This window comes from Nansenia antarctica (genome assembly GCF_963989245.1).
Source record: "Nansenia antarctica genome assembly, chromosome: 5".
Classification (NCBI taxonomy): domain Eukaryota; kingdom Metazoa; phylum Chordata; class Actinopteri; order Argentiniformes; family Microstomatidae; genus Nansenia; species Nansenia antarctica.
The window spans coordinates 65,811,095-65,879,067 of record NC_137690.1 but is presented as its reverse complement, the minus strand read 5'-3'; the positions used below and the strand labels follow the sequence as shown (position 1 = coordinate 65,879,067).

The following is a 67,973-nucleotide window of genomic DNA, read 5'->3' as shown; positions in this document are numbered from 1 at the left end:
GAGGACAAGCCTCAGAACGTGGAACATCAGGGTTAGAGTCGATAGACAGTCTGCTGCTCACCTTAGAGTCGATGGACAGTCTGCTGCTCACCCTTCAAAAGGTAGTCAGATGAGTCTCATACAGGATATGTAATTTAATGTAATGTCCTAATAGCCAGACATGTCAATAACAATGTCAATAACTCTGAGTGTAATTATCGTGGTGGTGATATTGATAATGGTGACATTTGTATGTATTGATACATTTTGGACTTCAAAGTAATGTATAAAGTAAAAAATAAGATGCTTCCAGACTGTATCCAGAGACTGTTTCAAGTTAGACAGAGTAATTACGAACTCAGAGGAATATGTATGTTTATGAAAACAAAGATTAGAACAAATGCAAAACAAAGATGTATAACAGTTAAAGGAGTTAACTTATGGAATACTTTTGAAAAGGAAATGAAAATGTGTAGTACACTAAAAGGATTAAAGAAATTACAAAAAAATAAGATGATTAACAAGTATAAAACAGAGGTATAAATATAGTTTTGTTTGGTATTTTTGAAAACATGCTTAAGTAAAAATGTGTTTATAAATGTTTCTATGTCTTGATTATGCACTCATAAGGGGAAAACCACTAATGTAAAAAGGTTAGGTGCATTAATATAGTTTTTTGTTTGGTACTTTTGAGTTTTCTGTTAAGATGCGTAAGTGAATTTTTGTTTATAAAAGTTTCAATGTTTTGATTATGTACTCATGGGGAAAAACCCATACATGTAAAAAGGGTAGGCGCAATAAGCCATGGCTTCAGCCTACACCTTTTTGGTCCTGGTGTTACGCATTGTGACTGTGTACATTTTTAATATCTGTATTATGAATTGTAAAGAGACCAAAATAAACATTCTCAATCAATACAGCATGCAAATATTGTGTGCAGGTTTTTATCATAATATGAGTGTGTCACTTACTATGATATCAACTGTATGTTTCATTGTTTTGGACTAATTGTTCTTATTTTTGACTTTGACCAAAGTCTGTCTCAAATGAGAACCACCCACAGATAATCTCTCTAGAGAGGGATGAGGTGGAGCTCTCCTCAGAGCCCCTCTCCATGGTGAGGACGCCTCCCTTGACAGGTGAGGTGAAGATCCCCAGTGTCCTCGTGGAGGAAATGACCCTCCACCAGACCCTCCAGTCTGTTGATGAGGCCAAGGCAGAGCCCCAGGACATCATGACAGCCCCTGAGGTTGTACCCCCTCCTCAGAGAGAAGAGGGCCCCAGGGCCAAAGAGGCATGTACCCCTCCACAGAGGGATGAGGTGGAGCTCCTTCCAGAGGCCCTCTCCATGGTGAGGACACCTCCCATGACGGTTGAGGTGAAGATGTCCAGCGTCCTCATTGAGGAAATGACCCTCCACCAGACCCTCCAGTCTGTTGATGAGGCCAAAGAGGCATGTACCCCTCCACAGTGGGATGAGGTGGAGATTCCCAGTGTCCTTGTTAAGAAAATGACCCTCCATCGGACGATGATGAGGGATGAGGTGGAGCTCCTACCAGAGGTGGAGATTCCCAGTGTCCTCCTCTTTACCCACAGGGATGAAGACACAGCACCGGAGGTTGTTACCCCTCCCCAGAGGAAAGAGGTGGAGCTCCTCCCAAAGGCCCTGTCAGTGGTAAACACACCTCCCATGACAGGTGTCAACTCTCAGACAGCACGACACAGTTTGCCTTCTATACAAAATGTAATCCCCAACAGAGGGACCAGGGGGACATCCTCCCTGACGCCGACCCCCCATCAAAGTGGGATCTGGAGATCTTGTGCTACATGGGCTACATGGGCTATGGGTGTGGCTACAGGTGTGGAGGAAATAACCCTCCACCAGACCCTCCAGTCTGTTGATGAGGCCAAGGCAGAGCCCCAGGACATCATGACAGCCCCTGAGGTTGTACCCCCTCCTCAGAGAGAAGAGGGCCCCAGGGCCAAAGAGGCATGTACCCCTCCACAGAGGGATGAGGTGGAGCTCCTTCCAGAGGCCCTCTCCATGGTGAGGACACCTCCTATGACGGTTGAGGTGAAGATGCCCAGCGTCCTCATTGAGGAAATGACCCTCCACCAGACCCTCCAGTCTGTTGATGAGGCCAAAGAGGCATGTACCCCTCCACAGAGGGATGAGGAGGAGATTCCCAGTGTCCTAGTTGAGAAAAGGACCCTCCATCGGACGATGATGAGGGATGAGGTGGAGCTCCTACCAGAGGTGGAGATTCCCAGTGTCCTCCTCTTTACCCACAGGGATGAAGACACAGCACCGGAGGTTGTTACCCCTCCCCAGAGGAAAGAGGTGGAGCTCCTCCCAAAGGCCCTGTCAGTGGTTAACACACCTCCCATGACAGGTGTCAACTCTCAGGCCAAGGCAGACACCACGACACAGTTTGCCTTCTATACAACATTTAATCCCCAACAGAGGGACCAGGGGGACATCCTCCCTGACGCTGACCCCCCATCAAAGTGGGATCTGGAGATGGGTGCTGTGGGTGTGGCTACAGGTGTGGAGGAAATAACCCTCCACCAGACCCTCCAGTCTGTTGATGAGGCCAAGGCAGAGCCCCAGGACATCATGACAGCCCCTGAGGTTGTACCACCTCCACAGAGGGAAGGTTGGGAGCCCCAATCTACCCCTCCACAGAGGGATGAGGTGGAGCTTCTTAGTCAGGAGGTTGAGCCTCCACAACAGCTTGACACTAAAACGTGCCTCTGGAAGGTGGAGCTCCTTCCAAAGGCCCTCTCCATGGTGAGGAGGACATCGCCCATGATGGTTCAGGTGGAGATCGCCTGGACAATGCCCATGATGGTTCTGGATAAGGCAGTGGCCAAAAACACTGTGACCCCGACACAGTTTGCCTTCTTGAAGGCATTTAATCCCCAACAGCTCCCTGACACCAACCCCCTATATAAGTGGGATCTGCTGGAGATTGGCGCTCTGGGTGTTGAGCCTCCACAACAGCTGGGAGTTCGACCAAAAACCTGCCTTGAGGTGAGACCCCAGATTACTACACACAGGGGTAAAACATGCGCTTCATCAGAGGACAAGGGGCAGGATTTAGATCCAGCTACACCTTAAGGTCCACATTTAACTATCATCTTACAGCAGTCATATTCTAACTGTACAAGCATTGCTTTTTATCCAACTCATTCAGGTTAGTTTCATTGAGCAGATTTTATTTATATAATTATTTTTCACAGAGCATGCCCTTTCCATCACCTCCACCAATGATGGCTCCACCAACGACAGCTGCCCTTAAGATGGTTCCCGTCATGAATTCTTGCTGTCTGTGGGATCCTCCATCTACCACTCCAGGACACATACACTCTAGGAGTGCAGGTACGGTAATTACTGCTGTGGCTTAACTCCTTACACCCAGTCAGTCTGTAATGATTATAATGACTGTGGTGATGATGACGATAATTTGATCATGTTTTTTTTTCAGTCTGTAATGACTGTAATCAGTACTCAAGTTGTAAAAGAAAATCAGGGGGGGGATGGTGGATTTTATCATATGGGGACAATTTTAGCATCCCCACAGCGTCAGTGACTTGGTAAAAATGTCATTGCATGTGTGCGCGTGCCCCCTCGCCCACAGTATTTTACTCAATATGCGCAAAACTAAATGTTGAAATAGCAGTAATACCACGTTCATTGATAGAATGACATAAGGGGTGGAAAGGGGGGATGGCAGTTTTAGAAGGGGGGTGATTTTTACTGTTTTTATTTCAGAGGGGATGCCATCCCCCCTCATCCCCCCTCAACTCGAGTGCTGACTGTAATGGCCGTGGTGATGTTGACGAACATTTTATCATGTTTTTTCCTAGTAACAATATGTCCAGTGAGGAGGTCCCCCGAACTTCTGAACCCCAGTGTAATGGCCTCCACGGGTCCAGGACAGGGACCTGGAGCGCTGCTGGACCCAATGGACCCCGCAACAATGATGGACCCCGCAGCAACCATGGCGCCCATCCCCAAGACACTGGAGAGTCAGTACTTATTTGAGCCATTTGTTTTCTCTCTTCTGCGTTGAGTTACATTATGGTTATGACTGCTTTTAACAGACAGAGAGTAATGTGTTTTTTAATGTCTCTACAGCTACCAAGGAGAAGGGCCATGGTCTTCTGGGAAATGCTGTGTCCCATATCAGGAGAGTTGCCTGTTTAGGTAAGACCCTCCCAGCTATTTTAAGACCCGTTTTAGACATTTTCACCTTTGGTTTACTGCTTTCTGTGTAATGCAGAAAACATATATATATATTGATTATTTCCTGAACTTAAAATGTGTTCTTTACAGTAACATGCAGCTTGACTGAAGTAACAGTGTAAATGACTTTTTTCTTTCTTTCACAGGCTATTATCCCCAAAGGAGTACCTGGGGCTCTGAGGATACCGATTATTTAAAAAAAAATAACTAAAAAAATTCCCAAAACTTCTCGGCATATCAAATAAAATAAAAAGCATTCCCACCGCTTCTCTCATTCATTCCTTAAATCAGATGGACTTGTGTGTTTTACCTTTTATCTTTCCATAGTGTCATTTGCTCTCTGAGTTTAGACAGGTATGTTGGAGGTGTACTACATTGAAATGTGCTATGAAGAGCTTTGCATTTTTTTTTACTGATTTATTTGCCCTGCAATCAACTTGTCAGTCAATTGTTGGAATTTGGTATTTTTGCTCTAGGCACAGAGTCACCCATATTTGGCACCCCTAGAGCAATTAGGGGTTAAGTGCCTTGCTCAAGGCCACATGCAAGCTCCCTCCTGAGGCAGGGATCAAACTAGTCAGCCAACTTCTAGCCAGCCTCTCTAACCTCTAGGCTACCTACCAAAGCATTGATCCGTCCCAATGTGAACTGGATCTACTCTGACCAGTTTCAAACATCAAATTGAGCAAACACCGCAACATAAGGTTGAACTAACCCTTATCTTCTTTGCAAGTGGCATAGATTGTTACCAGGGCCGTTACCAAAACGTATAAGAGGAAGTTACTGTAATTTAGCCGCTAACACGCTCGCGACGTTGCAAGCTAAACTCCAAAATGCTAGGTGACAGAGCAATAGACCCAGTTGTTTTTAAAAGGATTTTTAAAATACTTTTATTGACAACAAGAAATGTTTGATGAAAAAAAAAAAGAACAAAAAAAGCATAATCAAAGTTAGCTCTTTGCGCAACAGCATCCTTACACATAAGGACAAACATGGTTTGAGGAAACATCATTAAGGCCCCTTCAAGTGAATTGTCAAAACAAACAGTATATCAACTCTTCAATCCAACATGGTGTTTGGCTTTCATCATGGCATTTTTGTAGAACAGGAAAAAACTGTCAATAATATGACCACGTTGGTGACTTGTAAGAACTTGAACAGGCAAAAACATCCGTAGCTTGGTAGTCCTCTCAAGGTACCTTGATGGTGTGTGTACCTTGACATCCGTAGCTTGGTAGTCCTCTCAAGGTACCTTGATGGTGTGTGTGTGTGTGTGTGTGTGTGTGTGTGTGTGTGTGTGTGTGTGTGTGTGTGTGTGTGTGCGCGTGTGTGTGTGTGTGTGTGTGTGTGTGTCAGTCGCTGTGTTCCTGGCTGTTGCTCAGTTCAGGAATAGGGTTGTTGCTGGTGTCTCTCCTCTCACACACTGGGGAGTCTGGCTCCAGCAGAGAGCCTTTGTCTAGGGGTCTGTTCTTTGGGCTGCGGTCCAAATCATCATCATCATCATCAACATTGTCTTCTTGATGGTTCCTCTGACTGGAGAAGTGTGATGAGGAGCTGGTGGAGGGTTCCTCAGCTGACTGACTCAGAGTCGCGGTCAGGGAGGCCTCTGAGGAGGGAGGGAGATCTTGTTTATTTTATTTTTTTACTGATTTATTGCCATGCAATTTATTGTCATTTAGCAGACGCTTTTAATCCAAAGCGATTTACAATTACGAATTACAGGGACATTCCCCCTGGAGTAACTGAGGGCTAAGTGCCTTACTCAAGGGCACACTAGTAAGTCAATTGTTGGAATTTGGTATTATTGCTCTAGGCACAGAGTCAGCCATATTTGGCGCCCCTGTAGCCCGCTGCCCACATGAACCCAAGATGATTTTAAAGGTACAACAGCTTTCATGAAAATAACCCACTGGTGTTTTTTTTTTTTTTTTACTGTTTCGAACTACAAATACATTTTCTACCCTGTCAAAATGTCCTTCTGGGTGTGGTTGGGTGACTGACCTGTGTGCTGTTGCATACGCGCCAGTCTTCTCTCCAGGGCCAACTGTTTGTTCAGCTCCATACGTCTCTGCTGCTCCTCGGTCAGGGCGGGGAGGGCCGTGGGAGCGGGGGCGGGGGCTGGGGTGGAGTGGATCAGTCTTGGGGGTTCGTCAGCGAAACCTCCATCTCCGAACGGGTCTGGGTCGTCATGGATAGGGTCTTCTCTCCGTACTGCTTCCTCCCCCTCCTCACCTGGATGAATTGAGAAAGTCACTCAGCCTGTGAATCACTACGTTTGTTTAGGAACATGACAAGTCAAGGCTCTTCTGTAGTAATAACATTATCATACCCGTGGTTACTTCAAAAAGACACTTCCATTGTTTTCCACCTAGTGTTTGGTGTATTACTGTAAAGATGCCCTGCCTGGATAGTGACATTTGTATCTTACCGTCTTTGCCTATGAAATCGTCATGTGTCAACGGCATGTCCAATCGTATTCGCTTGAGACAAGTCTGATGAAAATAAAGCAAGAATTAAGGTTTCACACATGTTTTTTAAACACACTAAAGCCATTGAGGATCATATGGGAGAGGTTTTCCTTTGTTTTTCTCACCTGCACTTCTTTTTTGCTGCCTAATGTCTCTAGTTTGCCTATGAAGTCATCAAACTGCAGTTTGGGGTACAGTCTGTGAGCCCAATTCTCCATAGTCTGCATCAACACTTTCAGATTCTCAGTCTGGACACGGATGGACGGACATGCGCACAAACACACACACACACACACACACACACACACACACACACACACACACACACACACACACACACACACACACACACACACACACACACACACACACACACACACACACACACATTTTTTAGCTTACAACAAAATAAATAAAACAAAACATTTGGCCGTCATGGATCATTAATTTGATTCCTTTATGATAAATAACAGCCTATCCCTACAGGACCTGACGACAGTTAAGATTACCTCATGTCCTTTGCCTTTGAAGTGAACATTGTCAAACAGGGTGCGTAGAGCCGGAAGTCCTCTTTCAGAGCACAGCCTGCAGGAAAAATAACACTGACCATCATCAAACATTTCTGCAGCAACATATAGCATACCGTTTGATTTCTTGAAAAGAAAGTTCAGAGTTAAACAAAGTAAGCTAAGGGGAACAGTATGCTACACCTTCTATGCTACACAGTTTCAAAACGCAGACATCGTCTACGAGTTAAAGCCATGTTACAAGTTACCCTGTATGGATCAGCTGGACCAAGAGCAATGTCTCCCTCTACACATGCAAACATTGTGTACCTCTGAGAGTCCAGCTTGGGCTGGGGCCTCTTCACTCCTCTCCTTTTAGAAGCAGGTACATCTGCTAACTTGGAAATCTCTCCCTCGTCGTCTTCTGAACATCACCAAAAACATACCAACCAGGGGAGCCCCCCCCCCCTCCCAAATTTCGTTGTTTGGTACCTGTACTATATCAATGACAATAAAGACCATTCATTCATTCATTCATTCATTCATATAATATTGTGTTACTAGAAATGGTTTAGTATAGTAAATAGCCTTTACCTATGCTAGTTGTGTAGTCAATGTTATATGAATGTTGTCTGAATATTTGTAACCACTTGTAAATGTACTTTTCACTAAAGCAATAAATCCTTTTCTTTAAAAGAAGGTACCCTTTTGGTGTAGTTGTCAATAAGTGCTTGTTCCACCACACCCATGTATGTTAATGTTGTTTGACACACCTACTAGCAGAGTGGACTGATCATAGGCTGCAGCAGCAGCAGCAGCAGCAGCAGCACTCTCCCTAGTGGCCTGTAACATCATCTGTGCAGACCAACTGGCTGAGCCCCTCCAGAAGCTCTTCAACCTGAGTTTACAGTCAGGGACGGTGCCGGTTCTGTGGAAAACATCATGTCTCGTGCCAGTACCCAAAACTGGGCGCCCGGCCGAGCTCAACGACTACAGACCGGTTGCCCTCACTTCACATAGTATGAAGACACTGGAGCGGCTGTTTCTGAGACATCTGAGACCACAGACTGAACATGCACGTGATCCCCTGCAGTTCGGGTACCAGGAAAAAGTTGGTGTGGATGACGCTGTCCTCTACCTCCTCCATCGTGCTTACTCCTACCTGGATGAGCCGGGAAGTCAGGTGAGGATAATGTTCTTTGACTTTTCAAGTGCCTTTAACACCATCCAGCCTCTTCTACTCCGAGAGAAGCTTTCAGATATGGGGGTTGATCCCTCCACTACATCCTGGATCATGGACTACCTCACTGGACGGCCACAGTCAGTCAGGCTGGGGAACTGTGTCTCGGACACAGTAGTGAACAACACCGGGGCTCCGCAGGGAACTGTGCTGGCTCCCTTCCTGTTCACCCTGTACACATCAGACTTCAAATACAACTCTGAGTCCTGCCACGTACAGAAGTACTCTGACGATACAGCCATAGTGGCGTGCGTGAGGGATGGACGGGAGGGGGAGTACAGGGATCTGATAGGAGCCTTCAGCGTCTGGAGCGAGAGGAATGGTCTGCTCCTCAACCAAACCAAGACCAAGGAGCTAGTTATAGACTTCCGTAGGTCTAAGCCACCTCGGTTGCCCATTAACATCCGGGACGAGGATATCGAGGTGGTGAAGACCTACAAGTACCTGGGGGTGCATCTGGACGACAAACTGGACTGGTCCACCAACACAGAGGCACTTTATAAGAAGGGCCAGAGCAGGCTGTACTTCTTAAGAAGACTTAGGTCTTTTGAAGTGTGTGGAGAGATGCTGGCCATGTTTTACCAGTCTGTCATGGCCAGCATTCTCTTCTACGCTGCAGTCTGCTGGGGGGGAAACATCACCAAGAGGGATACCGGACGGCTGGACAAGCTCATAAAAAAGGCGGGTTCAGTGGTGGGAAGGAGCCTGGACTCTCTGGGGACGGTGGTGGAGAGAAGGACTAGGAGTAAGCTGCTGTCCATCAGGGACAACCCCAACCACCCCCTCCATCATGTCCTCGCTGGGCAAACCAGCAGCCGCCGCAGAGGGCGGTTCATTACGATCCGCTCCCGGACGGAGCGATATAAAAAATCATTTATCCCGGCTGCACTAAGACTGTTCAATGGCAACTAAAGTAGCAGTCGGGGTCAAGGCTCCTGAATTTGTATTTATTATTTATTTTAATCATCATCATCACTTTTTTAGTATTTTAATATAAATAACTATAGCCATCCTTTTAATCCACTTTTATATCAGATCTCACTGTTTTTTATATACTGTACATGGCTGGCCCAGTGTTGTTGTCTGTCCTTTATGTTGTGTTGTGTTGTTATGTGTGGTTTTTAGTGGAGTGGCGCGGCAAAATGAATTTCCTCACGGGGATAAATAAAGTATCTATCTATCTATCTATCTATCTATCTATCTATCTATCTATCTATCTATCTATCTCAGGGATGAGAGCGTAACGGTGATGCACCTGATGTAGCTACTTCACTATGATGGTGAGATGTGAAATGAAATCATGTGAAATGTCTTGAAGTAGATGAGTCTTTTTTTCTCAGGACTGCCCGAGTAGCTCAGTCTTAAGTCTCAGTCTGTCTTTTTAACGCTGAAGGCCAGGGTTCAAATCCAATGACCTATTGACCTTTTCTAGACTGTGTCTGCTGCTGCTGCTGCCTGTATGACAGTGTGATTGATTATATCAGATATGATGACATGACTACATGACTACATGATGATACACATGATCAGATAGGACAGAGAGACAGAGGACAGAGATTCTACACTGATCAGAGCCTTGTGAACAGATGTGGGACTGAATTTCTTCAAGTAGGTGATTTTTTTTTCGTCTCCCAGCTCTGTCACAGTGGCTCAGTGTGTTAAGTCTCCTGTCTATTAGACCGGGAGGCCTGGGTTCAAATCCCCTGTAACCCAGTGTTATTTTAGTTTTTAGTTTTTTTGTGTCACACACAGGCAGACAGAGTCACACACAGAGAGACTGTGGATTCTACACATGATCAGATAGGACACAGACACAGACAGCTCATTCAACCTGCACAGAAGAATATCATTATCCTCTGTATCTGGCAATGACCTTTCATGACCTGCACGGTGGGTCAGTGTGTTAAGTCTCCCGGCTGGCAAGCGGGGAGACCTGGGTTCAAGTCCCAGGTGGAACAGTCTGTTTACACATTTTCAATTTCAACCAAAAATGTCCTTAGGGTACCAGTTATCAATACTTCCAGGATCGCGGAGGGGCTCTCCCTCGCTGCGAGCCCAGGAAGGGGCTTGCATCTCGGGGAGGGCTTAAGTGTGGGACCCCAAGGAGAACCGGAGAACAGGTAAGGCCAAAATTAATGGGAGTCTATGGGGAAGGGGGAAAGGGGGCGGGGCTTTTAAAAAGGGGGCGGGGCTTATTTTTATTCTTTTTTTTCCTTCGCCTTTTCCCCACACAATACATATTTTTCGACATCTACTCTTCGAGGCGAGTCCAGCCGGACCAATATCAGACCTGCTGGACGTGTCTGTGTGTGTGTGTGACTGGATGTGTGTGTGTGTGTGTGTGTGTGTGTGTGTGTGTGTGAGTGTGTGTGTGTGTGTACATTACCAGTTATTCAGCCATCTGCTGTCCTGTGAGCTACTGCATGCAACGAATAAAGACTGCTGGTGTACAAGGCCTTCTGCTTCAGTGGGATGCTGTATGCTAGCAGGCCTGCTTCTCTGTTACTGCCCAGCTCAAAGTTTTCAATCAATCAATCAATACCTCCGCTATTATAGGCACACTCTTATACAAGCAGCCTACACCAAAAATAACGCTAATTCACAGACTTCAAACCATTTATAGTTACTAACGTTCTGAGGAAATGAAGCATGTGAGTGAGGGATTTTTTAGTCTTGTAATAATAATAATAATAATAATAATAACTTATTTGTATAGCACTTTTCCTATATCAATTAGACTAGGTCTGCTAAAGGCTCTTGTCCTCGACCGCATTTTGAGAATAGACTCAGACCAACTGAGGCAAATATGCTCAATGACCAGCTGATGCGCAGGTGAGTGTATGTTAGTTAATAACTGTATTTAATTAGGGAGAATCTATTCAAATGAAATTGATTTGTAGACCCATGAACCGAGCGGGGGGCGTGGTTATGTCAGAAATTGTGACACAGCCCAATGAAAAGGGCTACCTGTAGGCGAAATCATTTTTCAGTTTTTTACATGTGCTTAAACTACAGATTGTAAGCTTTCAAATGATGCATCATACATTGAAATCGGAAACAAATTGAAGACGACATGAGTATTTGAAAGTTGCTACACCGGAAATCACTAAGCACAGAAAATCCCCATCAAAGATAATGAATCCCCATCAAACAACAAGAAACGAAGTCATTGTGTTATAGATTACACTTATTTAATGAACGTAAAACTGTTCGGAAAAATAACGAGTGGGTACTTCACATCTTCGAGTTGAATGTTAGCTAAAAAAACGAAAATTTGAAAAAAAAAAAAAAAAAACTTTAAAGACGAATTTGACGTCTTTCTCATTTCCGAGGGGTGTCCAGAAACACCAGGAGCAGTCACAATTGGTTGTCAAAGAAAATGACGCGTCATAATCCACTGGCGAAATTGGCTTTATGACACATTAGAATTAGTGTCGTTCTGACACATAAATGGCAAAATGACACATTAGAATTAGTGTCGTTCTTCTTTGAGACCACTCTGTTGCAGACGAAGATCAGTTAGAGAGATAGAAAATATACTACTACTGTGTCATTACATATCTACTACAAGAGAGAGCATCATTTCAATGCCCCCTACTTTACAAACCAAGAAGACACAGCTGCCTTAGAGGAGGTGGCCAGTGGCCTATCATGGATAGCACTCCCGTGAGTAATCAAACCTCAAACACTGACTATAAAATGGGGGATATATTACTTAAAATAAGCTAAATTACCTGCCAACAGAACAGGACAATTTAAAACTAGTGCAGTCGGACAGAAAACAAGCATATATTGCCTTGATTTAAGATATTTCATCTTACTTAGATTTACTTTTTGCAGTGTGGACGGTGTGGACGGTGTCCTGTTGACGGGCAAAGCAGAGCACGTAACGCTCAAAACCACAGGAGACAAGACGATGTTGGAGGTAAGCATTACACACACTACTCCTGATGAGTCTTAATTAAGCATTATCACACGAGAGGGAGTGCTGATATTCAGTATAACAGCACGACCACAAGTGTGATATTGCTTTTATACTTGTTTTATTTTTAACAGTTCTAGAGCGCAATTTATTAGTTAACAGTAATAAGCGACAACAGATTATGATTTGTTTGTTTATTTAATCATTTATTTTGGCTCCGCAACTGAACGTCAACTGCACTGTTGCCTAGTAACCTGAACACAAACATGTAGTCTAATTATAACATTTAGTAGAACACCTGTGCGGCGGAGTGATTAGTTAAAAGTCCCAGTACTGTTATACTGTATATCGGCACTCGTGGAATGCCTCTTGTCCAATCAAATTACTTAGTCGGAACTAACTGTTATTATAATGTATAATGATTGATACCCCCTTATCTGAAGACTGAGTATCAACCCTCTTCTCCGTTTCCTTTTTTTTTTTTTTTTTTTTACAGGGAGCTACCAATGGAGCCAGACTGGTGGGGGTGCACTGCAGAACATCAACCATAACTATGGTGTGATCAACAATCATTACCATTATTATTACCCAGTGGCCCCTGGGAATGAGGTACCGTCTGGCCAGCCTACTGGTCCTTCAGTCACGCCCCAAGAGTCTGGAGGACAAGCCTCAGAACGTGGAACATCAGGGTTAGAGTCGATAGACAGTCTGCTGCTCACCTTAGAGTCGATGGACAGTCTGCTGCTCACCCTTCAAAAGGTAGTCAGATGAGTCTCATACAGGATATGTAATTTAATGTAATGTCCTAATAGCCAGACATGTCAATAACAATGTCAATAACTCTGAGTGTAATTATCGTGGTGGTGATATTGATAATGGTGACATTTGTATGTATTGATACATTTTGGACTTCAAAGTAATGTATAAAGTAAAAAATAAGATGCTTCCAGACTGTATCCAGAGACTGTTTCAAGTTAGACAGAGTAATTACGAACTCAGAGGAATATGTATGTTTATGAAAACAAAGATTAGAACAAATGCAAAACAAAGATGTATAACAGTTAAAGGAGTTAACTTATGGAATACTTTTGAAAAGGAAATGAAAATGTGTAGTACACTAAAAGGATTAAAGAAATTACAAAAAAATAAGATGATTAACAAGTATAAAACAGAGGTATAAATATAGTTTTGTTTGGTATTTTTGAAAACATGCTTAAGTAAAAATGTGTTTATAAATGTTTCTATGTCTTGATTATGCACTCATAAGGGGAAAACCACTAATGTAAAAAGGTTAGGTGCATTAATATAGTTTTTTGTTTGGTACTTTTGAGTTTTCTGTTAAGATGCGTAAGTGAATTTTTGTTTATAAAAGTTTCAATGTTTTGATTATGTACTCATGGGGAAAAACCCATACATGTAAAAAGGGTAGGCGCAATAAGCCATGGCTTCAGCCTACACCTTTTTGGTCCTGGTGTTACGCATTGTGACTGTGTACATTTTTAATATCTGTATTATGAATTGTAAAGAGACCAAAATAAACATTCTCAATCAATACAGCATGCAAATATTGTGTGCAGGTTTTTATCATAATATGAGTGTGTCACTTACTATGATATCAACTGTATGTTTCATTGTTTTGGACTAATTGTTCTTATTTTTGACTTTGACCAAAGTCTGTCTCAAATGAGAACCACCCACAGATAATCTCTCTAGAGAGGGATGAGGTGGAGCTCTCCTCAGAGCCCCTCTCCATGGTGAGGACGCCTCCCTTGACAGGTGAGGTGAAGATCCCCAGTGTCCTCGTGGAGGAAATGACCCTCCACCAGACCCTCCAGTCTGTTGATGAGGCCAAGGCAGAGCCCCAGGACATCATGACAGCCCCTGAGGTTGTACCCCCTCCTCAGAGAGAAGAGGGCCCCAGGGCCAAAGAGGCATGTACCCCTCCACAGAGGGATGAGGTGGAGCTCCTTCCAGAGGCCCTCTCCATGGTGAGGACACCTCCCATGACGGTTGAGGTGAAGATGTCCAGCGTCCTCATTGAGGAAATGACCCTCCACCAGACCCTCCAGTCTGTTGATGAGGCCAAAGAGGCATGTACCCCTCCACAGTGGGATGAGGTGGAGATTCCCAGTGTCCTTGTTAAGAAAATGACCCTCCATCGGACGATGATGAGGGATGAGGTGGAGCTCCTACCAGAGGTGGAGATTCCCAGTGTCCTCCTCTTTACCCACAGGGATGAAGACACAGCACCGGAGGTTGTTACCCCTCCCCAGAGGAAAGAGGTGGAGCTCCTCCCAAAGGCCCTGTCAGTGGTAAACACACCTCCCATGACAGGTGTCAACTCTCAGACAGCACGACACAGTTTGCCTTCTATACAAAATGTAATCCCCAACAGAGGGACCAGGGGGACATCCTCCCTGACGCCGACCCCCCATCAAAGTGGGATCTGGAGATCTTGTGCTACATGGGCTACATGGGCTATGGGTGTGGCTACAGGTGTGGAGGAAATAACCCTCCACCAGACCCTCCAGTCTGTTGATGAGGCCAAGGCAGAGCCCCAGGACATCATGACAGCCCCTGAGGTTGTACCCCCTCCTCAGAGAGAAGAGGGCCCCAGGGCCAAAGAGGCATGTACCCCTCCACAGAGGGATGAGGTGGAGCTCCTTCCAGAGGCCCTCTCCATGGTGAGGACACCTCCTATGACGGTTGAGGTGAAGATGCCCAGCGTCCTCATTGAGGAAATGACCCTCCACCAGACCCTCCAGTCTGTTGATGAGGCCAAAGAGGCATGTACCCCTCCACAGAGGGATGAGGAGGAGATTCCCAGTGTCCTAGTTGAGAAAAGGACCCTCCATCGGACGATGATGAGGGATGAGGTGGAGCTCCTACCAGAGGTGGAGATTCCCAGTGTCCTCCTCTTTACCCACAGGGATGAAGACACAGCACCGGAGGTTGTTACCCCTCCCCAGAGGAAAGAGGTGGAGCTCCTCCCAAAGGCCCTGTCAGTGGTTAACACACCTCCCATGACAGGTGTCAACTCTCAGGCCAAGGCAGACACCACGACACAGTTTGCCTTCTATACAACATTTAATCCCCAACAGAGGGACCAGGGGGACATCCTCCCTGACGCTGACCCCCCATCAAAGTGGGATCTGGAGATGGGTGCTGTGGGTGTGGCTACAGGTGTGGAGGAAATAACCCTCCACCAGACCCTCCAGTCTGTTGATGAGGCCAAGGCAGAGCCCCAGGACATCATGACAGCCCCTGAGGTTGTACCACCTCCACAGAGGGAAGGTTGGGAGCCCCAATCTACCCCTCCACAGAGGGATGAGGTGGAGCTTCTTAGTCAGGAGGTTGAGCCTCCACAACAGCTTGACACTAAAACGTGCCTCTGGAAGGTGGAGCTCCTTCCAAAGGCCCTCTCCATGGTGAGGAGGACATCGCCCATGATGGTTCAGGTGGAGATCGCCTGGACAATGCCCATGATGGTTCTGGATAAGGCAGTGGCCAAAAACACTGTGACCCCGACACAGTTTGCCTTCTTGAAGGCATTTAATCCCCAACAGCTCCCTGACACCAACCCCCTATATAAGTGGGATCTGCTGGAGATTGGCGCTCTGGGTGTTGAGCCTCCACAACAGCTGGGAGTTCGACCAAAAACCTGCCTTGAGGTGAGACCCCAGATTACTACACACAGGGGTAAAACATGCGCTTCATCAGAGGACAAGGGGCAGGATTTAGATCCAGCTACACCTTAAGGTCCACATTTAACTATCATCTTACAGCAGTCATATTCTAACTGTACAAGCATTGCTTTTTATCCAACTCATTCAGGTTAGTTTCATTGAGCAGATTTTATTTATATAATTATTTTTCACAGAGCATGCCCTTTCCATCACCTCCACCAATGATGGCTCCACCAACGACAGCTGCCCTTAAGATGGTTCCCGTCATGAATTCTTGCTGTCTGTGGGATCCTCCATCTACCACTCCAGGACACATACACTCTAGGAGTGCAGGTACGGTAATTACTGCTGTGGCTTAACTCCTTACACCCAGTCAGTCTGTAATGATTATAATGACTGTGGTGATGATGACGATAATTTGATCATGTTTTTTTTTCAGTCTGTAATGACTGTAATCAGTACTCAAGTTGTAAAAGAAAATCAGGGGGGGGATGGTGGATTTTATCATATGGGGACAATTTTAGCATCCCCACAGCGTCAGTGACTTGGTAAAAATGTCATTGCATGTGTGCGCGTGCCCCCTCGCCCACAGTATTTTACTCAATATGCGCAAAACTAAATGTTGAAATAGCAGTAATACCACGTTCATTGATAGAATGACATAAGGGGTGGAAAGGGGGGATGGCAGTTTTAGAAGGGGGGTGATTTTTACTGTTTTTATTTCAGAGGGGATGCCATCCCCCCTCATCCCCCCTCAACTCGAGTGCTGACTGTAATGACCGTGGTGATGTTGACGAACATTTTATCATGTTTTTTCCTAGTAACAATATGTCCAGTGAGGAGGTCCCCCGAACTTCTGAACCCCAGTGTAATGGCCTCCACGGGTCCAGGACAGGGACCTGGAGCGCTGCTGGACCCAATGGACCCCGCAACAATGATGGACCCCGCAGCAACCATGGCGCCCATCCCCAAGACACTGGAGAGTCAGTACTTATTTGAGCCATTTGTTTTCTCTCTTCTGCGTTGAGTTACATTATGGTTATGACTGCTTTTAACAGACAGAGAGTAATGTGTTTTTTAATGTCTCTACAGCTACCAAGGAGAAGGGCCATGGTCTTCTGGGAAATGCTGTGTCCCATATCAGGAGAGTTGCCTGTTTAGGTAAGACCCTCCCAGCTATTTTAAGACCCGTTTTAGACATTTTCACCTTTGGTTTACTGCTTTCTGTGTAATGCAGAAAACATATATATATATTGATTATTTCCTGAACTTAAAATGTGTTCTTTACAGTAACATGCAGCTTGACTGAAGTAACAGTGTAAATGACTTTTTTCTTTCTTTCACAGGCTATTATCCCCAAAGGAGTACCTGGGGCTCTGAGGATACCGATTATTTAAAAAAAAATAACTAAAAAAATTCCCAAAACTTCTCGGCATATCAAATAAAATAAAAAGCATTCCCACCGCTTCTCTCATTCATTCCTTAAATCAGATGGACTTGTGTGTTTTACCTTTTATCTTTCCATAGTGTCATTTGCTCTCTGAGTTTAGACAGGTATGTTGGAGGTGTACTACATTGAAATGTGCTATGAAGAGCTTTGCATTTTTTTTTACTGATTTATTTGCCCTGCAATCAACTTGTCAGTCAATTGTTGGAATTTGGTATTTTTGCTCTAGGCACAGAGTCACCCATATTTGGCACCCCTAGAGCAATTAGGGGTTAAGTGCCTTGCTCAAGGCCACATGCAAGCTCCCTCCTGAGGCAGGGATCAAACTAGTCAGCCAACTTCTAGCCAGCCTCTCTAACCTCTAGGCTACCTACCAAAGCATTGATCCTTCCCAATGTGAACTGGATCTACTCTGACCAGTTTCAAACATCAAATTGAGCAAACACCGCAACATAAGGTTGAACTAACCCTTATCTTCTTTGCAAGTGGCATAGATTGTTACCAGGGCCGTTACCAAAACGTATAAGAGGAAGTTACTGTAATTTAGCCGCTAACACGCTCGCGACGTTGCAAGCTAAACTCCAAAATGCTAGGTGACAGAGCAATAGACCCAGATGTTTTTAAAAGGATTTTTAAAATACTTTTATTGACAACAAGAAATGTTTGATGAAAAAAAAAAAGAACAAAAAAAGCATAATCAAAGTTAGCTCTTTGCGCAACAGCATCCTTACACATAAGGACAAACATGGTTTGAGGAAACATCATTAAGGCCCCTTCAAGTGAATTGTCAAAACAAACAGTATATCAACTCTTCAATCCAACATGGTGTTTGGCTTTCATCATGGCATTTTTGTAGAACAGGAAAAAACTGTCAATAATATGACCACGTTGGTGACTTGTAAGAACTTGAACAGGCAAAAACATCCGTAGCTTGGTAGTCCTCTCAAGGTACCTTGATGGTGTGTGTACCTTGACATCCGTAGCTTGGTAGTCCTCTCAAGGTACCTTGATGGTGTGTGTGTGTGTGTGTGTGTGTGTGTGTGTGTGTGTGTGTGTGTGTGTGTGTGTGTGTGCGCGTGTGTGTGTGTGTGTGTGTGTGTGTGTCAGTCGCTGTGTTCCTGGCTGTTGCTCAGTTCAGGAATAGGGTTGTTGCTGGTGTCTCTCCTCTCACACACTGGGGAGTCTGGCTCCAGCAGAGAGCCTTTGTCTAGGGGTCTGTTCTTTGGGCTGCGGTCCAAATCATCATCATCATCATCAACATTGTCTTCTTGATGGTTCCTCTGACTGGAGAAGTGTGATGAGGAGCTGGTGGAGGGTTCCTCAGCTGACTGACTCAGAGTCGCGGTCAGGGAGGCCTCTGAGGAGGGAGGGAGATCTTGTTTATTTTATTTTTTTACTGATTTATTGCCATGCAATTTATTGTCATTTAGCAGACGCTTTTAATCCAAAGCGATTTACAATTACGAATTACAGGGACATTCCCCCTGGAGTAACTGAGGGCTAAGTGCCTTACTCAAGGGCACACTAGTAAGTCAATTGTTGGAATTTGGTATTATTGCTCTAGGCACAGAGTCAGCCATATTTGGCGCCCCTGTAGCCCGCTGCCCACATGAACCCAAGATGATTTTAAAGGTACAACAGCTTTCATGAAAATAACCCACTGGTGTTTTTTTTTTTTTTTTACTGTTTCGAACTACAAATACATTTTCTACCCTGTCAAAATGTCCTTCTGGGTGTGGTTGGGTGACTGACCTGTGTGCTGTTGCATACGCGCCAGTCTTCTCTCCAGGGCCAACTGTTTGTTCAGCTCCATACGTCTCTGCTGCTCCTCGGTCAGGGCGGGGAGGGCCGTGGGAGCGGGGGCGGGGGCTGGGGTGGAGTGGATCAGTCTTGGGGGTTCGTCAGCGAAACCTCCATCTCCGAACGGGTCTGGGTCGTCATGGATAGGGTCTTCTCTCCGTACTGCTTCCTCCCCCTCCTCACCTGGATGAATTGAGAAAGTCACTCAGCCTGTGAATCACTACGTTTGTTTAGGAACATGACAAGTCAAGGCTCTTCTGTAGTAATAACATTATCATACCCGTGGTTACTTCAAAAAGACACTTCCATTGTTTTCCACCTAGTGTTTGGTGTATTACTGTAAAGATGCCCTGCCTGGATAGTGACATTTGTATCTTACCGTCTTTGCCTATGAAATCGTCATGTGTCAACGGCATGTCCAATCGTATTCGCTTGAGACAAGTCTGATGAAAATAAAGCAAGAATTAAGGTTTCACACATGTTTTTTAAACACACTAAAGCCATTGAGGATCATATGGGAGAGGTTTTCCTTTGTTTTTCTCACCTGCACTTCTTTTTTGCTGCCTAATGTCTCTAGTTTGCCTATGAAGTCATCAAACTGCAGTTTGGGGTACAGTCTGTGAGCCCAATTCTCCATAGTCTGCATCAACACTTTCAGATTCTCAGTCTGGACACGGATGGACGGACATGCGCACAAACACACACACACACACACACACACACACACACACACACACACACACACACACACACACACACACACACACACACACACACACACACACACACACACACACAGATTTTTGAGCTTACAACAAAATAAATATAACAAAACATTTAGCGATAGGTCCATTCTGTGATTTAATATTATGATATTATTATGTATATTATTATAGTGTATTTACTATAGTATGTCTCCCCAACGCTATGTGTGGGGATAGTTCTTGCAAAGAAATGTTGCTGCTGATAATGTCTGTGTCGTGTAGTGTCGTGAACTATCCCTTTATAACTACCCACATGCTAACAACAATATCCTGCCTCCCCAGAGCTCCCCACCATCCTTCTGTGCCGCGGGGAGGACCGAAGACCTTCAGTCCATCCGGAGTGTCATGGAGGACGCACAGCAGTTTGTCTACATTGTTGTCAGGAACTATTTCCTCACCACAGAGTTCTCACACCCCAAACGGTCAGTCAGCCTCCTAGGGAACTTCACTGCCACTTTAAGTTCAGGGAGACTGGGGAATTAGCCCTTATGCAGCCATCTAAAGTCAGTTTTGCTTACCACTTTGCTTAGGAAGTTACATTCTAGAGAGCCTCCGCTCTTGAGCCAAAAAGGGAAATAATGCCCCAAAATGATCTCGTTGCTCACCGAGAGGCATTCCTCCCAATGCCCATGAACTCATTAACAGCTTCTTTTTGCAGTAAGTAAGTTTGCAGGCCTCAGACTCAGGAATGTTTAGTCTAATAAAGCCAAAATTAATAGATTGATATAAATATAAAAATGTGTGACAAACAATTGCCTAGTAGTATTGTTCAATGATAAGTGTTCCTGGAGGTAAAGTTGAAGTTGTGGAGAGGCAAAGCTGATGGAGAGTATTATTCTAGCTCATTAGTCTTACTCTAGCTCATTGGTCAGATGGCTCTACCTACCAGCATGTCTTGTAAAAAGGCTCCTAGAGCGTTTGTCTGTTATGGAATGAATAAAGCCCCATCTCTGGGCCCTAACCCTGTGGGTCTGGCGCCCTCTGCAGGTACTGGGCCGACATTGACACTCAGCTGAGGCGAGTGGCATATGAGAATTTTAACTTTCACACATGTTTTTTAAACACACTAAAGCCATTGAGGATCATATGGGAGAGGTTTTCCTTTGTTTTTCTCACCTGCACTTCTTTTTTGCTGCCTAATGTCTCTAGTTTGCCTATGAAGTCATCAAACTGCAGTTTGGGGTACAGTCTGTGAGCCCAATTCTCCATAGTCTGCATCAACACTTTCAGATTCTCAGTCTGGACACGGATGGACGGACATGCGCACAAACACACACACACACACACACACACACACACACACACACACACACACACACACACACACACACACACACAGATTTTTGAGCTTACAACAAAATAAATATAACAAAACATTTAGACGTCATGGATCATTAATTTGATTCCTTTATGATAAATAACAGCCTATCCCTACAGGAGTGGCAATGCAGATACCCTGATACCCATATCAGATATGTCTGACCATAAAGACCAATACCGTAGACAACGTATTTGTGGTGCACACAAGCATCTGTGGTGCTTGCATGAGATCAACCCGATATGTTAGATTTATCAAAAACACTTACGCCCCGCGGTGGCGCAGCGGTCTAAGCACTAGCCACTAGTGCAAGCTGCCCACCGGGGACTGGGATCGAATCCCGGTCTCGCCAGACCCGGATATGGCCAGGGCACACAGGGAGCGGCATATTGAGCGGCCGCTCGCAAAGAGGTAAAGGACTATTTCCGGACAAGGATCCGTCGCGCAACACCGCCCCCGGGGTGCCGGAATAACGGTGTCGGGCTCGAGGAGCCAGTCAGCTAGTCTGCCTGGCGATCTCCTCTGGGGCTGCCGCCACGGGGTCGTGCTGCGGATCCTACGCAATAGGCAGGGGATAATTGGATGCTAGGTTGGGTTCAATTGGATACCAAATTGGGTGAAAAAGGGGATAAAATCTGGAGAGAAAAAAATAAAATAAAAAAAACTTACAACCAGGGTATCCGTGGTGTCTTTAAAAGTTGATAAATCAATTTTGGGAAAATCAAGACCCTTAATAAGTATTAAAAAGTATTATCACGATTTTAATACTTACTTGAATTTTGTCTTTTTCTGAATTAGACTCTGTCCAAAGAGTTTGAGTCCTAAAAACTTTTAGTAAAAGTTCGTGAATGTATTAGTTTTATTAAAAAACTAAGATGAACGGGAAATTCTGTTGTATGATAGTGGTCTAGTCTATTGCAAACTAAAGCTGTTAAGTTAAAGGTGTCACTGATGTAAACGGTTACAGCTCGAAGTGGCGGCGAGGTCTGGAAAAATATTGACAAGGTCTTTAAAAAGTCTTAGAAAGGTATTTAAATTAACCTCAAGATTCCTGTATATACCCTGACAACCCTTATGTGTCTAAAGTAAGTCCCAAAGCCAATGTCCCAAAGCCACTCTGACATGACACTATGACACAGTCGGTTTTATTTTCGAAAACAAATCTGTCAGCTCAAGTGTGGGAAAATGGAAATGAAGAAGAAGTTGTTCCTCTCACCATTCTAAACATAATTCTTGTGGTCGTTTGAGGAAGAAATTGTTTTATGTTAGGGTTAGGGTTAGGGCTATCTATGAATGAATGAATGAATGAATGAATGAATGAATGGTCTTTATTGTCATTGCTACAGTACAGGTACCAAACAACGAAATTTAGGAGGGGTGGCTCCCCTCCTCTAGGATTGGTACATACATTTTTAGGACTTTATATAGCCATTGATTCTGAAAATAATACCTCTAAAGATCAGTGTTGGTTGAAACACTGGGAAACGTATGTCTTCTCTTGTGTCCCTGCTCAGGTGAAGGAGCTGGGAGCCGTGGTGTACAACTGCAGCTGCTTGGCTGAAGACCTGGGGAAGATCTTCGAGGCCTACTGGTATCTGGGCCAGAGTGACGTCATCAGTATCCCCTCCCCCTGGCCCAGCAGCTACTCCACCGCCTACAACAAGGACACGCCCATGCAGCTGCCACTCAACGGCACGGCCTCCAGCGTCTATCTATCTGTAAGACCTGAGGGAATGGATCTATCACGAAGCCACGTGACGCACCAGAATAGAAATTGTCCAATCATATCACAGCAAAAGTCACAACAAGCAGAAAACTCGGACAAACAACTCGCTAATATCTGATGGTGAAAAGCTTCGAGACTAAATATTCTTGTCATCTTCAAAAAAACATGTCTATTACTTGCTGTGGTAAATCAGAAATCAGAAATTTGCCAACTCCCGCCATTGTAAGTCATTGAATGTCATTCAGTCACGGTCGGTCAGTCAGTCAATGCCAGTGAAGCGTTGTTTGTTTGTCCGAGTTTTCAAAGGGGGCGTGGCTTAGCGATAGGTCCATTCTGTGATTTAATATTATGATATTATTATGTATATTATTATAGTGTATTTACTATAGTATGTCTCCCCAACGCTATGTGTGGGGATAGTTCTTGCAAAGAAATGTTGCTGCTGATAATGTCTGTGTCGTGTAGTGTCGTGAACTATCCCTTTATAACTACCCACATGCTAACAACAATATCCTGCCTCCCCAGAGCTCCCCACCATCCTTCTGTGCCGCGGGGAGGACCGAAGACCTTCAGTCCATCCGGAGTGTCATGGAGGACGCACAGCAGTTTGTCTACATTGTTGTCAGGAACTATTTCCTCACCACAGAGTTCTCACACCCCAAACGGTCAGTCAGCCTCCTAGGGAACTTCACTGCCACTTTAAGTTCAGGGAGACTGGGGAATTAGCCCTTATGCAGCCATCTAAAGTCAGTTTTGCTTACCACTTTGCTTAGGAAGTTACATTCTAGAGAGCCTCCGCTCTTGAGCCAAAAAGGGAAATAATGCCCCAAAATGATCTCGTTGCTCACCGAGAGGCATTCCTCCCAATGCCCATGAACTCATTAACAGCTTCTTTTTGCAGTAAGTAAGTTTGCAGGCCTCAGACTCAGGAATGTTTAGTCTAATAAAGCCAAAATTAATAGATTGATATAAATATAAAAATGTGTGACAAACAATTGCCTAGTAGTATTGTTCAATGATAAGTGTTCCTGGAGGTAAAGTTGAAGTTGTGGAGAGGCAAAGCTGATGGAGAGTATTATTCTAGCTCATTAGTCTTACTCTAGCTCATTGGTCAGATGGCTCTACCTACCAGCATGTCTTGTAAAAAGGCTCCTAGAGCGTTTGTCTGTTATGGAATGAATAAAGCCCCATCTCTGGGCCCTAACCCTGTGGGTCTGGCGCCCTCTGCAGGTACTGGGCCGACATTGACACTCAGCTGAGGCGAGTGGCATATGAGAAGCGTGTGCGCGTGCGTCTGCTGATCAGCTGCTGGGCCAGCACACAGCCTATCATGCTGCCCTTCCTGCGCTCCCTGGCCTCGGACCAGGAACCCAAGAGAAGGCTGGACATCCAGGTGGTGAGTAGGCCTAGACTTAAGAGTTGCTTTCTTATTTTGTCACTTTACTGTACGTTAGTTTTTAGACATAATCCTCATGTTGATGATTCATCGACATTGTTTTGTTTATGTTGTTAATAAGCTACGTCCAGAAAGGATGGAGGTGTTTGGGTGTTGAACAGTGTCTTCTTTAGGTTGTAAGCAGAGATGTATGTGTTGGTTGCTTGGTTGAGAGTATGACACGTTTAGGCACAATATGGGCAAGTCATTGGGCACAGGATGTCACATTTAAAAAGAGCTTATGGTACCATTTCTGCTTCTCTATTTTCCAGAAAATCTTCGTTGTGCCAGCCAATCCCAAGCAAAAGGAAATACCCTTCGCCAGAGTTAACCACAACAAGTACATGGTGACAGACAAGGTTGCCTACATAGGTAATACACCTCTCTCCTAGACTCAACAGTAGTGAGATATATCAACATTAGTGAGATCAAAGTCATCCTTAAGTCATCCTTAGGAAGCATTGTGAATCATTGTTAGACCACTGATTCACTCTCTCAAAAACAGGGTTAAGGTCAATTTGAATTTGTGAAGTGATTTGAGTTCACACTTCCAATATTTGAAAACAATTCATTTTTTCCAATTTATTGAGAGTTCACTGAAAATGAATGCCCTTTTAGCAATCATTGATTAAAAAAAATAATAGTAATACTTCCTGAATCAACTGCATTGAAATTCAATTGTCCCCAACCCTATCTGAAATAAAAACCTGTTTGCTCAGATATCATTTGAAGCATCACCCATTGTATCTCTAGGCATAAATGTTGAGCGTATTTTATGTGTCGACTTTACACAAATAGGACATTTTCATTTCATTTTTCATTTTACGCAGATTCTTTATTGAAATCCAGTGTAACAGATTCCATCTATCAGCTCTAAGGCATCTTGTTTCCTTGTGTTCTCAAGGTACCTCTAACTGTTCTGGTCTTGTGTTCTCAAGGTACCTCTAACTGGTCTGGTCTTGTGTTCTCAAAGTACCTCTAACTGGTCTGGGGACTACTTTGTGACCACTGCCGGGTCGGGGCTGGTGGTGAACCAAACTGCGTCCCAATCGCTTGGTGGCACGTTCCAGTCACAGCTGCAGGCCGTGTTCGAAAGGGACTGGGAGTCCTCCTACAGCAGCCAACTTAACCAGCACACTGACCTCAAAGACCTCTGTTAGACACATACACGTACAGAGTTAGATGAAGTACCACCACCACCACACTTCTCCTGCCTCTAACAGTGACTCTGACCTCCAATCCAGCAGGGGGTACTTACGATGTACATTTCGTCTCTGGGACGATTTTAAAGATTATAGCGTCGTATTAATCATTATTATTTTTTGATAAATGCTGATTTAAAAATTATTTTTTTGCCATCTATCACTTATCAATGATCAAAAACTATCAACTAGTTTCTAGAATACAATAGATGTATGGTTTAAAGGGTACATTTTCACAGTAGCTTTGGGAACTCTAAATCCCAGTCAATCTCAGGGAGAAATGTATAGTATCTGTAGAGTTTTTTGATTGATGTTTCTTGGCATGCTGGTTTCTTCTTTTTAAAGGTGCAATTCTTAATTGGTTTTTCAGCCACATTTCTGGCAGCTTCTAGTTTGGGTATTATACAGTGGGGTGGGCACCCCTAGTCAAAATGCCTTTTACAATTAATATCTAAGTGAAAAGAAGCAAACCTAACCTCTAAATGGTACAAAGTTAAACATGACACATTTCATCACATTTTAAAGTAAGATACATTTTTATCTTTAAACTTTTTACAGTTTCAAAATAATAAAACAAGGAAAAAGGCCTTGTGCAAAGGTTTGGGAACCCTGTCAGCTAGTAGTTTGTAACTCCTCCTCGGGCAACTATAACAGCTTGCAAACACTTCCTGTAGCCTAGTAAGAGTCTTTCAATTCTTGTTTTTGGAATTCTTCCTGGCAGAACACCTCTTGCTCAGAAATATTCTTCGGCCTTCTTGCATGCACGGCATGTTTGAGATTTCTCCACAGATTTTCAATAATATATACGGATACGTTAGAAGGCATGGAGTTACTTCAGAATATATAGTTCAACCCTAGAATTATATTCACCTGACTCATTGAAGCCGAGTAAATCACCTTGGAGTAAAACGTTTTTTATTATAATAAAAAAGAAACCTTGCTTTAAAATTGGCAGAAAGGTGTCATGTTTAACTTTGTAGCATTTAGTGTTCAGGTTTGCTTTCAATCACTTGGAGATTAATTGTAACAGACATTTAAACCAGGAGTGCCCAAATCTTTGCACCCCACTGTTTGGCAGGGGAAGGGTTAGTTAACTTTTGATTTTGGATGCTATTAAGGTGAGACAGTTGTACTACGCTCATTAGACATTTATAAGTAATATTCTGCCTAAACATTTAAATGAAAAACAAAACAAAACCCAGGTTGTGCCTTTAATGCTTCATTTGTGTTTCTTGCTTTCCAATGCAGGCTGGATAATATGGGCTTTTAATTCATGTTAAATCTTCCCTTTTAAAACAAGTGGATGTTTCCCATAGGAATACATCATGGCTGAATTTACATCCTTGAATAATAATTGAGAAAGTCCAGAAATTCCCTTTAATTTCCACCATGTGGAGTGTGTCTAAAATATAAGTACAGTGGAGATAGTTGTTGAACAACAGTAAAAAAAAAACGAATGTATTGCATATTTGACAGCAAGCACTGGAATTAAATTCCTACACCATCACTCCCCTCTACCCTTTTTGGGTAATGTTCTTAAATTGAATTCATAAAGTTATAAACCACTTTATTGTTAGTGGTTTTATGCAGAAGTGTGGATAATTATCTTTCCTCCAATTTGCATGAATGAATAAAACCATGAATAAAACCATGCAACCTCTTGCTAATGATGAATTTATTTATTTCCTAAACCGTATTCACTGTGCTGTCAATCAAAACAACGACAAGAACACTACTTGTGTACTCATGTCATCTTTGAATTATTAGCAGAGCGTTTTGTGGCGAAAACATCACGTTGGATCAGAGAGAGACTGCATCTATGAGTTTCAATTCATTTTCTATCACTATTTCTGTGAACATCAATTTTCATAATGTTTACCGATGACGATGAATTGAGAATCAAGGACCCAAATTGAAATAAGCCAGTGGCTTTCTTGGGTTTTTATCCTGTTAGTTGACCTTGTAATATGTACTTTCATGTACCTACTTCTGCAAATCTTCTAATAAAGTTTTCAATCAATCAATCAATACCTCCGCTATTATAGGCACACTCTTATACAAGCAGCCTACACCAAAAATAACGCTAATTCACAGACTTCAAACCATTTATAGTTACTAACGTTCTGAGGAAATGAAGCATGTGAGTGAGGGATTTTTTAGTCTTGTAATAATAATAATAATAATAATAATAACTTATTTGTATAGCACTTTTCCTATATCAATTAGACTAGGTCTGCTAAAGGCTCTTGTCCTCGACCGCATTTTGAGAATAGACTCAGACCAACTGAGGCAAATATGCTCAATGACCAGCTGATGCGCAGGTGAGTGTATGTTAGTTAATAACTGTATTTAATTAGGGAGAATCTATTCAAATGAAATTGATTTGTAGACCCATGAACCGAGCGGGGGGCGTGGTTATGTCAGAATTGGTTGTCAAAGAAAATGACGCGTCATAATCCACTGGCGAAATTGGCTTTATGACACATTAGAATTAGTGTCGTTCTGACACATAAATGGCAAAATGACACATTAGAATTAGTGTCGTTCTTCTTTGAGACCACTCTGTTGCAGACGAAGATCAGTTAGAGAGATAGAAAATATACTACTACTGTGTCATTACATATCTACTACAAGAGAGAGCATCATTTCAATGCCCCCTACTTTACAAACCAAGAAGACACAGCTGCCTTAGAGGAGGTGGCCAGTGGCCTATCATGGATAGCACTCCCGTGAGTAATCAAACCTCAAACACTGACTATAAAATGGGGGATATATTACTTAAAATAAGCTAAATTACCTGCCAACAGAACAGGACAATTTAAAACTAGTGCAGTCGGACAGAAAACAAGCATATATTGCCTTGATTTAAGATATTTCATCTTACTTAGATTTACTTTTTGCAGTGTGGACGGTGTGGACGGTGTCCTGTTGACGGGCAAAGCAGAGCACGTAACGCTCAAAACCACAGGAGACAAGACGATGTTGGAGGTAAGCATTACACACACTACTCCTGATGAGTCTTAATTAAGCATTATCACACGAGAGGGAGTGCTGATATTCAGTATAACAGCACGACCACAAGTGTGATATTGCTTTTATACTTGTTTTATTTTTAACAGTTCTAGAGCGCAATTTATTAGTTAACAGTAATAAGCGACAACAGATTATGATTTGTTTGTTTATTTAATCATTTATTTTGGCTCCGCAACTGAACGTCAACTGCACTGTTGCCTAGTAACCTGAACACAAACATGTAGTCTAATTATAACATTTAGTAGAACACCTGTGCGGCGGAGTGATTAGTTAAAAGTCCCAGTACTGTTATACTGTATATCGGCACTCGTGGAATGCCTCTTGTCCAATCAAATTACTTAGTCGGAACTAACTGTTATTATAATGTATAATGATTGATACCCCCTTATCTGAAGACTGAGTATCAACCCTCTTCTCCGTTTCCTTTTTTTTTTTTTTTTTTTTACAGGGAGCTACCAATGGAGCCAGACTGGTGGGGGTGCACTGCAGAACATCAACCATAACTATGGTGTGATCAACAATCATTACCATTATTATTACCCAGTGGCCCCTGGGAATGAGGTACCGTCTGGCCAGCCTACTGGTCCTTCAGTCACGCCCCAAGAGTCTGGAGGACAAGCCTCAGAACGTGGAACATCAGGGTTAGAGTCGATAGACAGTCTGCTGCTCACCTTAGAGTCGATGGACAGTCTGCTGCTCACCCTTCAAAAGGTAGTCAGATGAGTCTCATACAGGATATGTAATTTAATGTAATGTCCTAATAGCCAGACATGTCAATAACAATGTCAATAACTCTGAGTGTAATTATCGTGGTGGTGATATTGATAATGGTGACATTTGTATGTATTGATACATTTTGGACTTCAAAATGGCACAAGTAATGTATAAAGTAAAAAATAAGATGCTTCCAGACTGTATCCAGAGACTGTTTCAAGTTAGACAGAGTAATTACGAACTCAGAGGAATATGTATGTTTATGAAAACAAAGATTAGAACAAATGCAAAACAAAGATGTATAACAGTTAAAGGAGTTAACTTATGGAATACTTTTGAAAAGATAATGAAAATGTGTAGTACACTAAAAGGATTAAAGAAATTACAAAAAAATAAGATGATTAACAAGTATAAAACAGAGGTATAAATATAGTTTTGTTTGGTATTTTTGAAAACATGCTTAAGTAAAAATGTGTTTATAAATGTTTCTATGTCTTGATTATGCACTCATAAGGGGAAAACCACTAATGTAAAAAGGTTAGGTGCATTAATATAGTTTTTTGTTTGGTACTTTTGAGTTTTCTGTTAAGATGCGTAAGTGAATTTTTGTTTATAAAAGTTTCAATGTTTTGATTATGTACTCATGGGGAAAAACCCATACATGTAAAAAGGGTAGGCGCAATAAGCCATGGCTTCAGCCTACACCTTTTTGGTCCTGGTGTTACGCATTGTGACTGTGTACATTTTTAATATCTGTATTATGAATTGTAAAGGGACCAAAATAAACATTCTCAATCAATACAGCATGCAAATATTGTGTGCAGGTTTTTATCATAATATGAGTGTGTCACTTACTATGATATCAACTGTATGTTTCATTGTTTTGGACTAATTGTTCTTATTTTTGACTTTGACCAAAGTCTGTCTCAAATGAGAACCACCCACAGATAATCTCTCTAGAGAGGGATGAGGTGGAGCTCTCCTCAGAGCCCCTCTCCATGGTGAGGACGCCTCCCTTGACAGGTGAGGTGAAGATCCCCAGTGTCCTCGTGGAGGAAATGACCCTCCACCAGACCCTCCAGTCTGTTGATGAGGCCAAGGCAGAGCCCCAGGACATCATGACAGCCCCTGAGGTTGTACCCCCTCCTCAGAGAGAAGAGGGCCCCAGGGCCAAAGAGGCATGTACCCCTCCACAGAGGGATGAGGTGGAGCTCCTTCCAGAGGCCCTCTCCATGGTGAGGACACCTCCCATGACGGTTGAGGTGAAGATGCCCAGCGTCCTCATTGAGGAAATGACCCTCCACCAGACCCTCCAGTCTGTTGATGAGGCCAAAGAGGCATGTACCCCTCCACAGTGGGATGAGGTGGAGATTCCCAGTGTCCTTGTTAAGAAAATGACCCTCCATCGGACGATGATGAGGGATGAGGTGGAGCTCCTACCAGAGGTGGAGATTCCCAGTGTCCTCCTCTTTACCCACAGGGATGAAGACACAGCACCGGAGGTTGTTACCCCTCCCCAGAGGAAAGAGGTGGAGCTCCTCCCAAAGGCCCTGTCAGTGGTAAACACACCTCCCATGACAGGTGTCAACTCTCAGACAGCACGACACAGTTTGCCTTCTATACAAAATGTAATCCCCAACAGAGGGACCAGGGGGACATCCTCCCTGACGCCGACCCCCCATCAAAGTGGGATCTGGAGATCTTGTGCTACATGGGCTACATGGGCTATGGGTGTGGCTACAGGTGTGGAGGAAATAACCCTCCACCAGACCCTCCAGTCTGTTGATGAGGCCAAGGCAGAGCCCCAGGACATCATGACAGCCCCTGAGGTTGTACCCCCTCCTCAGAGAGAAGAGGGCCCCAGGGCCAAAGAGGCATGTACCCCTCCACAGAGGGATGAGGTGGAGCTCCTTCCAGAGGCCCTCTCCATGGTGAGGACACCTCCTATGACGGTTGAGGTGAAGATGCCCAGCGTCCTCATTGAGGAAATGACCCTCCACCAGACCCTCCAGTCTGTTGATGAGGCCAAAGAGGCATGTACCCCTCCACAGAGGGATGAGGAGGAGATTCCCAGTGTCCTAGTTGAGAAAAGGACCCTCCATCGGACGATGATGAGGGATGAGGTGGAGCTCCTACCAGAGGTGGAGATTCCCAGTGTCCTCCTCTTTACCCACAGGGATGAAGACACAGCACCGGAGGTTGTTACCCCTCCCCAGAGGAAAGAGGTGGAGCTCCTCCCAAAGGCCCTGTCAGTGGTTAACACACCTCCCATGACAGGTGTCAACTCTCAGGCCAAGGCAGACACCACGACACAGTTTGCCTTCTATACAACATTTAATCCCCAACAGAGGGACCAGGGGGACATCCTCCCTGACGCTGACCCCCCATCAAAGTGGGATCTGGAGATGGGTGCTGTGGGTGTGGCTACAGGTGTGGAGGAAATAACCCTCCACCAGACCCTCCAGTCTGTTGATGAGGCCAAGGCAGAGCCCCAGGACATCATGACAGCCCCTGAGGTTGTACCACCTCCACAGAGGGAAGGTTGGGAGCCCCAATCTACCCCTCCACAGAGGGATGAGGTGGAGCTTCTTAGTCAGGAGGTTGAGCCTCCACAACAGCTTGACACTAAAACGTGCCTCTGGAAGGTGGAGCTCCTTCCAAAGGCCCTCTCCATGGTGAGGAGGACATCGCCCATGATGGTTCAGGTGGAGATCGCCTGGACAATGCCCATGATGGTTCTGGATAAGGCAGTGGCCAAAAACACTGTGACCCCGACACAGTTTGCCTTCTTGAAGGCATTTAATCCCCAACAGCTCCCTGACACCAACCCCCTATATAAGTGGGATCTGCTGGAGATTGGCGCTCTGGGTGTTGAGCCTCCACAACAGCTGGGAGTTCGACCAAAAACCTGCCTTGAGGTGAGACCCCAGATTACTACACACAGGGGTAAAACATGCGCTTCATCAGAGGACAAGGGGCAGGATTTAGATCCAGCTACACCTTAAGGTCCACATTTAACTATCATCTTACAGCAGTCATATTCTAACTGTACAAGCATTGCTTTTTATCCAACTCATTCAGGTTAGTTTCATTGAGCAGATTTTATTTATATAATTATTTTTCACAGAGCATGCCCTTTCCATCACCTCCACCAATGATGGCTCCACCAACGACAGCTGCCCTTAAGATGGTTCCCGTCATGAATTCTTGCTGTCTGTGGGATCCTCCATCTACCACTCCAGGACACATACACTCTAGGAGTGCAGGTACGGTAATTACTGCTGTGGCTTAACTCCTTACACCCAGTCAGTCTGTAATGATTATAATGACTGTGGTGATGATGACGATAATTTGATCATGTTTTTTTTTCAGTCTGTAATGACTGTAATCAGTACTCAAGTTGTAAAAGAAAATCAGGGGGGGGATGGTGGATTTTATCATATGGGGACAATTTTAGCATCCCCACAGCGTCAGTGACTTGGTAAAAATGTCATTGCATGTGTGCGCGTGCCCCCTCGCCCACAGTATTTTACTCAATATGCGCAAAACTAAATGTTGAAATAGCAGTAATACCACGTTCATTGATAGAATGACATAAGGGGTGGAAAGGGGGGATGGCAGTTTTAGAAGGGGGGTGATTTTTACTGTTTTTATTTCAGAGGGGATGCCATCCCCCCTCAACTCGAGTGCTGACTGTAATGACCGTGGTGATGTTGACGAACATTTTATCATGTTTTTTCCTAGTAACAATATGTCCAGTGAGGAGGTCCCCCGAACTTCTGAACCCCAGTGTAATGGCCTCCACGGGTCCAGGACAGGGACCTGGAGCGCTGCTGGACCCAATGGACCCCGCAACAATGATGGACCCCGCAGCAACCATGGCGCCCATCCCCAAGACACTGGAGAGTCAGTACTTATTTGAGCCATTTGTTTTCTCTCTTCTGCGTTGAGTTACATTATGGTTATGACTGCTTTTAACAGACAGAGAGTAATGTGTTTTTTAATGTCTCTACAGCTACCAAGGAGAAGGGCCATGGTCTTCTGGGAAATGCTGTGTCCCATATCAGGAGAGTTGCCTGTTTAGGTAAGACCCTCCCAGCTATTTTAAGACCCGTTTTAGACATTTTCACCTTTGGTTTACTGCTTTCTGTGTAATGCAGAAAACATATATATATATTGATTATTTCCTGAACTTAAAATGTGTTCTTTACAGTAACATGCAGCTTGACTGAAGTAACAGTGTAAATGACTTTTTTCTTTCTTTCACAGGCTATTATCCCCAAAGGAGTACCTGGGGCTCTGAGGATACCGATTATTTAAAAAAAAATAACTAAAAAAATTCCCAAAACTTCTCGGCATATCAAATAAAATAAAAAGCATTCCCACCGCTTCTCTCATTCATTCCTTAAATCAGATGGACTTGTGTGTTTTACCTTTTATCTTTCCATAGTGTCATTTGCTCTCTGAGTTTAGACAGGTATGTTGGAGGTGTACTACATTGAAATGTGCTATGAAGAGCTTTGCATTTTTTTTTACTGATTTATTTGCCCTGCAATCAACTTGTCAGTCAATTGTTGGAATTTGGTATTTTTGCTCTAGGCACAGAGTCACCCATATTTGGCACCCCTAGAGCAATTAGGGGTTAAGTGCCTTGCTCAAGGCCACATGCAAGCTCCCTCCTGAGGCAGGGATCAAACTAGTCAGCCAACTTCTAGCCAGCCTCTCTAACCTCTAGGCTACCTACCAAAGCATTGATCCTTCCCAATGTGAACTGGATCTACTCTGACCAGTTTCAAACATCAAATTGAGCAAACACCGCAACATAAGGTTGAACTAACCCTTATCTTCTTTGCAAGTGGCATAGATTGTTACCAGGGCCGTTACCAAAACGTATAAGAGGAAGTTACTGTAATTTAGCCGCTAACACGCTCGCGACGTTGCAAGCTAAACTCCAAAATGCTAGGTGACAGAGCAATAGACCCAGATGTTTTTAAAAGGATTTTTAAAATACTTTTATTGACAACAAGAAATGTTTGATGAAAAAAAAAAAGAACAAAAAAAGCATAATCAAAGTTAGCTCTTTGCGCAACAGCATCCTTACACATAAGGACAAACATGGTTTGAGGAAACATCATTAAGGCCCCTTCAAGTGAATTGTCAAAACAAACAGTATATCAACTCTTCAATCCAACATGGTGTTTGGCTTTCATCATGGCATTTTTGTAGAACAGGAAAAAACTGTCAATAATATGACCACGTTGGTGACTTGTAAGAACTTGAACAGGCAAAAACATCCGTAGCTTGGTAGTCCTCTCAAGGTACCTTGATGGTGTGTGTACCTTGACATCCGTAGCTTGGTAGTCCTCTCAAGGTACCTTGATGGTGTGTGTGTGTGTGTGTGTGTGTGTGTGTGTGTGTGTGTGTGTGTGTGTGTGTGTGTGTGCGCGCGTGTGTGTGTGTGTGTGTGTGTGTGTGTGTGTGTGTGTGTGTCAGTCGCTGTGTTCCTGGCTGTTGCTCAGTTCAGGAATAGGGTTGTTGCTGGTGTCTCTCCTCTCACACACTGGGGAGTCTGGCTCCAGCAGAGAGCCTTTGTCTAGGGGTCTGTTCTTTGGGCTGCGGTCCAAATCATCATCATCATCATCAACATTGTCTTCTTGATGGTTCCTCTGACTGGAGAAGTGTGATGAGGAGCTGGTGGAGGGTTCCTCAGCTGACTGACTCAGAGTCGCGGTCAGGGAGGCCTCTGAGGAGGGAGGGAGATCTTGTTTATTTTATTTTTTTACTGATTTATTGCCATGCAATTTATTGTCATTGAGCAGACGCTTTTAATCCAAAGCGATTTACAATTACGAATTACAGGGACATTCCCCCTGGAGTAACTGAGGGCTAAGTGCCTTACTCAAGGGCACACTAGTAAGTCAATTGTTGGAATTTGGTATTATTGCTCTAGGCACAGAGTCAGCCATATTTGGCGCCCCTGTAGCCCGCTGCCCACATGAACCCAAGATGATTTTAAAGGTACAACAGCTTTCATGAAAATAACCCACTGGTGTTTTTTTTTTTTTTTTACTGTTTCGAACTACAAATACATTTTCTACCCTGTCAAAATGTCCTTCTGGGTGTGGTTGGGTGACTGACCTGTGTGCTGTTGCATACGCGCCAGTCTTCTCTCCAGGGCCAACTGTTTGTTCAGCTCCATACGTCTCTGCTGCTCCTCGGTCAGGGCGGGGAGGGCCGTGGGAGCGGGGGCGGGGGCTGGGGTGGAGTGGATCAGTCTTGGGGGTTCGTCAGCGAAACCTCCATCTCCGAACGGGTCTGGGTCGTCATGGATAGGGTCTTCTCTCCGTACTGCTTCCTCCCCCTCCTCACCTGGATGAATTGAGAAAGTCACTCAGCCTGTGAATCACTACGTTTGTTTAGGAACATGACAAGTCAAGGCTCTTCTGTAGTAATAACATTATCATACCCGTGGTTACTTCAAAAAGACACTTCCATTGTTTTCCACCTAGTGTTTGGTGTATTACTGTAAAGATGCCCTGCCTGGATAGTGACATTTGTATCTTACCGTCTTTGCCTATGAAATCGTCATGTGTCAACGGCATGTCCAATCGTATTCGCTTGAGACAAGTCTGATGAAAATAAAGCAAGAATTAAGGTTTCACACATGTTTTTTAAACACACTAAAGCCATTGAGGATCATATGGGAGAGGTTTTCCTTTGTTTTTCTCACCTGCACTTCTTTTTTGCTGCCTAATGTCTCTAGTTTGCCTATGAAGTCATCAAACTGCAGTTTGGGGTACAGTCTGTGAGCCCAATTCTCCATAGTCTGCATCAACACTTTCAGATTCTCAGTCTGGACACGGATGGACGGACATGCGCACAACACACACACACACACACACACACACACACACACACACACACACACACACACACACACACACACACACACACACACACACACACACACACACACACACACACACACACATTTTTTAGCTTACAACAAAATAAATAAAACAAAACATTTGGCCGTCATGGATCATTAATTGGATTCCTTTATGATAAATAACAGCCTATCCCTACAGGACCTGACGACAGTTAAGATTACCTCATGTCCTTTGCCTTTGAAGTGAACATTGTCAAACAGGGTGCGTAGAGCCGGAAGTCCTCTTTCAGAGCACAGCCTGCAGGAAAAATAACACTGACCATCATCAAACATTTCTGCAGCAACATATAGCATACCGTTTGATTTCTTCAAAAGAAAGTTCAGAGTTAAACAAAGTAAGCTAAGGGGAACAGTATGCTACACCTTCTATGCTACACAGTTTCAAAACACAGACATCGTCTACGAGTTAAAGCCATGTTACAAGTTACCCTGTATGGATCAGCTGGACCAAGAGCAATGTCTCCCTCTACACATGCAAACATTGTGTACCTCTGAGAGTCCAGCCTGGGCAGGGGCCAGGGCCTCTTCACTCCTCTCCTTTTAGCAGCAGGTACATCTGCTAACTTGGAAATCTCTCCCTCGTCGTCTTCTGAACATCACCAAAAACATACCAACCAGATTATGAGGCACTCAACTCAAACACATCACAGGATTTGAATACTGAAGCCGATGTATTTGTTACGGTACATGTGGGAAAACTAGTGGTTAGGGTTAGGTGCTATGTCGATTTGGTACATGCTGGCATGTGTGGGGGTGTGGGGGTGGGGGTGGGGAGTGGCAATGCAGATACCCTGATACCCATATCAGATATGTCTGACCATAAAGACCAATACCGTAGACAACGTATTTGTGGTGCACACAAGCATCTGTGGTGCTTGCATGAGATCAACCCGATATGTTAGATTTATCAAAAAACACTTACAACCAGGGTATCCGCGGTGTCTTGAAAAGTATTAAAAGTTGATAAATCAATTTTGGGAAAATCAAGACCCTTAATAAGTATTAAAAAGTATTATCACGATTTTATGAGGTCTTGAATTTTGTATTTTTCTGAATTAGACTCTGTCCAAAGAGTTTGAGTCCTAAAAACTTTTAGTAAAAGTTCGTGAATGTATTAGTTTTATTAAAAAACAAAGATGAACCGGAAATTCTGTTGTATGATAGTGGTCTAGTCTATTGCAAACTAAAGCTGTTAAGTTAAAGGTGTCACTGATGTCAACGGTTACAGCTCGAAGTGGCGGTGAGGTCTGGAAAAATATTGACAAGGTCTTTAAAAAGTCTTAGAAAGGTATTGAAATTAACCTCAAGATTCCTGTATATACCCTGAATGTGTCTAAAGTAAGTCCCAAAGCCAATGTCCCAAAGCCACTCTGACATGACACTATGACACAGTCGGTTTTATTTTCGAAAACAAATCTGTCAGCTCAAGTGTGGGAAAATGAAAATGAAGAAGTTGTTCCTCTCACCATTCTAAACATAATTCTTGTGGTCGTTTGAGGAAGAAATTGTTTTATGTTAGGGTTAGGGTTAGGGCTATCTAGGATTGGTACATACATTTTTAGGACTTTATATGGCCATTGATTCTGAAAATAATACCTCTAAAGATCAGTGTTGGTTGAAACACTGGGACTGAGTAAGGTATTGTGTTCAACTCTTGGAAACGTATGTCTTCTCTTGTGTCCCTGCTCAGGTGAAGGAGCTGGGAGCCGTGGTGTACAACTGCAGCTGCTTGGCTGAAGACCTGGGGAAGATCTTCGAGGCCTACTGGTATCTGGGCCAGAGTGACGTCATCAGTATCCCCTCCCCCTGGCCCAGCAGCTACTCCACCGCCTACAACAAGGACACGCCCATGCAGCTGCCACTCAACGGCACGGCCTCCAGCGTCTATCTATTGGCGCTTTTCCACTATACGGCCCAGCCCGGTTCGCGTCAGGTCGGTTCGTCCCGCTTTGGCCCGCTTTTGATCAGTTCTGGTTTTCCACTATACACACAGACCCGGAGCTAGTAGGAGGAGTAGGCGATAGTAGGCGGAGTTACGCGTCATAACAGCGCGCCATGGTGGTGACGTATATTTTCACGAGACACAACACAGCCACAACAACAGCATGGAGGAACTTGCAGCTATCCTATGCATTTCCCTCGGCATGTGGTATATTATTAACCATGTTTTTTGGGAGAGAAAAGAGAGAAGACAGAAGAGCGAAGACAGAAGGAAGGATACTCGAAAGAGGAATGCTGAAAAGAGAAAGAAACTTATGTGGGCTATCGTAAGGAGATGGCTACTACTTTACCTCACTGTAGCATCATTGTTATGTTCAGGAGACGGCTACTGCCTGATTGTCTGCATGTTTGAATCATTTCTATTGGATTTTGTTCTGCACATTATGTTCTACACATAATAAAGTCATGTTTTTTGAACCCTTAAAACCACTGCGTTCACTTGTCTGCTTTATGAACTGTAGCATCATTGTTATACAGACAGGCTGACAGATACGAGTGCAGCGCTGTCTTGCTGGTAGTCAAATATATTTATTTATACAGCATATGGATGTTACGTGCCTGTTTTGCCGCTTTCAGTTCTAGTAGATTTGTAGTTTAGATCTCGCAGGATAACAATTCAAACGTGTCCGGATAGGGGAGAGGACAGGGAATCCAAAACCATTTGAATGGTGTAGATCCTACACTCCTATCACCGTCGACAGCGCGGAGCGAATTCCCTGTTAAAACGATTCTCTGCCCCCGCTGTCAACTTTAAACAGCAGCAAGCGGTGCTGCGAGCAGCAGCGGGTGAACTCCCGGTTCATCGAGTTTACGGTTAAAAGCATAACTTCTCGGGGTGTCAGCGTGGTGGTTAAGGGCTCAAAATGACCGTAGACCGATGGTGAAGTTAGAAAAGGAGTATTGTGTTTGTACCACCTCCACAGCCGGTGTTATTCACGGGCAAAGACGGTGCATAATAGCGATTTTTGTGTTATGCCTGTTGTAAATAAAAGTTCTATGATTCATTGAAATGACATTAAACTAAGATAATACGATGGTCAGCATATTTTTTCGAATCTTTATTAATAAGCTATTACAGAAACTGTAGTGACATTTTCCAAGAGCGAATGTGGTATTTCAAGATGGCGGTTAGTGAAGAAATCTATGAACATGGGATGACGATTTCCATTGACCAATCAACGGTGTGCAGCGTCACACGTCACACGCAGCCTGGCAAAAAGATCCGGATCTAAAAATTTAGACCCTGGTCTCGAAGGGGAGCTAAAGAAGCGACCCGAACCGACCTGACGCGACCTGGGCCGACAAATGGAAAAGGGCCAAAGAAGCAGGCCGAAGCGGGCTGGCCCGGGCTGGCCCTGTAATGGAAAAGCGCCAACATCTGCCAGTCATGTGGACGATTTGTCTGTGGCACATGCACCAAGCCAGCAACGGTGTGCTGGGGATGCTGACTGTCCCATGGCCAGGCCTGATGCCTCTCCTGCCCTGTCTACCTGACAGCGCCCACGCTGAGCGCTCCGGCGACCTCCTATTCACTTTCTACTTGTTTATACCATACTTTTTACTTGGAAGAATTGACGTGAACATTGCAAGTAAATAAAAATATTACTTGAATTATCTGTCTCTCTGTCTGTGTTCGTTTGTAGTACAAATATCACATCTGATATATGTAAAGACATTTCACTGCAACATGAACACACTATATTTTCACTTTTCACAACAGCTATTTTCATTTCATTTATAATGTGCAGTAAACAAACTAAATAATTTATACACTCTGCAATTGACTACTATACAATGGTGCCAAAATCAACTATCCAAATATGAATCTGCGTATATCTGTGTACAACCGTCTTGTTGTGTAGCCTATTATTATCATTGCCGACACAGGTCGACATGAGAATTGTTGGCTACTTCATATCATAACTGAACATTCATATATATAGCCTATTTCATTATTTGAAGATTGACAGCGCTGTACATAGTGTCATTGAATGCACAAGCACGTCATTTCACACGATTTTAATCGACAGCGAAATACATTATCAATGATCAATATACTCTCTCCCTTCTTCTCCTTACTTTCCTGTCTGTCTTCACTATATCTGTCCAATAACATAAAAGTTATGAGTGGGACTGCCCCACTCAGAAAGAAAACAACATTATATACAAAAAAAACAATATACACTATTATAAATATCCGTTCGTTATCTCGTTGATGATTACAGGCATAATCAAATGTAGGATTTGAAATTACATACTGTACAGTTTATAATTGTATAGCCTATATATAAACACATTATGTTATCAGTCTTATCAGTCTTATTCACTGTAATTCAGCACTGAAGCCTGAAGATTGAGCACAGTGTGTGTCCCCTTGCTACCTCTGCTGATATAAAAGAGATTTGCAGCCTTGGAGAAAAAGATGGCAGCCGAATACCAAGGCAAATACACAGACACACACTATGAATCAGTGTTCGAGTTATGTGGGAGCCAATGGGAGCTGAGCTCCCATAAGGAAGGTCTGAGCTCCCATGAAAGCAGTAAAACATCTGTGGGGGTCGCTAATAATACATTACCACAACCATTATTTGATCATAATAAAAAAAAGTAAATATAATGAGTATTATTTATATTTATTTATATGATAAATATTCTAAAATAAACATGTTTTCCAAAAGAACTACGCGCACCAGCATTAATCTCCTGTGAATGACAGTAGGCCTTTGACTGCCTGCACTTTACCACCAAGACACTATGGGGCGCAGTAGAATATTGTGCAACAGCAGAATATGATCGTTGAGAGCTTGCGAACGTGAAAACACGATTATTGAGAAGAAAACATTCAGTAGCTAGCTATCATGCCGCCCCATGAGTTTCGGGTTTTCATCCAAGAAACCAAACTTGAATTCAGCTGCACCTGTTATGACACCTAACGTTGAAATAGCAGAGCTCAAACAAAAGCAAGTGCTTCCGAAGAAAGTAGCAGAACTCACCTCCATGTATAAGGAGACAACTAGTTCGTTCAAGGCAGCCTATACTGTCGCTAAAAAAAGGATGCCTTATACAAAACTGAATCCAATTATGAAACTTAATGAGATGAATGGCGCGACAGTTGGCCCCTGCTCACCGATCCGATCATTCATGTGCCCAGATTGTAGAGCACATTGCACAAGAGATGAAAAACAAATTCATTTCTAATGTCAAATCACTTGATTCTCGTAGTAGCATAACTACTATTTAGTTAGATGATACTATTAATTAGATGAAAGCACAATTCATGGACGAGCATACATGATTATTTATGTCAGGTGCGATGTCACTGGAAATGGAGATGTGGACAATGTGTCGTGCTAACAGGGAAAGTGAATGGACTGTATAGCAAAAACAACAAAATTATTGGCCGAGATACCTGTGACTATCGCTTATAGCTGTTGTTTCATGTGGTGCTGTTGATGAATATGAAGGTAGGTACAGTAACTGAGGGCAGGGCTCTTCTTGCAATATGTTCATGTTCATGTCGAATTAGATACATTTAAGTTAAATTTGATAATTTGAACAGCCTCTTGTGCATATGCTAGTGACATTTGCTTGCAGACTAGAGCTCAGAGCAGCTGAGAGGAAATGGAGAAAAACTGGCCTTTCTGATGACCTTAACCTCTATCACTCTCTCCTTGCCAACTACGCCTCCTCGGCATCAGCTGCTAAAGCATCCTACTATCATTCCAAAATACATTCTTCTGCCTCTAATCCTAGAAAACTGTTCTCCACTTTCTCTTCACTCCTTAATCCACCTCCTCCCCCTCCCCCTTCCTCCCTGTCCGCCGATGACTTTGTCACCTACTTTGAAAAAAAGGTGGACGACATCAGCAGCACCTTTTCCCCCCCACCTCTCCCTTCTCCCACTAACAATGCTAACACCCCTTCCAAACTCTCTCCTCGACACTCGGTCTCTGGATTGTCATCTTTTTCCCCCCTCTCCCCCGATGAGATTCTCACACTTATCACATCAAAGCGGGCAACCACATGCCCTCTTGATCCCATCCCCTCCCCCCTTCTCCAATCCATTTCCCCCGACATCCTTCCTTACCGTACCACCCTAATCAACTCCTCCCTATCCACAGGATCTGTCCCAGCGGCCTTCAAAATAGCCAGAGTCAAGCCTCTCCTCAAGAAACCTACCCTTGACCCATCATCTGCCCACAATTACAGACCTGTATCCCTTCTCTCCTTCCCTTCCAAAACCCTTGAACGCGCGGCATCTAACATCTAAACAACTGACTGACTATCTCCGGAAGATGGATCACTTAGACCCCCACCAATCCGGCTTCAAGGCTGGGCATTCCACTGAGACTGCGCTCCTTGCTGTCACGGAAGCCCTCCACTCTGCCCAAGCTTCCTCCCTCTCCTCTGTTCTCATTCTCCTTGACCTGTCTGCTGCCTTCGACACAGTCAATCACCAGATCCTTCTCTCCATCCTCTCAGACCTGGGCATCTCTGGCACCGCACACTCCTGGTTTTCTTCCTACCTGGCGGGCCGCTCCTACCAGGTGACCTGGAGAGAATCGCTATCTTCTCCACGAACCCTCTCCACTGGAGTACCCCAGGGTTCTGTCCTAGGGCCCCTACTTTTCTCCCTCTACACCAAGTCTCTTGGCTCGGTAATCTCTTCACATGGGCTCTCCTACCACAGCTACGCAGACGACACTCAACTCTTCCTGTCCTTCCCCCCGTCTGATGTACACGTGGCAACCCGTATCTCAGCATGCCTCGCTGACATTTCAACTTGGATGGCTGACCACCATCTCAAGCTCAATCTTAACAAGACCGAGCTCCTCTTCATCCCCGGGAAAGCCTGCCCTCTCCAAGACTTCTCCATCACAGTGGAGAACTCTACTGTAACCCCCGCCCTGACAGCCAAGAACCTTGGAGTGATCCTGGATAACCGACTATCCTGTGCGGAGAACATTGCAGCAATGGCTCGCTCCTGCAGATTCTTCCTCTACAACATCAGAAGGATACGACCATTCCTTACCAGAGAGGCAGCGCAACTCTTGACCCAGGCACTGGTCATCTCCCGCCTGGATTACTGCAATGTACTCCTGGCTGGGCTCCCCGCTTCAGCCATTAGACCTCTGCAGCTCATCCAGAATGCTGCTGCCCGGCTGGTATTCAACCTCCCCAAATACTCGCAGGTCACCCCTCTCCTTCGCACCCTGCACTGGCTCCCGATAGCAGCTCGCATCAGATTCAAGACCCTGGTGCTTGCATACCAGGCAGCTAAAGGGACAACCCCTGCCTACCTGAAGGAAATGGTAACCCCCCAAACCCCTGCCCGCTCACTCCGCTCCTCCACCTCGGCTGGCCGACTGGCCCCACCTCCTCTACACAGCAGTCGGGCTGCCCGATCACGTCTCTTCACAACACTGGCTCCCCGCTGGTGGAACGAGCTCCCCACGGCTGTCAGAACGGCAGAGTCACTACCCATCTTCCGTCGTAGACTGAAGACCCATCTCTTCAGGTTACATCTTAACTGCTCCTCCTGAGAAATCTTCCGACCCTCACCATTACGTCTCCTAAAGACACCCGCTTTCCCCTCTACTGTGTCCCTAAGAACTTCTATTGCCCCCCTTGTACTGTTTCTCAGTTTCTCCAGTATTTTTTTTTTTTTAAAAATAAAGTTTTAGTAGAAGGCGATAGGGAGAAGGTTTTTCCTTCTATCAGTGGCCCCGGGCCCGAGCTAGATTACTCTTCCTGCAACGAATGATGGATTGCTGATTCACATGCTTAGTATTCAAATGTATTGATTGTAAGTCGCTTTGGAATAAGGCGTCTGCTAAATGCCAAAAATGTAAATGTAAATGTAATTTGCTGTGACTTGACCAGTTTTAGCTATAAGGCAATACAATAAGGCTGCCCTCTGAACTGTCTAGATTTTTAAAAATACATCCACAGTAAATCAATCAAGATGCAACGTTCTTCAATACAGTATAGTTTTATTTCAACCAATAACAAAGCAACTGAACAACACACACAGGTGCAGTAAGTAGAGATTAAATCGAGTGAAGTCGAAGTGTCAAAGTCGAAGTGGTTTACGTTCGTTGACAATCAAAAGATTAGACAGAGCAGGCAGGTAATTATAAACCATCAAGTCAGTGACCAGTAGACCAAACACAATATGCAGCATGAATTGGATACAAATAAATACATCAAATAAATATTACTGATACGTCACATGCTATGGAATGTATCATTCAAGTACAAGAGGTGTAAATACAGTGAATATTGACATAATAGATGAGGAAACTTTCTGTCTGTATTTTCATATATTTTTGCAATGAAATCATAGGACATTACTATCAAAAGTGCAACAAGTGCTATCACTTAGACATTGACTGAGGAGCAATACATATGAAAAGGGATTTCTTTTGTCAGCAGATGCTTTATCACTACCTCTAACAGAGGTAATATCTGATCTGAAATAAGGTAAATAAATCATATCAATGCAATTCATTGTCCACTCACTTCTCCATATTTTATCATTAACAAGTAAACTTGCACAGTACATCAGATCCACCATTGACAATGCCCATCACAAACCAAACACATCTAAAAATGAAAGTGCAATTTCAGTACATTTCTGTTTCATTCTAGTTTAAAGGCCAACCCCCGGGATCCCTGCAACTCAAAAAGATTCAAAGGTATCAAGAAATTATTGTAATTTGTAATGCTTGTATGCCTTGCAGTCACAAATGACGGCTCTAACGTAATAAACCTGTATGCCCCTATGGGGAAAGAGAGGCTTGTAGAGTCATGACCCTTTCAAGTTGTCAATTCATCGTTCGCTGGTAGGGGTTCCTGCATGCTCTGGGCATTACTGACTTATTTTCGCAAAGACACACCTTGGCCAAAACAAGGCCATCTTATTAGTTTAAGATGCGTTGGATCCCGGATTTGGCCTTTAAGTACATCATAACAAATGTGCAAAGGTGCTAACTAGCTTATACAACTGGGAAAAAATATATATTACTTCTAAATTCCATGAAAGACGAACTATCTTACCTTATCATAACCAAAACAATCAGGATATATTACTCTGTTATGTACAGTATTTGTTGTTATAGAAAATGCTGCTCTCATTCACTGTCATTCCTTAATAATAATCTGATAATCTGGGATTGGTACTATAGTGTACATCCATATCACTTTAAAAATGAATGATATATAGCCATAGATTATTGAAGAATATATCTTATGAATGCCATTATTTGTAAACATATTAGTTTATTAATTTGTATACTAATACTAGTTTGTATTAGTAGTATTAAGTATTAGTTTAATACTTTAGTATACAAACTATACTATGGTTTGTATACTAAACCGAACTAAACTAAACTGTAACACTGTATCGCTTCAAAACTATTGATTCTTAAAGGATATAACTTCCAAGTGCCTCATGCCTCATTAATATAGCTTCAAAACATGATTAAAACTATCAATCTCATGGATGGTAAATCCTTGTATCCATAGCTCTCTATCTACGAATTTGAGAGCGGTTACATTTATTCAGCCCCATCCCTTAGCTGTTACTACAGGTATTTTGTTAAAGTGCTATTTGCATGTGTATTTGATCCATTGTTTATGTTCTTGTTGGTACAGTAGCTCACTCTTTACAGGGATGCAGAGATGACAGAGTGTGGCTTTAAAGCATGTTGGGTCACACTTGACATTAGTTGCCAAATTACTAAGCATCAACAGTAACACAATGTTACTAGAGTAATCACAGCGTTCCTAAACAGGTAGGGCAACATTCATGTCAAAAGTTTCCAAATGCGTCCCTCTATGAAAACCTGCTGACTGCCCATAGGACCTGTCTATTGAGATTCTAACTACAGTATATCAAACGCAGGTCATTTTCACACATCTAGACCATGTTAGCTCACTGAGCTAAAGCCTGAGATTTAGCTCTGAGAGCTGACACGAGTCTTCAGGTCTCAGACAAGGTTATTCATCACATGAGCAAAGTTCACCGAAACATATTTCACCCTCCTTTGATATCCTCCCCCTTACCTGTGTAATCCAGGTCATGGCATGAATGTGACAATTAGGGATGAAGCCGACCTGTCTCCATGATATCTATAGGAGCTAACATGAGTCTTTGGGTAGGTTACCCATCACACGTGCATAGGTTGAGTAACTACAATGTTCAACATAACAAGCACAGTATAGGTTCATGCATTAGTGCATTAAGCAAGACTTCTACACGCTGACCTCAAATCGATCCTGCTCCTCTGCTGTGGTTGCCAATGTTGCTTGCCTGCAAACTGTCAGGTAGAATATGAGAATGGGTTATTGTAGGTAGGCACCAAAATATATCTTATTTCTCCAATAAACATGATTGAGGTCTTTAGGCATGTATTGCACACAGATTATGCTTTATGCAACTCCATGCTGTATGAGCCAAGCTTATCACCTAGGGCCATGTGTAAACTATGCAGTATGTTCAGCATGCTTTTGTGGATAATCACTTGGTGACTCACCCTTTTTCTTTTGAAGTATGACACAGATAAGGATGACAAGAGAAATGATGACAATGACTGTAGTGGCAATCACAGATGGGGAAGTTCTGTCCACTGGAAAGTGAAACAGAATTCCAGTAAGCATGTGTTTGTATTTCCCAAGAAGAGGAAGAGTGAAAATGAAACATTCAATGGAACATTCAATGTTATCTGTGTGCATAACATATTGACAGTGCATAACATGTTCATATTGTGTTTCCTCATTGTATTTTATCAGCCATCCAACATTGTGCTTCTCAAAGGAGCAGGAAACTACCTAAAACTCAACACAACAACTCTAGTGTCCAATGGGAGTGACTGATGAGGCTTTGGTAAAAAATGAAACCTAACTCGTGAGATCAGATGACAGCATTGCACTAATACCATTACAACATGACGCTGGTTGCTGCTGGTGATGATACTGTTTAAAGGGTTTGTTCATGTATATGTTGTAATGGTATTAGTGCAACGCTATCATCTATCAACTCAGGAGTTAGGTTTCATTTCAGTTTCATTTTTACCAAAGCCTCATGATTCACTCCCTGTAGTTTCCTGCCCCATTGAGAAGCACAATGTTGGATGGCTGATAAAATACAGAGGAAACACAATGCCAAGTGTTCTTTTCAAGCCTTTGTTTCAACTAACACATGGTCTGAGCATTACCTTCTGCACCCTTGTCAACCTCTCTAGAGAAAACTGGGATCCGGATCCGCTCTTGTCTCTGTGACCTCATCCCTTGATTCACAAGACAGTAAACGTATCCCCCCAAATAAGAAGAATGTCGAAGGGTCAGGCTGCTCATGGTGGTGAACGTTTGGTCATCATTTGAAACAGTCCAGTTATTGGGCTCAACTGAGAGGGATTCCAAAGTAGCTGAGGTGTTCCATTGGATCACTGGGGCCGGTTTGCCTGTGGCCGAGCAGTTGACCACAACAACTGCTTCGGATCCAGTGGTCATTTGTTCCATTGTAGAATTCACATTGGCTATACCTTTGAAATTGTGAAACATAACATTAGCTCCAAGTGGTGTCATTCTTTGCATTTTAAAACCAAAAGCATACGGTAGCCTACAGTAGATAATGAGTAACTGTGTATAATGGCTTAGTAAATTCTCAGTGGATTGTATATTTCCAAAAGGGGCTACCTTGCCATTTGATAGTGTAGGATAGAGACAGGTACAGCAATTAAATCATATGTAGTAGGCTATCTGGAGTAACTTAAGCTAAATGTGTGAACTAAAAGTTAATTCCTAAATCTGTAACGTGTTACCTTGTACAGTAAGACAGGTCTGGTTGCGCCTTGACCCACTGGGATAGACGTTGAAGGAGCAGATGTAGCACGCTTCGTCCGTCCATGTGACATGTCTCACTGTGATGGAAGTGGAGTTGAGAGACGCCTGCGTTAGAACCACCTTGTCCTGATGCGGGTCAATGATCTGCTTTCCAAAGCGCTTGCTGAAGGTGGCCAGGTTCTCCACGGAGTCGTCTTTGAACAGCCTCTGCCAGGTGACCTGCAGGACACCGGTCTGGTCCGTGAGAGTGCAGGTGTACGATGCGTCCCCATTGTAATCAACACGGGTGTCTCCTTTGGCGACGACTTTGGCGACAACTATCCCAAGGAAGCCTACGGGTAAAAATACAAGCATCATGAGATAGATATCGTGACGTTAGAATTATAAGGTTCTATCTCAATTTTTGTCAACATTTAGTTTTTTTGTTTTTTTTACATAATCTGATTTTTTCTTATTTTTTAAATGTTGACATTTTTGAGTTAGTAATTCATAAAAAACAAAGGTTCCATCTTACTAAAACATAATGGAATGTAAAAACTTTGACGCTCAATTTCTCTGAACTGCCCTAAACGGAGATATATAGGTATAGAACCTTATAATTCTAAGCTCACGATATGTCGACACAAACCGGATACCTTGATGAATCATAAAAAAAGGGTTATGAGCTACAGAGAATTTGATCAAAGTGTTATTAATAACCCAACGTATTGTAGTATTATTATTATTATAACGTAGCTTCTTTGGTCCGAATTAATAAACCGTCCACTGAACTAAACCCGCACAATTTACCGTTCGACAGCCAGGATAGAAAAAACAGAGGACACCTCATGGTCAGCCTTGGCTTGGAGACAGTGTTTACCTTCCCTCAGCTGGTCTAACCAGGACCTTTAATACTCATAATCATGTGATCAAGGAATTCCCCGTTAGTTCCAGTTTCCCGGTTGGTTCGCAGGGGAGGTGCAATGTTACTCTCTCTGCGTCTCATTCTCATCTCATCACTATGCAGAGGCACTGGCGGACTCATGGGGGGGGGAGGGGGGGCGACCGCCCCTCCTGGTGCCCCCACGGTTGAAAAACGTCTCTCTTGAGTGCCCCTTTGAGTGGCAAAAATGCCCTTTTGAGTGGAGAAAATTAGAGGACGTGCCCTATTGGTGCCCCTCCAATGGTCTAAACTTGACCATGTGCACTGATGGGGTCCCATGTTGTGCAGTAGGTGCCCTTTTTTTCTTTTCGCCCCTGCCCTTCAAACAGCCTGAGTCCACCACTGTGCAGAGGTCCATTGCCTCAGAGGGTAACGATATACTGAAGACTTACATTTCTACTGCACACACTCTTGTGATCTTATTGTCTACGGTTATGCTGCTAATACGAGTATATTCTATGATAGTGATTATATGATGATTATAATGATATGGTATATGTTATTATTTGATAGTGGTTTCAATAGTAGGCTAAGTAGAGGGATCAGAGTTACTTACCGTAATATGTTTCTGAAAAGAGGAACCATCTGGAGAGTCATACAGAACATAATATGTTGACTAACGGTCATTCCCAGCCTTAGTCAGTGGTTGGAGTTTTGGATCTATTTACTGTATGAACTGTCGTAATGATACTTGATGATACTACTTCATTTCCGTTTCTGATTCTGTGATAGCTCCAAATTCACCATAATGAATGTGTGCGTGTGTGTGTGTGTGTGTGTGTGTGTGTCTGTCTGTCTGTCTGTCTGTCTGCACGTGTATCTTGGGAAGTACCTGTCTTACATTCTGATTCGCAGATTAAATCTTGGGTTAGTGTGGTTAAATATATTCATTTGAAGTGTGTATTAGTCAACATCTTCCTTGTATTGTTAGTAGGAAGTTTACACAGGAATCATGGGAGTGGCTCAGTGCTTGTGATCATTAGAAATCACCTATCTGTTCAGCTAAGAAGAAAACAACTTACTGTGAAAAACCAGAGGACTTTCCAGAATATCACATGAAAATATTGTTTGACATGAAGATATGAGAATTCATATTAAAAAAGAAATAGACATTTTAAAACAGATTTTATATGAGAGAAATGTGTGTGATATTGCAATAGATAGTTGTATTATTAGCAGAATTGTATTCCATAGTAGTAGTATAACAGTAGTGTATAGCCTACTGTATGTAAGAAGGCAGGGGAAAATCAAATTATAGTTTAATACTATATACTGTTCATATTATACTGTTCATATTGTTGATACATGTTTTTTTTTTTACATCTTTAATACCAGTGTATACCAGGGTAAGTACCCCTGAGAACCTATGGTTCATAATGGCCCATAGGAGCAGGAGCCTATCTCCTGTTTCCGTAGCGTGAGGCGGCATTTTGTACAAGTACACCCCCTGGACATGACGCTGGTATATCGCATGGTCTTACCCCAAATCCAACCCTTAATGCTGAATGACAAGCAGGGAGGCATCAGGTACCACTTTTATAGCCTTTGGTATGACTCAGCCAGGGATCAAACTCAAACCCTCTCAATCTCAGGGCGGACACTCTAACTGCAAGGCCACTGACCAGGGTATAATGCACAACTGTATTCCAAGGGCTGATGGAACTTTGTTTATATTCCATTTAGTTCCAGATGATACCACAAGGGTTCAGTATCTTACTCCAAAGGTTTGGATTTGAAATCAAACAATTATAATGCGTTACTGTATGATGAAGTGCCATCCAATGAATTTGGAGCCATTCATATGACATCTCTTTTTGCTCAAATTTTGGATTTGGTTAGGGATTAACCCTTGCCTATAGCATAAATTACCAAATTCCAACAATTGACTGACAGGTTATATAGCAAAAATTATTTTTCTTTATAGCCCAATGTGCAATGTGTAGATTGCAGATAAGAATAATATTAACTTTTCTTAATCTTAATCTGAAAACATATATTATTTTGTATTATTTTTCGTCCAAGGAATATATTTTGGTTACTGCATCAATATCAGTGAATAAAGTACCGTTATCTTTTTGAAGGGAGTGCTTTTAAAGGTTTCCCCAAACTGGAAGTTCCATATAAATACAAAAGAAGAGGGGAGCGACCTTGGGGTTACTGGCTAGCCTCCCTAATCACAGTTTGTAAAGGTGATTTTCGTCACCATCACAAACTGTTCAAGACTTCTGCTTCTGGAATGCAGTACAGTGACCTCTAGTGGTCACACAGAAATGTCTGGCATTTCTGTGAGGTGTCCTCAGGGATTTGTGTTTGTGTCAATGGAACCACATTGAGGCATTGTCCTGTGTTTCAGCTGATTTTTAATGTAGCAAAAATAGGCTTTCAAGGATCTTAACCACAAGAGATCAATGTGAAACTACCACTAGTTTCCGTATGCTGTACAGCTGTACACTCAGAGGTGGAGCTCTGCCGCTGTAACTCCCAGTGACATGTCACCATCTGCCAAAGTAGAGCCAGGGGGTCATGGCAAGGGGTCAGGATAGTCCGGTCCAACAGTTGAGTAGAGTCCATTAGTTCTTTCTGTGAATATGCCGTAGGGTTCAATGTCTTGTTGCTCCTACAGAAATAAACAAACTGACTCATCAAACCGACTTTACATTTAGTCATCCCTATACCTGTAGGGATATAGTAATAGTTACACTATTACTTCAGTTCAGTAACAACTTTGTATTATATTTTGTAGTACTGTAATTTGCTAATTGCATGATATATGGGATTTAGCGCTTTGTACTACTACACAAGTGGAAACATTCAAATTACTATGAAAGTACAAAGCACTAATGTCCTATGTAACAGCATGTTAACAATGTTGCAACTATAGTAATAATAATAATTATTATAATAATAGTGTTCCGACACAGATAAAAAGGCAACTTAATGTAAAATTACACAGCCTCAACATATATCAAACTGTAAAAAAATCACTATTAATGAGACAGTTGGAAATGTAAATACTGTATATATCAGTTTAAAGATCATCTGAAGAATCATCTTTCTCTTCCAAACATGCAACAGCAAGCAAAAATAGGGTTTACAATAATAATAAAAAAATATCAACCTCAGTGGACTCTTGGGAGGGGCCACATACTTCTAGCTGTGTTCTCCTGTTGGGCAAAACAATGATTCACAGAAAAACAAAACATGATTTTAAAGACTACATATGTACATACTATGTGAAGCATTTGTTTGTGAATATACTGTATGTGTGTGTGTGTGTGTGTGTGTGTGTGTGTGTGTGTGTGTGTGTGTGTGTGTGCGCGTGCATACGTGCATGTGTGTATGCATCTATTCTTGACAATGCATGAGAGTGTGTTCTTTTTCAGTGTACAAAGTTTGAGGCACTAGTGGTCGACTAGCATTGTCTTATAGTTGACATACTTTACATTTCAATTACACATACAGTGGTTTAGTAGATTAATTGCAGTGCTGTTTTTAATGCAGTTATATAATTCCAATGTTTCCAGAAGTATTTGTAATTATTTGAATAGCAAAGCTGACTAATACTCATTAAAGCATCTTTTTTTTTCACTACCAAGCTGATGAAAATTTCTGACCTGTGTTGAAAGTTCCACAGAATTAGGCCAACAGAGATCATGACAGCCACAGTTGCTGCCAAGCCTATCATCACCGCAACACCACTGCTCTCTGTGTCCTGTGGCAGATAATGAGATTCTGGAACAGAGAAAAAATATCATCAATGTCTTGATCCTGTACATGACTCTACTCTCGTCACCCTGCCATCCTATTATTAAGGCATTGCATTGTTGACAGCTGCTGAATTTTAAGATTTATTGTAGATCCCCAAATAGACCCCTAACTGAATTATGACAGCTGTGAACACTTAGCAATGGTCACTTAACTTGGGATAAGAACAAAGATCACAAAATAAGACAGCGACATTCACAGTACATTAAGGTATGCCTGACAAATGGGTGAAGAATTATGTATAAACAGTACTGTCATGCAACATCCACTCATTGTGGTAAATATATTTGTACTGAATGAAGTACAGCCCCATCTTACCATTGACAAGAATTTTGAGATGCCACGTATATACTCTTTCACGAACTACACACTGACAGTAGATGTCGATCCCGTCGTCAGATGGTTTTATGTGGCTGATATGTAGAAAAACACCGCCATTCTTTGGCTGTAGCGTGACCCTGGAGTCACAAGTGTTGTCTCTGTCTGTATCGTTTTGGTCATACCGATAACCCACTGCACACGTACCACCACCACTCATCTGTCTAGTAATATTACATGTTACATATGTAATAGACTGAAGGGTGTCGTTTGGGCAGACATGTGTGATATCTGGGTCTGTTGTTCTCAACGGTTTCACTTGAGATTCTACAAACAAAGAGGAAAAAAAGGTTTTGTGATGGGATAGGTGTTATTGAGCATGAGTAGAGTGAAGTGAAAGGACACTTTCTTTCGCAATGACTAAGTGCATTAAACTGGAGTTCAATATGCATTAGACAACTGATGCATAGGAAATGGAAATGAATCACAATAACTATACAAAACCATTTTTTTCTGAATGTTTAATGCAAGAGGTTGTTCTCAAAGCTGAGTTCATACTTTGCTGTTTAGTGTTTTAAGAATAAAGCTTTGAATCGTAACAGTTATGCTACCAATCTTAACATTTTGTTTGACATTATTCTGTGTGTTTAAGACAACAACAGTTGTCCCACTTACCTTCAGTGGCTGTGCAGACACCCCGCAGAAGGAGAAGGAGAGCAAGACTGAATGCGCCTCCACACATCCTGACCAACTGCAGAACCAAGAGTTAACCAAAAATTGTCTGCACAGACCGACAGCAGAATGGGACATTAATCCAATGCCATATGATATATATGTATAATAAACCTACCTACCTACCAAACCAAACCAAGTTCAAGTGATGCTCCTTTAACAGGTTTGACACAATTTCTGACAGGTCTAGGACTGCTGTGAGCTGAGAGGAGGAAATGGTCCAGTATAAATGTCTAGTGCTAGTTTCACAATGACATCTCAACTCACTGACTTGAATTTTGACTTGAACTCTGTGATGGCTTTGCAGGGCATCCAGCACTGCTAATGAAGCACACATCAATAGGTATATTTCCTGTTGAAGCGACAAAGTTAGATTCAATCACCACATCAAGGCTGGGGGGTACTGTACTTATAGCATCATGTAATGTAGTGGTTAGTCCAACTCCCCCAGTTGCATTAGAGGAAATGGCACCTCCTCGCTCTGTGTTCCTCTCTAGCTTCTCACTTAACAAAAGGTCAGGCGCAGAAACTAGAGAAACAGTCACAATTAGGCGCCGTATACGAAAGCATATAGGAAGATAAAGGTACATAGGCATTGCATGTGTACGCTGAGGGTCACAAGCAACAAAAAAAACTATGATGGCATGATGGCTGTGACATAGACAGACATGGATGATTTAATGTCTATTCATGAAGTGCCATTTATTGTCTTCTAATCACAAATGAATAGATAACATTTAACATAATTCAGAACACAACAGAGTTGGAGTGTCCAAAGGAATAGAGTGGTCTCTTATATTTCTGTCTCGTCTCCTGTTCCGTCTTACTCCTGACTCCACCATGGTTGGTTCGCCTGTCTTGGGTCCTTCAGTATTGTGTGCAGGTCTGGCCCTACAGAGGAGCTGAGTAGCGTGTTCAGTCACAGCTCCCTCTCTCCAGTGTACTGCATGTAGAAGGCAGAGAACCCCAAGGCTGTGAGTGCTGTCACCAGGGCAGTCAGAACCTTCTGGATCCACAGGCAATGGTCCAACTTCTGCTCTATTCTGGAGCTGCTGGCCATCACCTGCATGAGCTGAGGGAGACAGAGGATGTCGGGTGAAGCCAATGACCCTTTTCACACTGAACACAGCCTTCAGACTGTATATGCAAAAGAATTGTCCTCTTTGTAGTTGACCTTACTGTATCAACAACACATCCTCCTCTGATAGTTTTTAATCGTTTTCTGGGGTTCTTTTCAAAACATCTTTGACTGTAGCTAGTGTCATTAGCATATTAGTGATACTGTTTGTCATGAAACACACCATGAAAACATCACACTATTGCACACCAATAGTGTCACTTCCTGAATTGTGGTGTCAGCTCCTTGAACGGTGCACACTTCAACTTGTGAGCTCGAAACCACAATATTTAAACCATCTGAAACTCTTTGTTTCCTTCACTATCTTCTCAAACCTCTTAATAAACCAAACACGACGGGCAAACAAGAGTTCAAGCCTAGCCCTATAGCGAGTTGCTCCCTTTAGCCCAATTCAGTAATGGCCTGAGGTCAGAACTCACCGTGGTGTGCGTGTCTTGGTGGCCGTTGGTCCCCAGTCTGAAAGAGCTGTTAGTCATTGGACTGAGGGCAGGCTTGAGGCCCTCCAAGATATGACATCGCAACCTGAAGGAAAATAAAACATTAATGACATTAATGACACAAGGTATCATTGACTTTATTCAACCAAACGGACAATGAGCGCGGTATGGTTTTTTATCTAAATTCTGTGTTAACAGTTCATTTGTACGGATGCCTGATGACTCTTCATCCATCATAATGCAGTAGCTGATATTTGTTTACCGGTGCTCCACTACTTTAGCCTTTGGGATGTCCTTCCAGAACTGAGAGAGATCTGTACCCCCTCCGCCATTACTCTGCTCCATCTCGGCAGCCATGATCAAGAAGCGGTCCTGAGGAGAGGACAGGGAGCCTGACGATGAAATCAGAGGGGAAAGAAACCAAGCATAGCCAATAAAAGGAGAGCATCCATCCTACATCTGAGACAGGTGGGGATGTTTCATGTGAATAAAGTGTTTGTATTCCTTAGAGACAGAGGAGATTCAGTGGTACAGTACCTCCATGCAAGGACACCATGATCTCCACATTTTTCCCCGCCTCACAGCTGCTGTTGCTGGGCTTCACCCTGTACCTATCTGGGGCTGTGGTCCGCACCTGAGGCCACAGATATGAGGGTCTTCTCAGAGAAGAACATTGTCATACACAGCGTAGGTGGATGTGCTAATAGATGCTACTAGATGCTGATCTAGTTGCAGTAAAGCTTTTTAAACTGGGGGGGCAGGGCAGCTACCTTCCATCGTTGTCAAACTAGTCTTGTGCATAGTGTCAGTAGCATACATGCATAGACGCAGGGACGCATGACATAAATACAAAGTACAGGACCAACCTTGTAGGCCACTTGGTTTTTGGTAACATTGTTGAGGATGATTAGGCATCTTTTTTCACTCTCTCTGCAGCCAAAGCACAACTCCTCGGCAGGACTGTAAAAATTAAAGAGAGAAAAGAAGACCTACAGCAAATACGACCACAATAGAGTGTGGGTGGGCTAGGGGTTGGTAACTACCGGTATGTGACTCTGGTGCAGTATGGGTATGTACTTAACACAGATAGCATGAACATACACCTAATCTATCGTGGAAAAACACCTCAAACAGAGCTTGGGGCCAAAGCTAACCTGATATGGAGTAAAGTGCCTTTGAATGTGGTGGAAGGCCAACGTGCTGCTTTGGCTCTGCCAGCAGCATCCGCGTCCCCATCCTCTGCAAAGCAGACCTGCCACACACAGACAGATTAGGACGGATACAAATAGTTAGGGAATAACAATTACATAGCTGTCGTTGATATCATTATTACTAGGAGGGAGCCCCCCCTCCTAAATATCGTTGTATGGTACCTGTACTGTATTAATGACAATAAAGACCATTCATTCATTCATTCATTCATTCATTCATGAGATGTGAGAGCACAATCATTTTCAGGATGAAAATCTAAAAGGCTGTGATATGGGAATAACCTTTCTGGGTCTGAGGGCTGGAGAGTTCATCCCCAGGTTCTCTTTGCCCTCTGGGTCTCCATCTTTCATCTCCGTGTCGTCCTCATGTCCAGGCTCAGATATGGGGTTCTGGAAGTCATCATCAGGCAAAGGGGGGTAGCTGTACTTGAAGGGGTCCTGTTTAAAAAAAATAAAAAAATAATCATGTGATCAAATAATGTGTATCAAGACCTACAATACCGTTTGTCAAGTGCATTCACGTTATCAGCACATCGGCATAAATAGGTGTTCTAGAATTTGTCGCTTTGTGACTGTGGAGTGGAAGATTGCAGGTCCATACTGGAGGCTTGGGTATTAGAATTTTCAAACCGGTATAGCTTCCCTCCAAAATACTGCAGTATACGGTAATACCTTTTAGTGGACTTTCATCATGACTCAAACTTCTACAGCAAGTAGTTTCTCTCTCTCTGGCCATCGTTACCAGACCAGAAGTCCGATTTATGACCTCCTCCTTACCCTCAGACAAACAAGATCATGCCTTGTAATGCTTGTGTACAAATCTAACTTGGATGATGTTTATTAAACAAAGGGTTTATATTAATGGTATAATAATAATAAATCGTATAATAATACCGAAAAGCTAGATACAGAGGGAGATAGCATGGATGGTATTAACAGAAATAAACCAGTTTAAGCTAAAATACCTTATTCACGTGGTAATACCTTATACCTGTTCGACCCTACCATACTGAGCATTTGTGGGTGGTACAGTGGCAGAGTGGTACGTACAGTTCCTCCCATGTGAGGTGGAAGATGTTCTTGGCCGATGTAGGTCTGGACGTCACTCTTGGACACAAACTTGACCTTGCTGATGGCGTCTGGACCCAACCAGGTCTTCACTACCTTCCATGCCGCTAAAGGGGATTGCAGGAGTTATCAAAACTGTGATACAGGCTGGTGTTAGTACAAGCAGTGACAGAGATGCAGTGCAACCAAAGCATGACCTACTTTGAGGAACTCACCATTCATGATCCATGGCATCTCGTACATTATCATTTTAGCTGCGATTAAATTGAATGAAACAAAACGGATCATTACTTATCATACTGTACTCTGGCAAATGATTAGTAATTACATTCTGATGGCCAAAGTTGGTTTCATTACGTCCACCTAGTTTTCTGAGGGAGCACATGAAATGCCTGAACAGTTAATAACTGAACACACTTTACAGTACAGTTACTGTAGATACTCACAGAGCAGTTTTGGGCAGTACACTTGGAAGCAATTAATCAAATACTTCACAAAATCCATGTCCTGCATTAGAGAGGGGAGATTTTCATTGTTCATCATTTGAAACCATGTGAGAGGGAACTTTTTCTGTACAAATGCAGCTGTACACTTTCCCTGACCAGAGTTAGAGCCCCGAGCTAAGATATGACCCAGATAGGGTCTGGGAGGATACCTTGTCTCAATGTACTAAACACACTGCTTCTGTTTGTTCAATCTTACAGTATGGCCTGGAATACTTCTAAGAAACATTATAAAGCAAAATAATTAATACATATGAGATGCAATATCTAGTATATCAGAGCTGGTCAAGCATACTATCTTTGTCATATTGAACACTAAAGTATACAGTATAGAATTAATGTACACATACACTACCAGGGTTGGGGGCAATCCCATACATTTCGGGAGTGAATTGAATTCCAATTCGGTAATCAAATTATTTTCCAATTACTCTTTAATGCATTGAACAAATCTGACTATCTGTGTGTACTGTAGCTGTTATTGTGTGTGTTCTTTAACATTTTTCGGTAAATTAAAAATAAAAAGCTTTGGACTTGAATTGGAGTTTCAAAACACTTCCTGAATTGATGGAATTTAAAAGGAATTAACTACACATGCAAAGTGCACTCTACGTCATAACTATGTGTCTGACTTATAAACAATACATGATCCAGCATATCGTTATATCATTATGTATAGTCTCTCTCTCAAAAAACTATGTTCACTAATTCCAAGGAATCTATGATGTTCGAACTTGACCCTTGACCTACATGTACTGCCTGAGCGCTAAGACATGTCATATGGCTCCCCACAATCGTCAGCTGATTTAAGAACAGCCTAAATGCGGTTTAAGGCTTCTAGCATGTTTGTAGGATAGAGAAATACATTGGCTGAAAACAAAATGGAGCATCATGGGGAATTTTCTTTAGCCTTATGAAATCACACACAAAAACAGTAGTTGCACTTTACAGTAATTGAGTCATACACATGCACAAAGAAAGTAAAAGTTTACCTTAGTGTGCCTTCTCAAAACAGTTCAAGAGGAAATGAAAGACAAGAATTAATGAAAACTAAAACCACGCTGTCACAGGATATTATCTTAGCAAATTGATACTAATACTTTGGATGATGAAGCAAAAGTTAAGGACATTCTCAATGAGGGCCTTGGATTTGGAATGCTGATGTGAAAAGGACAACAACATTATCCAGATAAACACAGTGGGTGCCTGTCAAGTGATAAAATACCTCTGCACAACATTATGATTTGTATCTGCATGTCCAGTTGTTTAAGGGACTGAAAAAGGCATTCATATCACACCTTGCGTATAAAGGAATAACAGTTATGGGCATCATACATTTGAAAAGGTACATTAAAAAAGTGAACGTCTTACGGTGTTACCCAGACCAGACTCGGACATGTCGAAGATCACGGTGAGGGGCATTCCAGGTTCACGGTGGACGTAGCGCTCCAACCAGAAGGCCACATACTTCTTCTTCTCCTGTAACATCCGCACATCCTTGACATGCAGCTTAACCCTGAACCAGACTGGGAATACAACAAACTATTATCGAGAGATAATTATTTCTTTAGGGATAGTTCACTTTTACACCGCAGTCAGATGGTTCCTTACCCTGAAAGTTCATGGGCCAGAAGAAACTGTAATCCATAGTTTAGAGGAGGTGATTTGGCCACAAATATTGAACTTTGTCTTATCTGACGTGGGTGTAAAAAGTGAACTATCGCTTTAAGAGGACCATCCAGATTGTCAGTGAGAGCATTTGTCTTGAAAATAGAAAATTCTGAAAACCTACACAGCTTGTTGCCCTCTTTATCGTAGCCATGGAGATAGTGCATGCCGGACTCAAATAGAGACTTCTGAACACAGCTTTCGTCAATGTCTGGAAGAGGAGATCAGGAGTCATAAATTAACCAGAGAATCAATACTCACAAAAACTAATGTGAGGCCAACAATCCTAAAACAAAAGGTTTGTTAGTGTGTATATGTGTAAATGGTAAATGGACTGCGTGCACTTATATAGCGCCTTTATCCAAAGCGCTTTAGCACATTGACACACCAATGGCGGCAAGCTACCATGGACGGCGCCAGCCCGCTCACTGGGAGCAATTCTTTTGGTTTCAGTGTCTTGCCCAAGGACACTTCGACATGTGGCCAGCCGGGGCTCAAACCGCCGATCTGCCGACCTTGCGATCATTAGACGCCGGCTCTACGCCGGCTCTACCTCCTGTGCCACAGCCAGTCTGTGTGTGTGTGTGTGTGTGCGTGCGTGTGTGTGTGTGTGTCCTCTGTTACATCTGCATAACCAAACAGAGGCTTCTCTGTTTTGACTAGGCCTATAACAATTGCTATCATTGTAGACCAGAGTTGGCCATTACATTTTACACTACCAGTGAGAGAGATGTGTCACCATTATAAAACAATAATATCTTACTGACTTGTTTTTCCTGTCATATCTATTTCCATGTCATTTAAGAAACAACAACAACATACAGGAATGTATTGTCTACAGTGGGTAGCACATGTTATGAAAACAATCAGGGTTAATCTGTTAAAGTATGTCAGACATTTGACGAGGGCATAATCATGATTTCTGATCATATCTATTGGAGGCATGATGTCCCTGAAAAAGCGAAAGTCAACCAACCGTTCAGCTTGAATTCCTTTCTCCACTGAAGACTCTCATCTACCATTTTCAAGGTGTCATTCACAATGTAGTGTTTCCACTCCAGATAACCTTCCAGGAAAGCATCATCTTTCCATAACCTGTCCAAGTCCCTGGAGTCATACCTGTCAGATGAGTCTGGGTGGAAAAAAGGGGTTTAGTATTGGCAGACTTTCAGATGATCAACACATCTAGCTACAACACAGCAGAAATTATTTAACCTGACTATTGTGAAAGATAAATAATAACAATTATAATCATAATAATCATCATAATGCATTTATTTTGTATCACACTTTTCTCAGTACTCAGACACTACATTCCATTGAGAGAAAGTCAAACAAAAGAACAGTCAGTAAAAACAACAAGAAAAAATAGGCTAGTTAAAGATTAAATTAAATATATGGGTTATGAAGGATGAGAGTGTGCTGAATTATTCGAAGTGGTTTGGGAGAGTGTTGATAAATACTGAATAGCCTACTATGAAATAACACAAGACATTTCACTTGCTCAATTGTGATACAATTCTAACCTTGATTTTACACATTACTGTACAGACCCACTACACAGAGCAAATTCAAATTGCAGTGCCCTGAGAAAATCAAACTAACCTCTATGATTTGATAGAAAGAAAGGCATGCATTGCATATTTTGTGTGAAGACAAAACATTGTCTGTGTATTGGTCCTGCAGCCTTATTGCAACAGCTACCCAAGTCTCAACTTTGCCAAACAAAGAACTACACCCCACACCAACAAACCAGGATATTTTGAAGCAGGTTTTTATCCAGCGATCGAGTGTGCTTTTTCTTTTTTCGTCCATGCATGTGTGCAACCCGAGTGTGACGCAAACTCGGCTGTCGTAACTATGTGGGGCAGTGGTTTGTGGTTCATATCCAACACACTTGAACGTGTCTGTATTCGCACAGCCCACAATGAAGTTGTTGGTGTTGCTCTTTGTTGATTATTGCTCCTGCACACAGCACATTCAACCTCATTTGACAGCATCTGCATCAGCCGATGTAAAAGTCGGATGGGGGGCGTATTATAAATAAATACAATTAACATAACATAAGTCATAACTCTCACCTTGTGCATACTCGGTACGGAATCGCTCTCTTGTTTCCTCGATTTTCCTCTGAATATCCTGTTTGAGTAGAGATAGAGGGGCTGCAATTAAACCTCTGCAACTTTTTAACGTTTTAATTTATTTTAACAGAATATGTAGTTGCGGTGTGGTGTCCTTTTAACCTACCTGTCCTGACTCAGTAGATCCGACGTCTGCCATGCTGGCTTGAGACTGGAAACGAGAAAGACCAGTGTGCCTGTGTACCTGTGTACCTGTGGCCTGATCGGTGGAGTGACTGGAGAAGCGCTTCAGAGATCCTGATCGGGATGCAGTTCACATTCAGTCCACTAGTTCAGTAACGGGAGACTAGACTACGGGAACAATGTCAGGGACAAAAATAAGAACGTGGGGGAGCCGACCGCGGCGTGCCTGTCGAACGACATCTCTGGCATGCTCAATTTGATTTCTAGGCAATAAAATGCATTGCATTTTTAAAAATGCATTATCTCCTTTTTATTTGACATTTGAGTGAATTATGTCATGTCTTTTTCACTGGTATCCATCCGGATCCCACAGCGGTGCGTGTGACGAGGTATTAGTCTGTTGTACCACAAGGTGGCGCCAGATACACTTGAATGGAATTGGCTGTTTTCTCTCAAGGGGTTGTGGGATTTCTTTGTAGCATGGTGGTGATTCGTTTGTTGCTGTTCCAGCGCGGAGGTCGTGAAGGTAATCTCACATTGCCTCAATATGTCCGTGCATTTATCCACACCGATGATGCACCGTCCATATGACCTCATGTACATTTCAGACCTGCTAGACCAGGATCCCCCTTCTTTGTAACGATGATGTCAGAAAGCTTCCTGCTTAGCTAGACAGATAGCTTCCACCCTGTGGGGTTGTGGGCTTGTGTGTGTGGTCGCTTTATCTTGTCCTGTTCTGTTACTCCTCCTAGGTAGCTGCAAACTAATCCACGGCACGACATTTTAGAAGCACCTTCATCATCATGGTACGTTGCGTTGGTCATTTGAGAAACACACACCAGTGACTGAAGTATTATATAATATACAGTACAGGCCAAAAGTTTGGACACACCGTCTCATTCAATGTGTTTCCTTTATTTTCATGACTATTTGGTACATTGTAGATTCTCACTGAAGGCATCAAAACTATGAATGAACACATGTGGAATGATGTACTTAACAAAAAAGTGTGAAATAACTCTAGATATGTCTTATATTTTAGATTCCTCAAAGTAGCCACCCTTTGCTTTTGTTGTTGTTAATACATTTTTGTTGTTGTTGTTGTTAATAAAATATATAATAATAATATTAAATATATATATAATAACATATTATTATTAACACATATTATATTTAATATTATTATTATATATTTTATTAACAACAACAACAAAAATGTATTAACAACAAAAAAGCAAAGGGTGGCTACTTTGAGGAATCTAAAATATAAGACATTTAGAGTTATTTCACACTTTATTGTTAAATACATAATTCCTATGTGTTCATTCATAGTTTTGATGCCTTCAGTGAGAATCTACAATGTACCAAATAGTCATGAAAATAAAGGAAACGCATTGAATGAGAAGGTGTGTCCAAACTTTTGGCCTGTATATTATATTATATAATATTACTGTATATTATAATATAATGCTGAAGTATTATACTTAGCACACATTGAATCTGTGTCACTTTTGATGATGTCTGTGTTACTTTTGATTTTCGCAATCATGCAGAAGATATTGAAACATCTCTGTTATGTTGTCCTTCACAGGAAGACCTAGGTGGCAGTGCCCCTTGGTTCACTGACCCAGTCTATGCTCGCTATTGGCAGCACTACCAGCAGGCTATGGGCTGGCACCTGAGGCACCAGCAGGCCTACAGAAAGGCCCTGGAGGCCGCCTACGGCCCGGGCTACTCCCAACAATACCCCAGTACCCCTCAGCGCTACGCGGACTGGCATGATGAAGCCAGTGGGGGTAGAGCCGAGGAAGGGGTCACTAGTCGGGCCCGTGTGGAGGAGTGCTTGGAGGGCGAGACAGACAGCCAGCGGGACGGGTTTGAGGACAGTGATTCGGACAGCGAGATCATCGAGTGTGACGTCAGTAACATGGAGATTACAGACGAGCTACGCCAGTACTTTGCCCAGACAGAGCGGCATAGAGAGGAGCTCAGTAAGTGTGTGTGTGCGTGTGTCTGGCTGTCTGTGTCTGTCTGTGTCTGTCTGTGTCTGTTTGTCTGTGTGTGTCACTGAATGTCTTAACAAGCAGTAGCATTTTTTAAGAAGAGGGAAGGGCTAAAGGGCATTCTCACTCCGAATGCAATTTTTCCACGGATGCTTGTGCTGGGCATAAACTACACAATTTTACTACAATGTTACTGTCGAAAACATTGTCTCTACCAAAAACAGCGAAAAATAGCGAAACAGTCCACATAGGATTAACTAGACCAGTATTGTCTACCATTATGCCTAATTATCTACCTGTCCGGCTGTCCTGTCCGTCTCCAAAAGTGACACGAGTGTCTCTAGTTATGATTAGGCTACATTCTACAGTTCATGACACAGGACTTCCGTTTCGTATTCAAATGGTCCGACTGCGACTTTGTCATAAAAAAATGACGAATTCTCCAATTTGATTGGTCGTGATTTTTAATGAGTGAATTTCTCTCTCTCGCTCGCTCGCTCGCTCACTCGCTCTCTCTCTCCTGATTGGCATTCACCTGCCCAAAAACAGCACAACCTTTGATCAACAATGCACCGCTACAGATGAGGTCTCAATAACGCATTGGCACTTTCTCCACAAGAGACAGTGATGATGGGCTATATTGTATAACCCTGCCAGTGATGATGGGGTATATTACAGGGTTTTAAACATATTTTGGTAGACTATTTCAGCAAGTAGCCTATAAGCTTGCTTCTCTCCTTGGATGTACTTAGCCTCATGGAATTTTGTGAGGATGATATGAAATGCTAAGGACTTAGCCTAGTTAGAAAGTATAGTGGAGGGAGGTCAATGCAAGGCCGTCACGCAGACCTGGTTTGATGGGGTTTAGTTCCCCTTCCCTCAGATGCAGCTGGTTGGGCACAAATCAAACAATCGATGACTGAACTGTGTTGCTGGTTTGTTTCCTTTTATGAAATGGTAAATGGACTAAACTTTTATAGCGCCTTTATCCAAAGTGCTTTACAACGGCCTCTCATTCACCCATTCACACACACATTCACACACCAATGGCGGCAAGCTACCATGTAAGGCGCCGGCCCGCTCACTGGGAGCAATTAGGGATTCAGGGTCTTGCCCAAGGACACTTCGACATCGGCTCGACCGCCGATCTGCCAACCTTGCGATCACTAGACGGCAGCTCTACCTCCTGCGCCACAGCCGCCCCCGAATGTCTGTGAAGATGGGTGGCCTAGTGGATAGTGAGTTGGACTGGTGATCAGAAGGTCATGATTTCAACTCCCAACTGGGAACACCACCACTAAGTGTGCCTTTGAGTAAGGTACTTAGCCCTAACTCGCTTTGGATAAAAGTGTCTGCTAAATGGTAAAAAAAAATGTAGACCTCCAACATTCTCTCCACCTCATGGTCAAGCTCCACAATGAGCGTTGGTAAACTAATAGAAGTGATAGATAAATACTGACATTGGCTCTGATCATATTGCTGTGTGATCAAGCATACTATCGTACCATTATGACTACAGTGACTGAGTCATGAATCTGACTTCTCTCCTGCAGAGAAGCAGCAGCAGATGGAGGAGGAGCAGCATGGGTCCTATGTGTTGGCCGACCAGGACATGCGCAAAGTCTCCTGGCGCAGCACGTTGCCTCCGTCTGAGAGGCCAGGCGAACGGCGGGGGGTGGAGATGAAGAAGCTGTACGGGGAAGACTCAGCCAAGATCCAGGGCATGGAGACCGCCATGCAGCTCACCTTCGACCGGAACTGTGACAGGAAGCAGCCCAAATATTGGCCTGTCATCCCCTTGAAACTGTAGGCCAAATACTACCACGGTCACCCCTCTGTAAGGCCAGCTTTAGACGTCCACCCGAAAACATACTGGCGAAATGCTCGTCTGACATTCTCTTTCACCTACAGTATGGCCCAAGCGCTGCTCCATAAATCAAACCAACTTGCCTTCGATTTACAGTAAAATCATAATAATGGTCCTACTCCCTCTCACTATAAGATTTTATGGTGACTAATATCTTGGGGCTAAGTTCTGTTTCTTACTGTGATTCTTACTCCTTTTTTTTGTTACCCACTGGCCTCATAATTTGATGACGCATGCATAAGATGCAGGCACAACAGGAGAAGGATGACATTTGCATAATTGTGTTGGTCAGCAGTAAAATGGAATCCCCTTGTAGATGTCGATTGAATTTACAAATCAGCGTTTCTATCTAACGCCATCTTCAGGCCTCTTTGTTGTTAGGGAGCATATTTCATGTCAAGGTAACAAGATGAGGTATCAAGTTGGGATGTCACCAAAAAACCTAGCAGGATGCTGCATAAAACATGCATATTTCGCTCCTCTATCTGAAGAACCCCTATTACTGCACTTAACTATACATGAAGAACGAGCTGCCGCCATTTCACAGTAGACCTGGCTAATGTCGTCATCTTAAAACTGGTTCATAGCCTCCCTCACAGTTCTTTATAATGTTGTCTTTGCATCTTGTTTGAACAGTAAGACTGTCTTTGCTCACAGCAGCATGTTGTGTCCCATGTCTCTGTTTTATATCAAAAATATTTAGTATGTTTTTTAAAGAATGTTGTTGATATGGTTTCTAATAAAGTACACTGTGATTAAATGAAACATTACCAGATTGTGTCTCAGCAATACCAGGCTCAAGTCATGAGGCTCTTACACTATGGGCCGGTTTCACAGACAAGGCTTAAGCCTAGTCCTGGACTAAATCACACTTTCAATGTAAAATCTCCATTGAAGATGCTTTTTAGTCCAGGATAGGCTTAAGCCTTGTCTGTGAAACTGGCCCTATATGGTAGTATTGGTACACCTGAACACCACACCCATATGTGCTTGTTGAACTTCTCATTTCAAAACCATGGGCATTAATATGGAGTTGGTCCCACCTTTGCTGCTATAACAGCTTCCACTTTTCTGGGAAGACTTTCTACTAGATTTTAGATTAATACTTAAATGCTCTTGTGGCTGAATGGGAGCAAATCATATTATGCTTGTGGGGATTTGCTCCCATCCAGCCACAAGAGCAGTAATGAGGTCAGGCACTGACACAAAGGTGTTCGATGGGGGTGAGGTCAGAGCTCTGTGTGCAGGACAGTCAAGTTCTCCCAGACCAAACTCGGCAAACCACGTCATTATGGACCTCACTTGGTGTATGGAGGCATTGTCATGCTGAAACTGGGAAGGGCCTTCCCCAAACTGTTGCCACAAAGTTAGAAGCATGCAATTCTGTAGAATCGCATTGTATGCGGTAGCATTACAATTTCCCTTCACTGGAACTAAGGGGCCTAGCCCAAACCATCATGAAAACAGCCCCAGACAATAATTGTGTCCACATACTTTTGTCCATATAGTAAAACGGTTTATGTTGGCATTTCCATTGACTTGGTACATGGCAAGATAAACCGGTTGGCATTCTGGGGGTGAATCCCAAGTCTTTTCATGATTCCTCAGATCCCATGCTATGTTATCTTGGACTGTGTGTATTTCTCAAAAACATTTTGAGAAGGTGAGCAGAGAGGACGAGTGGAACCAAGGAAGTTCAACACAAAATGCTTTGATTGCCTGATCAGATACCATGTCCCCAATAATTCTAGATCTTTCCAATCTTGTACTGATGACCCCATTTAGTGCTAGA

General features: G+C 43.1%; 6 protein-coding genes across 8 annotated transcripts; 2 read left to right on the top strand and 4 right to left on the bottom strand.

Moving 5' to 3' along the window:
- Window positions 1-5,580: 5,580 nt before the first annotated feature.
- Window positions 5,581-8,349, bottom strand: LOC308158251 (TIMELESS-interacting protein-like; the record flags this gene model as incomplete). The annotated part of the gene is made up of 7 exons (XM_080531846.1): window positions 5,581-5,834; window positions 6,230-6,460; window positions 6,657-6,720; window positions 6,822-6,944; window positions 7,206-7,281; window positions 7,533-7,626; window positions 8,271-8,349. The coding sequence occupies 7 exons, from the start codon at window positions 8,347-8,349 to the stop codon at window positions 5,581-5,583; spliced, it is 921 nt and encodes a 306-aa protein (XP_080387972.1).
- Window positions 8,350-22,509: 14,160 nt separating this feature from the next.
- LOC308158250 (5'-3' exonuclease PLD3-like) lies at window positions 22,510-25,700 on the top strand (the record flags this gene model as incomplete). Its single annotated transcript, XM_080531845.1, has 6 exons — window positions 22,510-22,521; window positions 22,894-23,097; window positions 23,631-23,770; window positions 24,336-24,501; window positions 24,813-24,912; window positions 25,513-25,700. 6 exons carry the CDS (start codon window positions 22,510-22,512, stop codon window positions 25,698-25,700), a joined length of 810 nt encoding a protein of 269 aa, XP_080387971.1.
- A 9,278-nt stretch (window positions 25,701-34,978) lies between these two features.
- LOC308158249 (TIMELESS-interacting protein-like) lies at window positions 34,979-37,815 on the bottom strand (the record flags this gene model as incomplete). The annotated part of the gene is made up of 7 exons (XM_080531844.1): window positions 34,979-35,232; window positions 35,628-35,858; window positions 36,055-36,118; window positions 36,220-36,342; window positions 36,601-36,676; window positions 36,928-37,027; window positions 37,761-37,815. 7 exons carry the CDS (start codon window positions 37,813-37,815, stop codon window positions 34,979-34,981), a joined length of 903 nt encoding a protein of 300 aa, XP_080387970.1.
- Window positions 37,816-46,695: 8,880 nt separating this feature from the next.
- Window positions 46,696-48,639, bottom strand: LOC308158248 (OX-2 membrane glycoprotein-like; the record flags this gene model as incomplete). Its single annotated transcript, XM_080531843.1, has 4 exons — window positions 46,696-46,760; window positions 46,977-47,069; window positions 47,658-47,984; window positions 48,264-48,639. The coding sequence occupies 4 exons, from the start codon at window positions 48,637-48,639 to the stop codon at window positions 46,696-46,698; spliced, it is 861 nt and encodes a 286-aa protein (XP_080387969.1).
- A 3,084-nt stretch (window positions 48,640-51,723) lies between these two features.
- On the bottom strand, window positions 51,724-62,419 carry LOC308157291 (motile sperm domain-containing protein 2-like). Of its 3 annotated transcripts, XR_013937443.1 has the most exons (20): window positions 62,295-62,419; window positions 62,129-62,186; window positions 61,024-61,179; window positions 60,172-60,258; window positions 59,751-59,905; window positions 58,323-58,383; window positions 58,092-58,130; window positions 57,859-57,983; window positions 57,091-57,246; window positions 56,752-56,849; window positions 56,464-56,557; window positions 56,135-56,231; window positions 55,860-55,989; window positions 55,580-55,682; window positions 54,149-55,094; window positions 53,966-54,041; window positions 53,291-53,617; window positions 52,822-52,939; window positions 52,326-52,371; window positions 51,724-51,824 (listed from the first exon to the last, which is right to left on the bottom strand). XR_013937443.1 is itself a non-coding variant. In XM_080530826.1 (15 exons), exons 1-15 carry the CDS (start codon window positions 62,325-62,327, stop codon window positions 54,942-54,944), a joined length of 1,545 nt encoding a protein of 514 aa, XP_080386952.1. In that variant the 5' UTR covers window positions 62,328-62,419; the 3' UTR covers window positions 53,847-54,941. The 3 variants fall into 3 exon arrangements, 1 of the variants encoding a protein (XP_080386952.1); XR_013937442.1 differs by having other exon boundaries at window positions 53,966-55,094; XM_080530826.1 differs by lacking the exons at window positions 51,724-51,824; window positions 52,326-52,371; window positions 52,822-52,939; window positions 53,291-53,617 and having other exon boundaries at window positions 53,847-55,094.
- A 354-nt stretch (window positions 62,420-62,773) lies between these two features.
- Window positions 62,774-66,925, top strand: gemin8 (gem (nuclear organelle) associated protein 8). Its single transcript, XM_080530530.1, has 4 exons — window positions 62,774-62,837; window positions 63,064-63,117; window positions 63,903-64,302; window positions 65,868-66,925. Exons 2-4 carry the CDS (start codon window positions 63,115-63,117, stop codon window positions 66,122-66,124), a joined length of 660 nt encoding a protein of 219 aa, XP_080386656.1. The 5' UTR covers window positions 62,774-62,837; window positions 63,064-63,114; the 3' UTR covers window positions 66,125-66,925.
- Window positions 66,926-67,973: the final 1,048 nt, after the last annotated feature.

What these genes read in the sequence shown, in the direction of transcription:
- LOC308157291 (XM_080530826.1), bottom strand. Translation starts at nt 62,327, where the DNA reads ATGGCAGACGTCGGATCTACTGAGTCAGGACAG. An exon ending in GATCTACTGAGTCAGGACAG is followed by an intron (nt 62,187 to 62,294) that starts GTAGGTTAAAAG and finishes CTACTCAAACAG; the next exon opens with GATATTCAGAGGAAAATCGA. An exon ending in GGCACTTTACTCCATATCAG is followed by an intron (nt 56,558 to 56,751) that starts GTTAGCTTTGGC and finishes TAATTTTTACAG; the next exon opens with TCCTGCCGAGGAGTTGTGCT.
- gemin8 (XM_080530530.1), top strand. An exon ending in GCGGCATAGAGAGGAGCTCA is followed by an intron (nt 64,303 to 65,867) that starts GTAAGTGTGTGT and finishes TCTCTCCTGCAG; the next exon opens with AGAAGCAGCAGCAGATGGAG.